Source organism: Phoenix dactylifera, chromosome 10 (assembly GCF_009389715.1).
Source record: "Phoenix dactylifera cultivar Barhee BC4 chromosome 10, palm_55x_up_171113_PBpolish2nd_filt_p, whole genome shotgun sequence".
NCBI lineage: Eukaryota > Viridiplantae > Streptophyta > Magnoliopsida > Arecales > Arecaceae > Phoenix > Phoenix dactylifera.
In genome coordinates, this window is record NC_052401.1 from 8,331,806 (window position 1) to 8,403,365 (window position 71,560).

The 71,560-nt window shown below is 40.9% G+C and overlaps 3 protein-coding genes and 1 long non-coding RNA gene across 10 annotated transcripts; 3 read left to right on the forward strand and 1 right to left on the reverse strand.

Annotated features, from left to right (window-relative positions):
* Positions 1 to 271: 271 nt before the first annotated feature.
* On the reverse strand, positions 272 to 15,821 carry LOC120112192. Its single transcript, XR_005513700.1, has 2 exons — positions 15,532 to 15,821; positions 272 to 600 (listed from the first exon to the last, which is right to left on the reverse strand). It is a non-coding gene; the product is annotated as an uncharacterized LOC120112192 (long non-coding RNA).
* An 8,093-nt stretch (positions 15,822 to 23,914) lies between these two features.
* On the forward strand, positions 23,915 to 26,877 carry LOC120112240 (formin-like protein 2). Its single transcript, XM_039131107.1, has 3 exons — positions 23,915 to 24,112; positions 24,201 to 24,380; positions 26,374 to 26,877. Exons 1-3 carry the CDS (start codon positions 23,915 to 23,917, stop codon positions 26,875 to 26,877), a joined length of 882 nt encoding a protein of 293 aa, XP_038987035.1.
* Positions 26,878 to 28,782: 1,905 nt separating this feature from the next.
* Positions 28,783 to 34,918, forward strand: LOC103700031. 4 transcript variants are annotated; one of them, XM_039130972.1, is made up of 6 exons: positions 28,783 to 29,145; positions 29,249 to 29,377; positions 30,330 to 30,401; positions 31,148 to 31,246; positions 33,645 to 33,727; positions 34,622 to 34,917. In XM_039130972.1, the coding sequence occupies exons 1-6, from the start codon at positions 28,978 to 28,980 to the stop codon at positions 34,635 to 34,637; spliced, it is 567 nt and encodes a 188-aa protein (XP_038986900.1). In that variant the 5' UTR covers positions 28,783 to 28,977; the 3' UTR covers positions 34,638 to 34,917. The 4 variants fall into 4 exon arrangements, with proteins under 4 accessions (XP_038986900.1, XP_038986903.1, XP_038986901.1 ...); XM_039130975.1 differs by lacking the exon at positions 33,645 to 33,727 and having other exon boundaries at positions 34,622 to 34,918; XM_039130973.1 differs by lacking the exon at positions 30,330 to 30,401.
* Positions 34,919 to 41,090: 6,172 nt separating this feature from the next.
* LOC103720276 lies at positions 41,091 to 47,313 on the forward strand. 4 transcript variants are annotated; one of them, XR_005513701.1, is made up of 6 exons: positions 41,091 to 41,434; positions 41,538 to 41,666; positions 42,649 to 42,720; positions 43,467 to 43,565; positions 43,646 to 43,854; positions 46,953 to 47,313. XR_005513701.1 is itself a non-coding variant. In XM_039130977.1 (5 exons), exons 1-5 carry the CDS (start codon positions 41,267 to 41,269, stop codon positions 46,956 to 46,958), a joined length of 474 nt encoding a protein of 157 aa, XP_038986905.1. In that variant the 5' UTR covers positions 41,091 to 41,266; the 3' UTR covers positions 46,959 to 47,313. The 4 variants fall into 4 exon arrangements, 3 of the variants coding, with proteins under 3 accessions (XP_038986905.1, XP_038986904.1, XP_038986906.1); XM_039130977.1 differs by lacking the exon at positions 43,646 to 43,854; XM_039130976.1 differs by lacking the exon at positions 46,953 to 47,313 and having other exon boundaries at positions 43,646 to 46,945.
* Positions 47,314 to 71,560: the final 24,247 nt, after the last annotated feature.

Below are 71,560 nucleotides of genomic sequence, written 5' to 3' on the forward strand. Positions count from 1 at the left end.
GACATAACTAGATGAGCCTGAGATGAAATAGATTTAGGATGCCTTTTGAATGCAAAGTGATTTATAGTAATAGAAAGATGATGCAAAAGCAGAATAAATTTCCTGTTCTTCTCTAATCAAAGATATTTGGTCTAACAAGACCTCATTTCCTAGTAATCATATGAGAGTGTGGGTATGCAGCAAAAGGCTACGTAACAGCAGTTTTCCTCTATTAGAAAACTAATGCAGTTTGGTCTGCTATAGATCAAATGTTACTTAAACAATAAGCAAATGTAACAACTAGGTATATTGTTATCTTGCAGCAACTGATCCAACAAAAAACAGTAGTGCAGAATATTGTTTTTTTCACTTTACTACTTATGAACTGATTCAGTGTGATGCAAAAGAACTGTCATGCTCATAAACATCTGGATATCCAAAACTTATAAACATGGACTCCAAATCTTGCAAACAAAATACAGAATACTTGCATATTAACAAGCATCATCTGAAAAAGAGGGAGGGGGTTCTGTGCCGATCTTTCAGTGAACTTGCACCAGTCACAATTGTAACGGATCTGCATGAGGCCAAAATTTGCCGCTCCTGTCTTAGACTATTAACCTGCGAAAGAACAAAATGCCATCACCATAAAATTAGTTCCCCCCTAAAACGTTTAGACAGCTGAAAGATTATCGACAGGAAGTATATCTTGGAGTACGAACACATATTTCAATCAACATATGATATCAAAATCATCCAGACACTACGTAAAAATGTTAAATTCCTGACTCTTATTGTGAGGCCCAATAGTCCCACATCGGAAAGACTCATTCTAGAGCCTGGGCATACGAGGCGGGTGTCTCCTAATCCTGCAGACGCGTTTTGGGTAGAAAACAAAACCGAGGAGGGGTGAAGGACGCTTGCGTGAAGCCTCAGAACCGGACAATATCTGGCAGGGGAGCCCCGTGTTCCCCCCTCATGTGGCTCCCACGTGGGCACTAGGTGCCTCACGTGCCTCGCAGAGGCGGGGGCGTGACATTTGGTATCAGAGCCGAGGACGGCTCTTGTCCGATGGTGGGAAGGGTGTGAGGCCCAATAGTCCCACATCGGAAAGACTCGTTCTAGAGCCTGGGCATATGAGGCGGGTGTCTCCTAATCCTGCAGATGCGTTTTGGGTGGAAAACAAAACCGGGGAGGGGTGAAGGACGCTTGCGTGAAGCCTCAGAACCGGACAATATCTGGCAGGGGAGCCCCGTGTTCCCCCCTCATGTGGCTCCCACGTGGGCACTAGGTGCCTCACGTGCCTCGCAGAGGCGGGGGCGTGACATTTATTTGCTGACGCTAACAAAAAGTGTCGGCAAAAAATGCTAGATTGCAAAAAATTTTCGACGGCTGCCTGTAGCGTTGGAAGTTGACGACGCTTATAAGCGTCGTCAGAACCTTTTTCGACACTGGGCCTTCTTTGCCACCACCGGACGTGGAGCAATCTGGATGTCGGACATGAAGCGGGAGGCGAGGTTCTCGAGGACAATGCCGTCGGAGGCGGCGAAGAAGGCGAGGACGGGAGAGGTGAAGTGGCGCTTGTCGGGGGTGAGGGTGTGGAGCCAGTGGGGGAGGTCGGCGAAGAGGTCGACCTCCTCGGCGGTCCAGAAGGAGGCGGTCCAGAAGGAGGCGAATTGGGAACATTGAGAGGCGGTTGGGGGTCAGGGCGAGGAGCGGCTCCTCTAGCTCCTCAACGGCGCGGGCAGGCATCGACGGCATAGACAGAGATGAGATGAGAAGGCATAGACGGAGAAGAAGAAGAAAACTGTCTTTGAGAAATATCCAGTGGGTACTTGGCTTCCGACGACGCTTATAAGCGTCGTCGGAAGCCAAATTTCCCTCCTCCCACTTTTCTGGCCCGTCGGATTTCAGGGAGGGAAGGAGAGAGATGTCAAGAAGGAGGCCGCGGATAGACGGCCATCAAGTTAGTCCCACATCGGCGGATCGATCGGAATAAAAGGAGAAAGAAAGGAAGCAACTCAGGAGCGAAAAATATGAGAATAGCTCCTCTGTTGCCGACTCCGGCTCTGCTCTGCGCTCTTCAAGGATGGGGCCCCATGCACGCCTAGACCGCCGCCGCCTAGCTCGCCGCCAACTACCCTGCCTGTGATATCGCTGTATTCGGGTAGCTTACCCATCGCCCAGGCCGCCGCCCCATAGTCGACGAGGTTGCCACGCTTGAGGGTGCGCCGGGAAGAATTTTTCCACTGTCGGTAAATTACCGACGCTAAAAGGTGTCGGTAAAGCGTCGCTAGTTCCCGACGCTTCCAAAAGCGTCGAGAAAGATTTTTTCCACTGTAGCATAGGCGACGCTTTGGATAGCGTCGGGAACGTTTTTACCGACGCGTAAAAGCATCGCTAATGGCCAAAAAAAACGTCGCTAATTCCTATTTTTCTTGTAGTGAGAGGGATTGCCAGATCTAGTTAATTGCTTAATCAGAGTGTTGACAAAGAGTGGGAAGCATTATTTAAAAAGGCAACTGCAATACGCTTGCAGTCAAGGGACCACATTTTTAACTATTTAAAAATAAATATAACATATTAAGTACAATAGTGACAATAATAATAGCAATATTTTTTTTGAATGGATAATAGTAGTATTAACTACAATAGCAACTAACAACTAGTGTTTATTGCTCAGTACTTAATACCTAATTTCAATAACTATAATATAATAAATATTTTTAAACTATCGATAGGCATGTTAGGCTAACTTGAAAAACCCATCAAACCTAACCATTAGCTTCAACCTGCTTTATCTGCATAAATCTGCATAAGAGGGATCTGTATGTGTGGCCCTAGAATGATAAGCAAGCATAGGTATGTGGCCATACAATACTAAATGTTGTGGTTCAAATTTGGCCTGAGGGTGACCACGCATGTGGAGTCGAGGGAGTTGCCAGTGGTTGAAGGGAGAAGACGGGAGTCACCTCTTGCGCGATGACTGTGGACCTGCACAAAGCCTCACCGGTAGGATTCCGGTGAGGGCCCTCCGACGATCAAGTTAGAATAGGGGTAAATTTTGTCCAGCCCAAGGAATCCCTTAGAAATTACTTGATCGAGCTATTTATAGCCTTGGTGGAGTGGCCCAGGTGGCGGAGGTACTGTCAGCCCTCATCATGAGGGGGCGTGGCTCTAAGCCGGATGGCACGTAGCTCAGGCTGGTTGGTAACGTGCGGTACAATCCGTTCTTGAGAATGGTAGGGTGTTGATAGTCATGGCAGGATATGGCCGGGGTAGTCAAGATGTCGTCTGACTGCTGCTGGCCGGTTATGGAGACATGACACAGTAATGTGGTGAAGTACGGCCACGTAGGTGGGCGTAGGCCCGCACATGGGTGTGGTCGTTGGCGAGGCTGAGCTCGTTAAGCAGTCACGCCATGCGTTTGACGAGGTCAGCTTGGCGGGTGCTGGAAGTAGCTCGGATTTTTGGATTCTGGGATGTGCTCGGTGAAGCACCCTAAGCTTGAGAGTCGGAGCGTATCGCTGGGGTCGGCGCTCCGAGCTTGGTCGGGATGGGTCGGCGATTGTCTGGAGGTACCCCGAGCATGGTCGGGGGAGTCGGCGAATATCTGGAGTTAGTGGAGCTTTCGGCGGAGTTTCGAGGACGAGCTGGCCCTGAGCCGAAGTGAAGATTCAGTCGTCCGTCATAGGTGTTTACTGGGCTGAAACTGGGCGGCCTTTTAGTTGTGGGCTGGACGATCCATTTTTTCCTCTATCATTTGCCCCCTACTTCTAAGGTCGAGCTGCCTTGTGGCTCGAACGATGGAAGTAGTCAGACTCCTGATCGTCCAGTGCTTCAGTTACATAAGCAAAAAGAGGCGCGAACCGAACTAGATATGCTTTGGTGCACTCCTTGGTCGAGTGCTCGACGTCGGACTTGGGACGTCCGAGCTACTAGATTTTCTGGGGTGAAATTTGCCACAAAAAATTTTCAGGGTTCCACGTGGGCGTTCCTTTCTAGAGGGTTGTTGGATCGGAGCAAGGAGGGTTCTGACCATTAATTCCCCGTCCCCCGAAGCATTCCGCCTGGCGGAACATGAGGAGTCGGCCATTAATGCTCCCTTCTTCGAAGCGTCTCATTCGGTGGAAAGCGGGAGGTCAATCATCAATATTTCGAGCTCCGGAGCGCCCTCCATAATGATAAGCAATTAGTGAGGCGATTCGGAGAGATTTGTTGATGCCGTCTTAGGGATCGCCACGTGGTGAATTTCGGGCCGTATGATCATTTAGGATGCCCGATCAGAGCCGCTGCAGTGGCCTATATAAGGCTTGAAGAAGGGGTCGTAGGGTCGTCGCTTGACCCTCTCCCTGCTCCTGATCTTCTTTCCTCAGCCGCCGTTGCCGGGATATTGGAGCTTTCTTCCAGGCATTCTTGGGAGCTCCCTGCTAGCTTTTGCGCCACCTTGTGATTTCCTCTTTCGGAAGTCATTCTCCTTCTTCGCTCGTCCGTCTCTTTCCGGTGAGCTTTCAGGTAGGCATTCTATCTCTTCTTTCAGTCGCTCGGAGAGTCTTTCGTCTTCTTTCTCCTTTTTCCTTTTTCCTTTAATCTTAAGACCAAGGCAATGGACTCACCGGCGAGGGCATCGATGTTCGATGTAGGTCCATCGCGAGCTCCGGCTTCTTCCGAGGTGGAAGAGGTTGAACTTGAGGTGGGCCCAATCCCGTATGGAACGGGCTTGCTAATGACCGACGAGGACTGGGCTCGGTTCAAGCCTGATTCTTCATTCCTCTGGAGTTCATGCTTGAGCTCCCGGACTTCGGAGGCCGAGTCACCAACCCACCCAACGGTTGGGTCGGGGTGTACGTAGATACACTCTAAGCAAGGTTGAGATTCCCTCTGCATAAGTTTGTGGGTGAGCTTTTGATGGAGTATGGCCTGGTGCCTGTGCAGCTTGCCCCGAATTCATGCAGGCTGATCATTCTCGGGCTCGCTCCTCCTCGGCGAGCCGTATTTCTGAGCTCGAAGCTGCTCTAGTCCGCCTTCGGGGCGAGGTGGAAGAGCGGGAGCTAAAGATTGGGCGGCTCAAGGGCCTGGTGGAATTGTCCGCCCGCGAGGCCGTCGAGAAATTTCGTTAGTCGGGGGAGTATATTGTCGAACTAGCGGAAGGGGCTACTGCTACCATGGGCCAGGGTTTCGACAATTGTCGTCTCCAAGTCCAGCAGTTCTGCCCTGGAGTCGACCTCAGCATCTTGAGCCAAACCTAGATGGGGCCGCTGAGGTGGAAGAAGAAACTGCCGAAGCCATTGGCGAGGCCAGGCTGGAGATTGCCCCCGAAGCTGCCAACGGGTGGATCATCAGTCGTTCCTGACGCCGGCGCTGGAGCTGAAGCCATCGAAGTAGGTGGGGACAACGCTCTCGAGGTTGTAACCGAGCCGGAGGCCGTAGCCGACACTAATGCGGAGGTCGTCCATTTCGATTGATTTTTATTCTTATTCTTGTAAGGCTGGCTGTTTAGGCCCTTTTCTTCTAATAAGTGTTTTGAGTTTGTTTTGTTTCATGCTCGGACATTAAGATCCGAATTATGTAACCCAGACTCGGGCCCATCTCGCATAGCAGGGGTTGCACTTAGTACATGTAGGGATCTCCGGGTTCGGTACATCCCTAATTTAAAAATAAATCTCATGTGGGGCGAGCTCGTAGCGCTTCATTTGATAGCGCGGGCCGCTTTAAGCCTTGCCTAGTGATGAGAGTATAAAAGTGCGATCTACACATCACTTAAATTAGTATTATTGCTAACAAATAATGATAGAAGTGCTGTATTAATATTATATTTTTTTGTTGGATGCAGATGATCGTAAATCAGAGTTAAGATGCGTATTTGGTACAGATTGGGATTATGCATAACTCCGAACCTGATCATGCTGGAGCATAATTATTCTGATCAAGTACACTTGCACCCGAGCAACACTTGTCTGCACATCACAGTCCCTAGAGTGCATTGGAATTATGCATTGGAATTCAAAATAAAGAAAAAAATCAGCAGCGTGTCTAGCTTCCTTCTCGTCTCATCCCGTGCGTCCATTTGAAGAAGATCACGATGCAGCTGTCTACGTTCAATCCCACGCGTCCGCCCGCGTGGAAGAGATCCCGATCCTTCTCAATCGGGCCACATTCTTCTGCCGTTAGCTCCTTCCCGTGATGCATTCCGAAGCTTCCACGCTCCAGCACTCTTCACGATTAAGCTCCATTCGTCCAGGCCTCATGAGTCCAAGATTCATCTTCAGCTCGGTGACCATCCGGCACATCATCCGAGTCCACGCGTTCATCCAGTCGTTCGCAAGAATCCCAGCATTTCCGCATCTCTTCCCAGCGATTTTCCAGCAAAGATCCGACTTCATCCCAGCAACCAACGCGTCTCAGCCTTCCGAGTTTGCATCCCAGAGCCTCCAGCCGTCCGCGTGTGGATCTCCCAAGCCCTGAGTCCTATCTTCCTTCCGATCCATCCGCTTCTTCCGCCTCGATTTGCATGTGTGCGATCTCCCGTTTCTGCTATCCAGCCGTCCCTCCGCGTCCGAAGATCATCAGCATCCCAGGATCCGTGATCAGCTCCCATCCCGCGTTTGGCCTTCTCGCATCCGGGATACTCGGCATCTCCATGTATCTTGTGGGATCAGGGATCCATCGCAACATATAGAGGGGTTCTCTTGGCTGGGGGGGCGTTCATTTGAAAAACAGAGGAGACCCCTGCCATTTGAAAAGAAAAAAAAAAAAGAAAAGGAAACAGGGGATGCCTTGTTTCCGAAAATAAAAAGAAAAAAAGGAAGAGGAACAGGGGAGTTTTCTTTTATGTTGATGGCCGGCTAATCCCTTAGGTGTAGGGTGATGGGAGAACCCTTGACTTGTTACTTTCTTGAAGTAAACTCTAAACTATTGTTCTATTCAATTTAGATCTTTTGATATGTTTTGGTTTTTTGCTTGCCTATGTTGTAGATAGTTCTTTAATGGTTTATATCTATTGATGCATGGATTACTTTATTATTTGATTTGTCGTAGACATAACCGGCACGACAAATGCTTAGAAATTGAGTTCGTGTGTTCAAACAATATATTCCATGATTAGATCTATCCTATATTTGAACTTTTAAATCAGAAATCGTAGAGTTTATATCTTGAATGTACTATTGTCAAGGGGGATTCCAGATCCCTACACCATCTTAATCTATCCAAACTTCGATTCTCTGTTTACTGATTTATTTTCTATTTGCAAAACATCATCTTAATCCACAAATTTATTGAATTAATTAATCTAAAATTATATTAAATAATCTCATATATATTTCGTTTTCTGAGGATTCGACCTCGGACTCCTGAGAATTTACTACTTGTACGATTCTCCTACACTTGGGAGATTAGTTTTGCGAAAGCATTTTTGTGAACGCGTCACCTAGGAGAGCGAAAGACAAACAATCGTAAATTATTTTAAGGATAGAAGCCCGTCCGGGGCTTTTGTTAACTCAGGAGCATAGGCGAGTTCGGGGACAAGCAACCTCCTGGAAGCAGAAATTCGCTCAAGGGCCGAGGCCAACTTGAGACTTAGAAATTCGCCCGAGAGCCGAAGCCACCTCGGAAATAATAAGTTCGGGGATAAACATCTACCCGAACGTAGAAATCCATGGGATAAACATCTACCCGAACGTATAAATCCACTCGAGGGGCCGAAGCCACCTCGAGACTTAGAAATTCACACGAGGAGCCGAAGCCACCTCGGGAATAATAAGTTCGGGGATAAACATCTACCCGAACATAGAAATCCACTCGAGGGGCCGAAGCCACCTCGAGACCTAGAAATTCACACGAGGGGCCGAAGCCACCTCGGGAATAGTAAGTTCGGGGATAAACATCTATCCGAACGTAAAAATCCGTTCGAGGGGCTGGAGCCACCTCGACACTTAGAAATCCACCCGAGGGGCCGAAGCCACCTTCGGAATAATAAGTTCGGGGATAAACATCTACCTGAACATAGAAATTCGCTCGAGGGGCCGGAGCTACCTTGAGATTTAGAAATCTATCCGAGGGGCTGAAGCCATCTCGAGAATAATAAGTTCGGGGATAAACATCTATCCGAACATAGAAATCCGCTCGAGGGGCCGAAGCCACCTCGAGACTTAGAAATCCACTCGAGGGGCCGAAGCCACCTTGGAAATAATAAGTTCGGGGATAAATATCTATCCGAACGTAGAAATTCACGCGAGGGGCCGAAGCCACCTCGAGGCTTAGAAGTCTATCCGAGGGGCCGAAGCCACCTCGGGAATAATAAATTCGGAGATAAACATCTACCTGAACGTAGAAATCCGCTCGAGGGGCCGAAGCCACCTCGAGACTTAGAAATCCACCCGAGGGGCTGAAGCCACATCGGAAATAATAAGTTCGGGAATAAACATCTACCCAAACGTAGAAATTTATTTGAGGGACCGAAGCCACCTTGAGACTTAGAAATCCACCCGAGGGGCCGAAGCCACCTCGGAAATAATAAGTTCCGGGATAAATATCTACCCGAACGTAGAAATCCGCTCGAGGGGCCGAAGTCACCTCGAAAATAATAAGTTCAGGGATAAAAAATTTACTCGAACGTAGAAATCTGCTCGAGGGGCCAAAGCCACCTCAAGACTTAGAAGTCCACCTGAGGGGCCGAAGCCATCTTAGGAATAATAAGTTGGGGATAAACATTTACCTGAACGTCTTGCGGACGGAGGTGCTCTTCCTCGGCTCCCCGTTGACGCCGCAAGGCATCCCGAGCCTAGCTCAAAGGATGACTCTGTAGGTGGCCCTCCAAAATAATAATAAGCATGAATGAGTTGGTCAGGCTGAACCCAGTGACATGTGGTAATAGCTGGTTTGACTCCATTATATTGGACCTCTGTGTACCCGGGTTGTTTAGTTGGGATTGATAGCTCTTTCTTTACATGCGAACCATTCTTGACAAATTTAGACAACATGTGATATTCTGAAAATTTGATGGATCAGGTTCTAATAAATTGTAGAAAATACTTGTGGACTTGAGTAGTGCACCTAAAACTCAGGCGGTGCCCTATTGTGGTGGAGGTATTAGTACTCTGAGAACGTCATGCGATTTGATGCACACTACACTTTTATATTTTCTTGCTTTGATAGTTGCCATGCTTGAAAATATATATCAATTAATTACATGTGTATTAGCTTAAGATTTATTTCATATTTTTATTAGGATCTCATGTCATATCATTCATGATGTTTATGGGTAACATCCCTAAAAACCTTTACGAGACAATACTCGTCCACTAGGGTAACCTAGGGGTTTAACGGCTTGTTGCACGTGCTAAGTGCAATCGTGATTCCTATGAAAGTGAGTACATATCTTAGTTTTATGTCTTAGCTTCAATAAAAAGTCAAAGGTTAAACCACACCTTTTGCACTCTCATTTTATTATTTGCTCGTTAATTGCTAGAGATTAGCAATAAGCTAGTTGGGGGTGTGATGAGAGCACAAAAGTGCGATCTACACATCACTTAAATTAGTATTATTGCTAACAAATAATGATAGAAGTGCTGTATTAATATTATATTTTTTTGTTGGATGCAGATGATCGTAAATCAGAGTTAAGATGCGTATTTGGTACAAATTGGGATGATGCATAACTCCGAACCTGATCATGCTGGAGCATAATTATTCTGATCAAGTACACTTGCACCCGAGCAACACTTGTTTGCACATCACAGTCCTTAGAGTGCATTGGAATTCTGCATTGGAATTCAAAATAAAGAAAGAAATCAGCAGCGTGTCCAGCTTCCTTCTCGTCTCATCCCGTGCGTCCATTTGAAGAAGATTGCGATGCAGCTGTCTACGTTCAATCCCACGCGTCCGCCCGCGTGGAAGAGATCCCGATCCTTCTCAATCGGGCCACATTCTTCCGCCGTTAGCTCCTTCCCATGATGCATTCCGAAGTTTCCACGCTCCAGCACTCTTCACGATCAAGCTCCATTCGTCCAGGCCTCACGAGTCCAAGATTCATCTTCAGCTCGGTGACCATCCAGCACATCATACGAGTCCACGCGTTCATCCCGTCGTTCGCAAGAATCCTAGCATTTCGCATCTCTTCCCAGCGATTTTCCAACAAAGATCCGACTTCATCCTAGCATCCAATGCGTCTCAGCCTTCCGAGTTCGCATCCCAGTGCCTCCAGCCGTCCGCGTGTGGATCTCCCAAGTCTTGAGTCCTATCTTCCTTCCGATCCATCCGCTTCTTCCGCCTCGATTTGCATGCGTGCGATCTCTCGTTTCTGCTATCCAGCTGTCCCTCCGCATCCGAAGATAATCAGCATCCCAGGATCCGTGATCAGCTCCCATCCCGCGTTTGGCCTTCTCGCATCCGGCATACTCGGCATCTCCATGTATCCTGTGGGATCAGGGATCCATCGCAACATATAGAGGGGTTCTCTTAGCTGGGGGGGCGTTCATTCGAAAAACAGAGGAGGCCCCCTGCCATTTGAAAAGAAAAAAAAAAAGAAAAGGAAACAGGGGATGCCTTGTTTCCGAAAATAAAAAGAAAAAAAGGAAGGAAGAGGAACAGGGGAGTTTTCTTTTATGTTGATGGCCGGCTAATCCCTTAGGTGTAGGGTGATGGGAGAACCCTTGACTTGTTACTTTCTTGAAGTAAACTCTAAACTATTGTTCTATTCAATTTAGATCTTTTGATATGTTTTGGTTTCTTGCTTGCCTATATTGTAGATAGTTCTTTAATGGTTTATATCTATTGATGCATGGATTACTTTATTATTTGATTTGTCGTAGACATAACTGGCACGACAAATGCTTAGAAATTGAGTTCGTGTGTTCAAACAATATATTTCATGATTAGATCTATCCTACATTTGAACTTTTAAATCAGAAACCGTAGAGTTTATATCTTGAATGTACTATTGTCAAGGGGGATTCCAGATCCCTACACCATCTTAATCTATCCAAACTTCGATTCTCTGTTTACTGATTTATTTTCTATTTGCAAAACATCATCTTAATCCACAAATTTATTGAATTAATTAATCTAAAATTATATTAAATAATCTCACATATATTTCGTTCCCTGAGGATTCGACCTCGGACTTCCGAGAATTTACTACTTATGCGATTCTCCTGCACTTGGAAGATTAGTTTCGCTAAAGCATTTTTGCGAACGCGTCACCTAGGAGAGCAAAAGACAAACAATCGTAAATTATTTTAAGGATAGAAGCCTGTCCGGGGCTTTTGTTAACTCAGGAGCATAGGCGAGTTCGGGGACAAGCAACCTCCTGGAAGCAGGAATCCGCTCAAGGGCCGAGGCCAACTCGAGACTTAGAAATTCGTCCGAGAGCCGAAGCCACCTCGGAAATAAGGGCCGAAGCCACCTCGAGACTTAGAAATTCACCCGAGAAGCCGAAGCCACCTCGGGAATAAGAAGTTCGGGGATAAACATCTATCCGAACGTAGAAATCCACTCGAGGGGCCGAAGCCACCTCAAGACCTAGAAATCCACCAGAGGGGCCGAAGCCACCTCGGAAATAATAAGTTCGGGGATAAACATCTACCCGAACGTAGAAATCCGCTCGAGGGGCTGGAGCCATCTCGACACTTAGAAATCCATCCGAGGGGCCGAAGCCACCTTCGGAATAATAAGTTCGAAGATAAACATCTACCTGAACGTAGAAATTCGCTCGAGGGGCCGGAGCTACCTCGAGATTTAGAAATCTATCCGAGGGGCCGAAGCCATCTCGAGAATAATAAGTTTGGGGATAAACATCTATCCGAACATAGAAATCCACTCGAGGGGCCGAAGCCACCTCGAGACTTAGAAATCCACTCGAGGGGTCGAAGCCATATTGGAAATAATAAGTTCGGAGATAAACATCTATCCGAACGTAGCAATTCACTCGAGGGGCCGAAGCCACCTCGAGGCTTAGAAATCTACCCGAGGGGCCGAAGCCACCTCGGAAATAATAAATTCGGAGATAAACATCTACCTGAATGTAGAAATCCGCTGGTGGGGCCGAAGCCACCTCGAGACTTAGAAATCCACCCGAGGGGCTAAAGCCACCTCAGGAATAATAAGTTCGGAAATAAACATCTATCCGAACGTAAAAATTCATTCGAGGGACTGAAGCCACCTTGAGACTTAAAATTCCACCCGAGGGGCCGAAGCCACCTCGGAAATAATAAGTTCCGGAATAAACATCTATCCGAACGTAGAAATCTGCTCGAGGGGCCGAAGCCACCTCGGGAATAATAGGTTTAGGGATAAAAATCTACTCGAACGTAGAAATCTGCTCGAGGGGCCAAAGCCACCTCAAGACTTAGAAGTCCACCTGAGGGGTCGAAGCCATCTTAGGAATAATAAGTTGGGGAGAAACATTTACCTGAACGTCTTGCGGATCGGGGTGCTCTTCCTCGGCTCCCCGTTGACGCCGCAAGGCATCCCGAGCCTATCTCAAAAGATGACTCTGTAGGTGCCCCCCCATTCAGATCAGGGGCGAACTCGTAGAATCCTGCGGACGAGGGTGCTCTTCTTCGATTTCCCGTTGACGCCGTAGGGCACCTCAAGCCGAGATCAAAGGGTGACTTTGTAGATGCCCCCCACTCAAATTAGGGATGCACTCGTAGAATCCTACGGATGGGGGTGCTCTTCCTCGGCTCCCATTGACGCCGCAGGGCAACCCGAGCCGAGCTCAAAGGGTGACTTTGTAGATGCCCCCCACTCAGATCAGGGGCGCACTCGTAGAAACCTACGGATGGAGGTGCTCTTCCTCGGCTCTCCATTGATGCCGCAGGGCATCCTGAGCCGAGCTCAAAGGGTGACTTTGTAGATGCCCCCCCACTCAGATTGGGGGTGCACTCGTAGAAGCCTGCGGACGGGGGTGCTCTTCCTCGGCTCCCCATTGACGCCGCAGGGCACCCCGAGTCATGTTCAAAGGGTGACTTTGTAGATGCCCCCCACTCAAATCAAGGGCTCTCTCATAGAATCCTGCGGACGGGGGTGCTCTTCCTTGGCTCTCCATTGATGCTGCAGGGCATCCCGAGCCGAGCTCAAAGGGTGGCTTTGTAGATGCCCCCCACTCAGATCAGGGGTGCACTCGTAGAATCCTGCGGACGGAGGTGCTCTTCTTCTGCTCCCCATTTGCGCCGCAGGGCACCCCGAGCTGAGCTCAAAGGGTGACTTTGTAGATGGTACCTGCAGTTGTGAGACTCTCGAGCCCTCGCTTAGTCCTGCAGGGCACCCCGAAGCAAGCTCCGGGGGCGACTTTATAAAGTTGTCGGCATACGACTCGCGCTTATCAAGCATGCGCTGAGCTTCCTAGGGTACTTCAGAGATGCCTTGGGAGAATTATGGATTACGGTCTAAGGGAGAGAGCCCTGACCTGAAGGAGGCTAAGGTCCTTCCTTGAGGAAGTAATTTACATTTGGGGTTCCCAGCCTCGGGCCGGTGAGCGCGGCCTCTTCTCGGCTCCTTGGGGTCAGGGCGGCATCAACGTAAGACTTATAGGCTGGGTATTGGTAGTACCCGCATCGGGCCGTCCGTCGTCGGTTCGTTAGATGGTCTCAAAGTCTGCCCATCAAGCTCTGCTCTATTGGTTGACCCGCCAACGAATCGACTCAGATGGCCTTAGCGGACGATCACTTTGATTTTATCACGGAGCTGATAGCAATCCTCCGTGTCGTGGCCATGATCTCTATGGAAGCGGCAGTACTTGCCCAAGCGCTTTTGCGACTTGGATGATCGCATCTTCGGAGGAGATTGGAGGTAGCTGCAACTCTCAATTTCTATAAGGATCTCGGCCCGGGAGGATGTAAGAGGAGTATACTCCTCAAAACTTCGATGGGAGAGATCTCAATTTCCTTGCGGAGTTCCGCGATCTGATCCCAAAGCATTTGGATTTGTCGCTCCGTTTCCTCGACCTTCTTGTCGAGTTCGATGGTTGACGAGACTCCAGTCAGATGAAGGGTTTGGATAACCACGGCCAGGGTTTGGACTTGCTGGGCGAGCAGATAAAACTGCTCTACCTGGATTTGAAAGGTTTGGTCTGTAGGGATGTGTGATGCAGGAGGTGGACTTTGGAGAGACTAGTCAGGCACTGATTTCCGGCTGCTCGATGCATTTGGAGCCCCTTGGCTCATTATCCTTGTGATCACGACTCAGGCCCTTCCTCTAGCGCCAAATGTTGTGGTTCAAATTTGGCCTGAGGGTGACCACGCTGGTGGAGTCGAAGGAGCCGACAGTGGTTGAAGAGAGAAGACGGGAGTCACCTCCTGCGCGATGACCGCGGACCTGCACAAAGCCTCACCGGTGGAGTTCCGGTGAGGGCCCTCCGACGATCAAGTTAGCATGGGGGTAAATTTTGTCCAGCCCAAGGGATCCCTTAGAAATTACTAGACCGAGCTATTTATAGCTTCGGTGGAGTGGCCCAGGTGGTGGAGGTACCATCAGCCCTCATCATGAGGGGGCATGGCTCTGAGCCAGATGGCGCGCAACTCAGACTGGTTAGTGACGTGTGGTACAGTCCGTTCTTAAGAATGGTAGGGTGTTGACAGTTACGGCAGGATATGGCTGGAGTAGTCAAGGTACCGTCTGACTGCTGCTGGCCGGTTATGGAGATATGACACGGTAGTGTGGTGAAGTATGGCCACGTAGGTAGGCGTAGGCCCGCACATTGGTGTGGTTGTTGGTGAGGCCGAGCTCATTAAGCAGTCATGTCATGCGTTTGACGAGGTCTGCTTGGTGGGTGCTGGAAGTAGCTCGGCCTTCCGGATCCGGGATGTGCTCAGTGAAGCGTCCCGAGCTCGAGAGTCGAAGCATATCACTGGGGTCGGCGCCCTAAGCTTGGTCGGGACGGGTCGGCGATTGTTTGGTGGTACCCCAAGCTTGGTCGGGAGAGTCAGCAAATGTTTGGAGTTGGTGGAGCTTTCGGCGGAGTTTCGAGGATAAGCTGGCCTTGAGCCGAAGTGAAGATTCAGTCGTCCGTCGTTGGTGTTTACTAGGCCGAAACTAGGCGGCCTTTTAGTTGTGGGCTGGACGATCCATTTTTCCCTCTATCACTAAACATGCTGCAAAAAGCCCCAATCGGCAAGGCATTTCACCACCCTTTCCTCCTCCTCCACTGTCTCTCTCTCTCTCTCTCTCACAATTCTTCTCATTTGTCAAGACTCGGTGTTAGACCCATGCCGCCGGAGCAGAAGGCCGCATCGCTGGAGTAGGAGGCAGACGACCACCTTCAGAGCAGGTAAAGCCCTTCTTCAAAATTTAATTTTTGTAGATCTAAACAAAAAAAGGGGAAAGGCGGGTGTCGGCCGGGGTGGCCGCGAGCAGCGTCGGCCACGAGCACCAGTTGCAGCCGCAGGCACGGCAGGTGCCGCTGAACGGCCAGGGAGCGCCGCCGGCTACGAGTCAGGCCCTCCCTGGTCCGATCTCCTCTCCACCAGAGAAGAAAGAAGGGGAGGAAGAAAACAAAGAAGAAAGGAAGAGGAAGAAAAATAAAATAAAATAAACTAAAATAGAAATATTTACCGGTGGTCGATCCGTGGGCGCCGACCTCCGCCGTGGGTCGTTGGCCGTGGGATGCGAGCCGCGGGTCGTCGGCCGTGGGATGTGGGACGCCGACGCGGCCATGGGCACGACCGCAGGCACGGTCGTGGGCGCGACCGTGGGCGCTGTAGGCCGGGTGCCGGGCGCCGTCGGCCGTTGCCCGTCCCTCCCGAGCCTCCTTGCCTCATGAGAGGAGAGGAGAAGAAGAGGGGGAGGAGATCGCGGTGGAAATGGAAGAAGAAAGGGAGAAGCTTCGGGAAGGAAGAAGAAAGAAGAAGAGAAGGAGAAGAGGAGGAAAAGAAAAGGAAAAGAAAAAGAAAGGGGAAAAGAAAAGACCCTAACGGGTCCGGCCTAATGGGTCGGATCTGGGTTCGGATCTGAAACCCGTTAAGCCCAAGAAAAGAAAAACGGGTTTAGCCAAAATTAACTAAACTCGAGCCCAATCAGATTGGGCTAAGTTCGGACGAACCCAAATTGTAAATTGGTTTAAATTTGAACCAAATTAAGCCCAATTGAGTTGGGTCTGAACCCAATTAAGCTGAGTTAGTCTCAGCAGACCCAATTGAATATGAATCAAGTCTAATTCAAACCTAGTTCAACTAAATTAAGACCAAATTGACTTTGGACTGATCTTGAGTCAAGCCCAAATGAGCCACATTGACCTTGGACCAAAATAAAACCTAATTGGACTTGAAATTGAGCTTAATAACCTAATCAGAAGACCAAATTGGTCGAAAGGGGCTAGACCCAATCAAAAATCGAGCCCAATTCTTTAATTAAAGACCCAATTGACTTATGTGAACCCAATCTGGTTCTAAATCGAGCCCAAGGGCTCCAAATTGGGTAAATTGGACTTGAGATCCAAGCAAGTAAATTGATGTTATGATAAATTAGAAAATTATGAAATAAATAGGGGTTAATGTGACCCTTATGTGATTAATTTAGGTGATCAAGGATTTGTCACCCGGACATAAGAAATTGGAAAGCAAATTGCTGTAAGTAACCCTGGCACAATCTTATTGATTTCAAATTACTGTTTAATTGTAAGTATGAAATTATATGTGATATGATGTATTTTCTCAAAATTAGGATCAAGTATATGATTGCATATGATCCATGAATTTGATTAAAGAGCATCTTTTATGAATATTGGATGGTGTATGAGTTATGAAATTATGATTATGTTAGACTGCATGAAAAATGATATTTGAGGCATGTTTACGCATTTTAAATTATATGATGCCATTTATCATTTTCCAACCTATTTATGATGATTAAGATTTATGAAATAAAAAGAATAATGATTTATAAACTCTCAGATTGCTATGCACGACCCTCGCCAGCGGGTTATAATAGCTCGGCAGGCGGCCCTCGCTAGCGGGTTATAATAGCTCAGCATACGGCCCTCGCCAGCAGGTTATAATAGCTTGGTGTAGACCCTGCCAACGAGGAATAATAGTTGGCAAAGATTATAGCCCTCGCCAACGGGTTATAATAGCTCGGCATATGGCTCCGCCAATGGGTAATAGTAGTTGGTAAATATTACGGCCCTGTTACGGATAATAATAGTGACCATAGCTACACTATCATCTGAGAGCACAGTTTTCGAAGCATGAATAATTGCAATTATGGATTTCAAAGCATGAAATATGACAAGAATTTTATATGATGCATATTCATATTTATGAACTTTCATTGATGGAACATGCATTGCTTTATGACCTGATTATGTATATCATCTATAAAATACTTTATTTTGCCATAACTGTTAGCTTCTTAAATACTGCATTGGCATAATTATGCTTGATCCAATAAGATAGTACTTGGTTACTTACTGAGCTGTGTAGCTCATATCTTTTCATCTATTTTTTTTCTACAGATGAATAAGACTACTAGAAGCAGGAAGCTTGGTGTTGTTCAGGGTTGGGGTAACTGAAAATGTTATGTAATAATCAAATTTTAGAAGCTCTGTACTGTTCCAACTTAATAAATAATATTATGACTTTAGTGAATGAAACTATTTATTTTTATTATGAAATTTTAAGTGGCTTCGTGTTATTGTGTGCATAAAATTGCAATAGCACGGCCGTGTCATGATCCGGATTTGGGGCGTGACATATTCAGTGATGACCACATATAGTAACCACATATAGGCAATGCAACGTGGTCAAGGGACCGCATAATGAGGCACTAATGTGGCTTTATGCACCATATTTTGAAATATTTATAGGAAGGTAGACATAGGTGAATTTATCCTTTTTTGTAATAACAAAATGACAATGTTAAATTTATTATTCTAAAGCCATATTATCTTGTTTCTCCTAGTGTTCATCTAGGCTGAAACCATCCAGATTTCAGAATGCTATCACCAAAAATTTAGTTTCTACAAATAGTTTAGATTAGTAAAAGAGACCAATAGAGAGGGTTTAAATCCACTACCAAGGCCCAACCTAGTTTGGGTTCGAGCCGAAAACAACAAGAATCCCAAGACGCTAGGCCATCCCAACTATCTAGAGTGTCACGATGCAACCTTCTCGACCAATCAGCACCAATCAAGACAATCGAGAAATCCTGGTACATAAAAGAGTCGGTGTCCTAGTAGTGTCCAATGACCTAGTCCATGATTGGCCCAGTACGATTAGGCATGGCTGAACTATCTCGAACTGATCGGTTTGGGTTGTTCGAGGCATACCAACTTGAACTAGTCAGTTATCGGGATGAAATGACCTTCAGTTCGGTTTTGGGCAGTTTGTTTATTGATCTAGTTTAGCTCATCTCTAGTCATTTCTTCATTAATCCACTATATTTCTCACCCTCTCTAGAAGTTCTCGGCTTCATTCCAGTCTCTTGAAGCTCCCAGCTCATCTCCTCACCACTCTCCACTCTTGCTTTGCCAACCTCTTCTCCTCCGGTGCTTTGACCACCACCATCGTCGCCACTTTCGCAGTGACCTTTGCCACTGCAAAACCTATAGTGCCTTGAGAATGGGCCTTATTAGTGGTGATGCTCCTCCCTTCCAAGGTCTACCCATTCATCCCATTGATCTCTTGGACTCTCGATCGATGATGATCTGCACTAAAACACGACCAAGCCATCAAATATGAGATAGAGAAGCTTAGAGAAGCTTGGGTTTGAGGATCTTTCTAGGTTTGGATAAGGGATCGAGGCCTCTCTCAAATCTCCATTGTTGCTCAAAATCTTTACCTTAGGTAACAGCGAGATCTCGTCAAATCAAATTCAGCAGCATTTGGTGTTTTCTCTCCTATTTTGAGGTCAGAAACTAGCTTTGAGTAGATCCATTGCCCGAGTAGAACAATCCAAGCATAGCAATCCGAGCAGAATCGATCACTCATCCAGTCTTATCGGGTTGAATTTTGGCAGCAACATGAGGTACACATAGTACTTAAATCCAAACCTAGGCCTCAGTGCAAATCTAGCTAGGTTCGCTGAACCGAGATTCTAATAACTGGGTGTTCAAGAGTTGCTCGGTAAAGACCGAGACGTCCCCTGAATTGAACAATTTTCTTTGGTTACTGGATAAATATTATGTGTCGATTTTTATTATTCAGGAACAAAAGATGCGCATTTTATGGCTTTAGTTGAAAACACTTCTAACCGTTTAGAAAAAAACAAAAGAAATTATGCTTGTGGCTATTTTGGGTCCATTTTTTGAGTTTTTTTTTATAAATACCCTCTTAAATATCGAATTTTACATGAATACCCTTCCAAAATTGATATTTTTGCATATATACCCACACCATCTAATGCCATTAAAAAATTAATAGTTTCAAATTAAAATGACTAAAATGTCCTTAATGGATAGATGTGCAAAAAGAAATATTTATAAGGGTATACAAGCATATAGCAACTTTACAAAGATATTCATGCAATTTTGCATATTTGTGAGGGTATATTTTCATAATGGATAGTTATTTAGCAATTTTGGTTCATTCACATTAGCCACGTATACTGTATGGGTTCAAAATAGTTATGGATGGGAGTTGAGATTTGGCATTTATTCTCTATCCATGCATTTAGTTATTGATAGATTTTTTTCAGTTCTGTATTTTATAGATTTCAACAACCTAGAGGAAGCCCTATTAGAAGACTTTGTAAGGTTTGTTGCATCTCTTCACAAGTGAAAATTATAAAGCCACATTGGAATGCAAGCATAACAAGAATTACATAGAAGTAAATATTTTTGGTAAATAAAAATTTGTTCATATTTCTGCAATCAAAAAAAGATTTTCTCATTGCAAGAATATCGTCTTGGTCATTGTAGAACAAAATACATTGCTAGAAAAAGAAATAGATCCATACCCAATATAATATTGATTGCTCCAGCAAAACATACGATCAAATCTGCAATTAGCAAAAAAATGAAAACAAATAAGTATGAGAATTAACTCTATATCAACCAATAAATCATGTTTAGTAATAATATTAAAAGTGATCCAAATAACTTGAAAGCAAATAAGGTACAAAAATTAGAATAGGTATATCCAATCATATACCAATCAAGATTGTGGGTAGGCATTATTTTCTTCAACTAGAGTTTTCATTCTTTTAGCTTGCTTGCGGGGTTGTCCTTTATTTTTTTTTTCTCTTGGTGCGATGAACACTGTATGTGTGCCTCCTGTAATTGTCACTCTTCCTTTTTAACCATTTTTCTTAGGCCTGCAATATATCAATGATAAGCAAGTGATAAAAGACAAACATTATTAAGTTAGAGTAGTGCTGTATGTTATCTTCCAAGCTTTTTCGGTGCAGAAGATGAGGATATTGAAGCTTGAGATTCCTCCATTATTGGATTTTTGCAGGTCTTTGCATGATGCCCAAGCTCACCACAATGCTTACATTTGTGCATCTTCTTTGATGTATTCTCATATGTACTCCTAATTCTCTTCTTTCTAGGCTTTCTTGGGGGGGTCTTAGATTGAGCTTAGGAGACAATATGTTGTATCCAATATCAACTTTTATCCATTAGGCCTTGTCAGATAATGATCCAATTTCTGATGCATAGGCAATCTGATACTTGGCAATGGTGAAGTACTCCGAGACATAATTTTCTAAATTTGCACCTCTCACACTATAAATGAAAGCTGCAGCATGCATGTAAAGAATGCCCGATACCTCCCACAGACGACAAGAGCACCTTTGTTCATTTAGAATTACTTAATGTCTTCTATTAGTCTCAATTATTTCAACTCTATAACTGCTGGTTCTATAAACATTATAATCATTTAGCTTAAGGTTGATATCTCTTACATACTAAATTACTATAGGAACTAAATTTTTTTTCCAGCGGGCAGCCATTCTCCTTCTTATTTCCATTTTCACCATAATTTTTTGTCTTAGAAATTCAAGCATTGAATGAATCCGAAAAGTTGTTTGTTATATAGGAGCACTTAGTTATGATGTCAAACTAAAATCTATTATATAAACTAATTTTTTTAGTATTAAGATACTTGAATGCCTCCAAGCTAGCCTCTTTAATTTGATTGATAATATCGTCATGTTGGACTTTTGTGTATGCCCTTGCAGCTTCCCATACCATAATTTTTACCCAGTGTCCTGAAAACTTTGTTTGAAAGTTTTTGTGAAAGTGTCTCATGTATTTTCTATGTTCTGCTTGGAGGTATATATGTTGTATTGATTCAGTCCCTTTTGTCAATCTGATACAAGTACTAGAACTTCTGGAGTTTGAATTGATTCTTTAAGTGCCTCCAAAAACTAAGTTCGGTTATTACTATTTTCAGATTCTGCATTACCAAAAGCAACTGAAAACAAACCATTATTTCCATCAAGTGATGTAGCAATCATCATCACACCCCTAAACTTTTCCTTTAAGTGGCGGCCATATAAGCTTTTGAAAGCCCAACAACTAGCTAAAAAGCCTGTACTGCAAGCTCATAGACAAATAAAGAAGCAGTGGAAGTAATGTTTATCACCTACTATATCTAACTTTAGCTTTACTACACTACCCGGATTTCTTTTCAAAAGCCCTCATTGAAATCCTCCATTCTCTCAAAAGAATCTGCCTAATTACCATGAATCATGGACATGGCAAGCTTCTTTCCTCACCAAACTCTGTGGTATAGAAGCTCAAGATGATGGAATTGCAATAATCTCCTTCTTAGTTCAATAGGTGATAGGTCACCCTTTTTTCTTAGCTAACCAATCACCCTATCACATATCCAAAATTGTGTGGCCATCTTGTTACCACATTTGTTTATAAATGAGCACGTATGAGGTTCCTTCAATTTTTGACCTGCACATACATGCACATATAAATAGAACAATTTATTAATACATGCAATATTTTTTATTAGCACTGTAATGAAATACTAACATATTTTAACCATAATACCTGAAATGTATGACCATCACATAATAGTAACGCATGAAGCCTCCAATTACAAGCTTCATCTTTGCAACTCATTGTCATTCTACTTGGCTCACGTTTGAGAACTCTTACATCAAATTCATTCAATATAGCATACTGACTTAGCGCCACCTTGAACTATTTTCGACTTGTATATTTTTCCTCTACGGCCATGGTAGGATTCTTAACATCCATTTTATATGTCTCTTTCTTGTAGTCTATGATATTTTCATCATCATCATTATAATCACTATTATAAATACTGTGATAGCTACTCTCAAAACCATAAATTTCAATATTTGTTTCTTGCTCCTCTTGAAATAAAGTTACATCATTTATCCCACTATAGTCATTATTTTCAATTGTAGTTGCTAAGGTATGAATGCCTATTGTAGCTAGATGCTCGCTTTTATTGTGCCTTTGATTCTCTATTACTTTATCCACTCAAATCTCTTCTATTACAGTTGCAGTACTTCTTCATATTTCAATTTGATCCTAGCTGCCTAGTGTTGATTGAGAAAGTTATATAATATTAGCCTCTTTTGTGACAAATAAGAAGCACTCTTTCAAATTCTTATATTCCTCAAACAAACTCATCTATTTTCGATCTGTATCTAATATCATGTAAGACTTAGGTGTTAAATGTCTAATCACAGACCAAATCTTTATGGTCTCTTCAAGCTTCAAATTGAAGGTATGCACTACATCATCAAATAGGTCCTTGTAGCAATAGCAGTCAACATCAGCTAACCAACTTTTTTGTCTCCCAAAATAGTACTTCACTCTTGTTGAATTCTTAACCTTCTTAAAATATCCTCTAAATTTCACCTTTAATTTGAATAGTTGTTGCTCTATTGAAGAACCCTATACATGGAATAAATAAATATGTATGATATAAATTGTAAGAAAGAGTCCTTATCAACCAAACTATGCTAACAAAATAAAAGAAAAAAAGAGAATAGTACATAGCCATATTCTATTTCAACAATAAAAAATGGGTGACACTTTGTCCCTCTTACCACCAAATAAGGTATACGGGTATGCCGTTAGAACCAAAAAATAAAACTTCAATAGGTGCACAACGAGAAATATGAATGAAATAAAATCAGTTACAATAATCATTGTTGTTCTTCTAACGCTTGCAATGATGTATGCTTTTTTTGGTCCAGTTTAGTAGGAGAAAAATAGTAGACATCAACAAGTAAGGAGAGGGCAAGATGACATTAAAAGATTTTTCTTTAAGATAAGCACTGCTTGGAGTCTAAGCGATAGATTTTTGGACTAGCATCCGTGGCCAAGAAATAAATAGAGAGGAGATTCAAAATATGGATCCAGTCCACGATCAGATTTGGTAGAGGAGAGCTTTGGAAGCAAAGAGAATTTTTTTTTTATTGCCGAGTACTGCTGTTTTAGGGGATCAAGGCATTGCAGGGGAAAAAGGCAATCGGGATTGCGAAGTAGCCTGGATTGCGATCGCAATTGCAAAGGAGGATCCCGATCGTGAGCTGGATCCTGCTCGCGAGAAGGTGATCTTAATGGAAACTGGATCACAACCATCGTGGGGCAAAAAAATAATTTCAAAATTTTATTTTATTTTTATTAAAAATAAATATGATTTTTGTTAACGGTGTTAGAAGAACCGTTATATTAGGGACATTTGTGCAAAAACTTTATTTTATGAGAGTATAAATATAAATATAAATTTTAAGAGGGTATTTATGTAAATTTAAATTGTTGGAAGGTATGCATGAAAAAAAAAAAACTTTTTTTTTTTCGGTTAACGGATTCCCGAACCCCTTCAAAAACATGCTCCCTCCTCCCTCTTCATGTTCCTCTCCTCTCACTTTTCTCTCATTTGTCTTCCCTTCCATTGTTCTTTGGTTCAGAGCTTCTTGTTTGAGGGTTTCTCTAGTTTCTAAGCTTCTCTCCACCTTTTCACATTGCTTGATTCCACTTCTTGAACCCCACAATCACAATCACATGGATCTCCCTTCAAATATCTCCGCCGGCACCATGGCCCTCCTGCGGTTAACGGGGGAGAGGACCCGCGAATGCCAGCAAGACCGCAGGCGCCTCGAGCATGAGATGCACGATCTCGAGGGTCGTCTCGAGGAGGCGGAGAAACACTTGGAGGCAATCAAGGTTCTTGCTCTTTCTCTGAAGTCTCTTGGATTCTTTGTCTTCTAATATCTTTTCCTCCTATCTCTCTTTAGGGTTTTTGTTTTCCATGATCGTTTTTGGAATGATTCTGTGGTGATTGCAATAGGCTGAAACAAGAACGAGCGACAGGGAGTTATCCAAGTGCATAAAGGACAAGGAGGATATAGATTTGAAGTGCGCCAGGATGAAGAAGGATATGGAGAAAGCTCTCAGGGCGCAAGAAATCCAGAAATTATGGGGCACCAATGAGTCGTTGATGATCGGTAACAAAGATCCTGGAGGACAGGTATGAGATAAATGTTTCTTGGTTTGATTCTTCTTGATTGACTTCTAAACATCTTGAACATAGAAATGTGCCAGCTAGAGGAAAAGGTCAAGAAAATATTTTCTGTGTGTTACCATTCTTGTTGCCGGGAGTGCACATAGAATTCTTTGGTCATGTTTCTGAACTTTAGTGCTTTGTATATTTATTAACGTCTGTATACTGAGAAAAGACAATATCGTAAGTGGTACCCTTCTAGGAGGAAAAAGGCTTCTTGAATCTGATATTACACATAATTTCTATTTCAACTTGAAGAACTTTTCCATCTTTTAGGGATGATTACTTCTCATTCTTAATTTGCATAAAGTAAGGTAATGTTTATTCCTCTTACCCTTCTCTGTGAATGTGTTATGGTCTTTGCTTGTTTATTTCACTTCAGTTGTCAAGAAAATCATAACTTCTTGATCTTCTAGATCCTTTGTTTAGGCCTCCAGTAATATCTAAGCATTCAGAGGATTTCTATTCAAGTTTCGTCCATAATTCTTTTGTCTTGGTATGCCATTTTCAGATCTTGGTCTTCCATCTGGTATGCCCAGAGGATTCTCATAATATGTTTTGCTTAAAGTGATAAATTTTCAAAACAAATGCATTAGATTTATAATTCTTAACAGCTGTGTGAGATGGTTGTCTTTATCCCTGGAGACATTTGATGCTGAGTTTCTTCACTTGCTAACTGAATGTCAGTATGCAGTCTGTTATTCTACAATAATATTGTATTCAAATTTGAATATTATATGAACAATCCTTCAAGATGACAAATTTAGCAAGCAGTCTCTTAAGGGTCTAGTCATGATTTTGTTATTTGACATCAATATGATCTTAAGGAAGTTTTGAATACAATATGATTTTGTTATTTTCTACGTACCATACCCCTAAGGCCCACCAGAATTTGGTGATAATAATTACAGTTGACAGGCTAACAATGGTCAAAGTTCAGTGGTAATTTAGCATTATATCATAACGTACCGCAGGTGGTGATCTAACTCCAAAAGTTCTGCCGAGCCCTAGCTAGGAAGATAACATGGCATTGACATCATGAAAGTTGGGAAATAAGGTTATATTAACCAAAATTTTCTACATATGGTTCTGCACCTACTATGGATTCCCTTCTTAATCTCACTCCTGCACCTGCTTCCTGTAATATATTCTAAGTGTCCTCTTCCCTGTTCCTGCAACCAAACTTAATATTGATTCAGGTGACTAAGTATAGGATGGGTTGCATGCATGAATTGCAATTGCCTACTAAGGGGTTGAAAGATAAAAGTTTGTTGACAAAAGCAGTCATTTTATCTCACAGATGACAGTTCAAGAAATTCTTAAGGCAAACTTGCATGGCTTGTGTTGATAGAGTAATTAGCAAAAAATTGGTTCCAGAAATTACAATGAAGAATGGCGATAAGTTACATGGGATAAGCTTGTCATCAATTCCATAGTAGTAATGACTAAGGAACAAGCTCAGCATGTTGCTCCTAATAAACTTTAAATAGCATCTAATTTTATAATCACTTGTAGCTGGTTGTGAGATCGATCTCACCATCAAATGATACAGAACTTGTCCGAATAAAAGAAAATGGCCTTCTTATGTCCATTCCATTAAACTGCAAGATATAGCAACATTTTTAACATGTTAATTCTCGGTACCATAATACATGCATCAGTATATTACTTGTTAGGTAGCTTGATCTGAACTTTAGATTCTTGACCTGATTTATCATTATGTATGACATGATAATTACGGACCATGTCTCTTTCTATACCTATTCTCTTAATTGGTTCAATGTCTAGGCATTCAACTTTTTTGAGTATTCTAAATCTTCTTTACTGTAAATGTTACATTGTATATTCATTAAAAAAAAAGAAGAAATCTTTATTTCAAGGAACCAATTTGCTAGAATATGTGTAGTATCATCTTCCGAGCCAATTTGCATGAGTTACTGACTGAATAACTGGTTACTAGTATATGCTCCCAGGTTACTCCTACGTGCCACCGACATGGCGGCCGTCGAGTCAAGAGCTGGCATGCCCCTGGCTGGCCCCTGCCAAGGTTCGAAAGGATCCATGCAAGGGCAAGAAGACTCTTGCGCCGCCGCCGCCGCCGCCGCCGCCACCGCCGCCGCAGCTTCGGCCACCAGTCATAACCTACACCGAGTCGCCCAAGGTCATCCACACCAGCCCCTGCGACTTTAAGGAGCTGGTGCAACGCCTCACTGGTGCCCCCCCCTCCTCCTCGTCCTCCTCCTCCTCTTCTGCCAATGCTGCTGCTTCCCGGTCGCCTTCTAATGCTAATACCGTTGGAGCAGCAGGGCCCTCCGCTGACGAGGGGCCGAGAAAGGGCGGAGAGGATGTAATCGATCAACTAGGAATTGATGATGGCGTGTCTGACTTCTTGTCCATGGACCTGAATTTTGACTCATTCCTTGAGGATCATGCCTTCTGGGCAAATTTGGAAGATATAATATGAGGGTAGAATCAAGCTTAGAAAAGGTGCTGTCCAACTGAAATGGGAATTGAATCATTATGGCAGATTTAATGACTGCCATTCTCGCCTCTCTGAGATAATTTCTCCTGAAGTGGTGTCACTGGTATTCTGCTTTGGCGTCTCGGTGTGTCGTTATGAAATCTTGGTTCTGCAGCTCTTCAAATGATGCAAAAATTTTGTCAGTGTTTCTTGTAAAATGTTGACTGTTCATTGGGTTCGGTTCTATTACGATATGTACAGAAGCACGAGGAAGAATTTAGAAATTGAAAACATGATTCCTATTGATTCTTCTACCTTCTCATATCCACAGTAATTTTGATCAAATAAAAAGTGAACATAATATTTTCTTACTATCAGTTTTCTCATCTTAGCTACAATTAAAATGGATGCATCTTTGTTTACTCTGTGCTTTGTCCTGGATGGGCTGATAATTCTATATTTACTATAGCTCCCATGTACGTAGATCTTAGAAATGTCCATTGAATCCCGACGTCAGCCCTTTAACAGCATATAACTGCCTGCAATGAAAATTTAGATCTATATCGTACATGGAACTGAGATACAGGGTCTAAGTTTGAAGGTTTATTTAATTCTTAATACAAGGTTGGTATAGGACCCAAATTACCGTAGCTTGGCTATCATGGTTGGCCAGCCAGTTTGCCAACTTTCTGCTATTGCTGCTACTCTTGTATTTTTAGAATATGCATGACTTCGACAAGGCCTGTGGCATGGACAATGTCCCTGCTATCCAAAGAATCACCTCACCTCACCTCAAATACCCTTTATTATGATAAGGGTATAATTTATTAAACATCACTCTTAGGTTATGTTCTAAGGTTTCATGGAAAATTATTTATATTTAGTACAAAAGCGTATTTGATGGTTGATTCAGACATTAGATCAACAATGAAGGCGAATATAATTTAAGTCTGATCCCAAATCAATTCATGTTGGATTTAGGATTTAATTCAAATCCTTTTCCTGCTTTCATATAACATGACCTTTGGATTGTGCACCAGGGTTCTATGATAAACTATTATTTATTTTATAGTTTTCACCTGGATATTGAGTCGGCACCAAGTCCAACACAATTTGTGTCGGTCTTAAGTTTTAATTCAGGTCAGATCACGGCAAATTTAGGATTTCGAGTGTCATTTCAATTTTTAATGTCATGGCCCTTGAATTGTGAACCAGTTCCTTGTGACAAATTAATGTGTATATTAGATTTAAATATTAGGTTAAGATTTAAACAGATCATAATTCACATGTATCTTCCAAACTTGGTTCATGTAAGAGTAAGAACTCAAATTAAATTGATTTTCCAAATTTTGTAGGGCACGCCCTTAGAATTGTGCACCAAGGTTAAAGACACATACATATGCATGTACATATATATAATTTCAGTTAATATTGAGTCAATCTAATAGTCATCTTAGACTCAACTACAATTCATATCCAATTCACGTCTGATGATGTTGGATTCATGTGAAATCGATGACCCTTGGATTATACACTAGGGTTCTATGAATTAAAATATGCATTATCTATGGTTAAATTGAATGTGAGTTAACATTAAATCTATCATAGTTTATACTAAATTTCATCTGGATTTTTTTTTATTCATGTCAGATCTAAGACAGGGTCCTCTGAATTATGCATTAGAGTCTGTTATGGATTATTTAAAAGTCCATATCTAATGAAGGACTTGAATCAAATTATATCCTCACAAATTATTTATACATTCTTTATGTTTGAAATAGATTATTAGGTGGTTTACATTCAACCATCCCCTATCTTGATTATTAAGTGCCACGTGTACATGGATCCCGTTGCCGTTCCGGGCCGCGGTACTCCTTTCCCGCCCGTCTCTCAGTATAAAGCCCCTGTCCTCCCACCCCCTCCTACATCCCCTCTCCTTTCCCTTCTTTGGTAGAGAGCTTCTTGTTCCAGGGTTTCGGACTCCCTTCCCCGATCTCTCTTCTTGTTTCCTTCTCCCAACCCGAAATCCCTTCTTGGGGTTCAGAAGATCGCCATTTTCTTCGTCACTGGCTTAGAGTAGGATCGATTCTTAGAGGTGTTCTCATGGCTTCCTGCCCTCATAGTATGGATGAATCCGCCGATTGCTTCTGCCCGGCGACCATGTTGCTGAGGCTTCAGAGCTGTCTGACCGCTCGAAAGCACCTCCAAGAACGCATCTCTTCCCTCGAATACAACCTTAACCACAAGAAAAGTCTCCTAGAGAAACACAAGGTTCCCTTATAATTATTTCCTTTTTCTATTCGATATGATGTCCTTTTCTGATCCCTAGGGTTTTCTTTCTATCATAGCTCTGATTCCGTTGTAATTGTTATAGTTTGATGCTAGAACATATGACGACGCGCTGAAGAAGTGCATCGAGGACAGGGCGGCGCTGGAAGCAAAGTGCGCCAGTTTGGAGAATGAATTGATGATATTGACGATGCCCTGGGAAGAGTTGGCAAAGGTATGAGATAGAGAGCTTCTTGATTCGATTTGAATTGATTACCCTCTGAATATCGTCGGATTTGAATCGTTCTTGATTGAATGTTACATGTTTCAATATTCTTCATTGCATTCTTGGGTCTTGATTCTTGATCGCTGGCTTGTTTCTTGAGAAAAAGGAAGAAAAAAAGGATTGTTGACTTATTCTGGCTGTTGAGACTAATGAATTTAGTAGAGTTAAGCTGTGCGACAACACCATCTTGGATGTCCTGATCTTACAGTTTATCACATAAGTTTTCAAACGTGGATTCTTGAGCGATCCATTTATCCTTTGATTAGACAGTAAATGCTTCACCAATTGTTGTTTTTGATGAAGTTCATATGTTGATACAAGATTATAAGATTCTGCTTATTCGAAAAAGAAATAAAAAGATTATAAGATTACGTCTGTTCTGGACTGAAGAGAGAATGAGTGCTCAGCATTTGAAGAAGTTCATCAAGGAGGAAGTAACCACATCAGAGTGCTGACAATTTTTCTTGACTGTTGAAATGCTCAGACTGGGGAAGATCAAGAAAAAAGTTAAAGCAATGCTTAAATTGTTGATATCTTGAATTTTGAGTGAAATCATTTCACGACACCAGTTTGGATGTCCTGATGCCAGTTTTAATATCTCAGCTCTTCAAACTTGTATGCTGGATGTGGATCAAGTTCATGTACCAAAACATGATCATAGGTTGTTGTCTATCCGATATGGAACACAGAATTATCGGGTTGTGATTGTCTGCATAGTCTTGGAGTGAGTTAAATTATGCAACAACACCAGCTTAAACATCTTGATGCCACTGTTGATATCTTAACTCTCCCATTTTTTCAGATGATATTTCTGTATGATACAAGATTTTTTTGAGATGTTCTTTAAATAGTTCATGGAACTTAACTTATGGCAGTCCTGGTTCTGTCCTAATTGCTGTAGACTGAAGAAAGCACATTTGCCAATGAATCAAAGAGATTGAGGCATGTCAAGCTGGAGAAGAAACTGGGGCAGGTTGGAGATTAACTTTCTCAATTTAGTTCTTATTTATTGGAATATGATATAACAGTGTGTTTGTATTTTATATCTTGATCATAGAAATGCTCAAATTGAGAAGAAAGGACAAGCAGATGAAAGTATTAATTGCATTGTCAACATGTTAATGCCCTTATTTTTGACATGATGGTGACTGAAATTCTTGGATTATGATGGTTTAATTATTAAGAGTTTTAGGTAAAATCGTGCAAAAGCACAAGCTTGCATGTGTTGATGTTGCTTTTGATATCTTGGATGTTCAAACTTGTATGCTGATTATGTTTCTCCATAGAACCATTTGATATTTGGCTAGGCTGTGGATGCTCCTCTAGTTTATCTATATGATGTCCATGAATCAATACAAGATTATAGCACTTTCTCTATCTAATTCAAATTTAGAATTCTTGGATTTCAATTGCTAAGAGAGTTGATTTTTTATTCCTTTTTTTTTTGTTATTAATGCTCTGAGAGTAGAATTTAATTTTGCAACAACATCAGTTTGGATATCCTGATGCCACTGTGATGTTTCAGCTTGAATGCCAATGGCTTTATGTTCACATTCTCAAGGGATATTTTCAGTTAGAACCATTTTTTATTAGATTGGGCAGTTGGTGTTCCAACTTTTTTCAGATATCCTTATGTGTTAATACAATATTATAAATTGTTCTCTGTCCAATTGCTGAAACTCTTTGATGGTAGCTCTAATTCCGTTGTAATTTTTATAGACTGATGTGAGCATGAGCACTGAGCAGTTGAAGAACTCCAACAAGGAGAAGGAGATGATAGCATCCGCGGGCATCCAGCTGGATAATTTGATGGAAAATGTATGGGATAAATTTTTTTTGACTTAGTTCTTTACTAAAATTTGGCAACAATTTGATTGAGTTTTATCATCTTGATTATAGAAATTCTTGGATTAAAGCTTAAAGACAAGAAAACGGTGAAAACAGCAATCCTTAATTTGAGAAGAAAATACAAGAACGAAAAGGGCATAGTAGTCGGGCATTGTTTTGTTAATATATTATTTCCATTCTTCTTTGACTTGAGGGTGACAGTATGCACATTGAGCAACATTTTGCAACACCCCAGCTTGGATCTACTGATGCCACTTTTGGTAACAAACTTGCTTGATCATTTTCATTTTATAGGAACATTTATTATCTGTCTAGGCAGAAGGTACTCCATCAAACTTTTTAGATGATTTTCATGTATAATACAAGATTATTAGATGTTCTGTATGTAGGATAGGGAAGGTGATGATAGACTTCAAAAAAGATTCTCTTTTATGCAACACTGTATTTCTATAAGAACATAGAACATGACTTTGAAACATAGGTCTCTACCCGACTCACATGTTTTCCTTGTCGATTAGGTGTTACCATCCTTCTCATTTCCTTCAAAGTGAGGGGCTTTTCCTTAGTAGAGATAGCCTGTCATTCCCTGTTTGGAGCCACCAGGCTCCAACACCACAAACATACATTGAGAGAGTTGACCTTCATTAAGGCTTATATTTTCCTTATTTTGTATGTATAGTTGTTTATGATATTACTAGATGATGCCAATCAGCACGTCTGTTACCATATTTGTCTTGTATCTGTGAACTATATGTGGTATTTTATTTATATCAGTGAACTAAGCCAATCATTGGCCTTTAGATACTTTGTCTAGTTGTCCTTTGATGGTGTTCAGTGGTTCATTCAAACTTGGACATGTTATGTCCTTACGCTATATTTGAGTCTTGGTTTTGTGATCTTGTATGTCTAGAGGATTCTCATTCTATACTGATGCTCAAATGATAAATTTTCAGAACCAAGAAACCTGATTTTTCATTGCTGATAACTTTTTCGACTTTTTGTACTTATCCTTGGAAAATTATTAGTTGAGCACTACAGCTATAGAATGTAATAATATAGTTAGAGGATTTCTGAGTTTTCTTCAGATATTGACCATAGTTGTGTATGGCTTCCTTTATCCTACAATGGAATATGACTTAAATTTAACCCTAACATGCACTAGTCTACCGGTTCCGTATCAAGTGACTTAAGTTTAATCCTGAAAATGCATTGAACATGGATGGTCCTTAATAGCCTGAGTCTGAAAAGGATCTAGACTGATTCTAAAAATGTTCTTCTCTATTGTATTTCTGTTGCTTGTATGTTTGAAGCAAATTTACAGCTTCTAGAGAAAGTTGTACTGAAGGTTGAGTTCTTGTAAATTCTCCACTTGTATGCTTTTGAAAGTTAGCTCCTCTTTGTCGTGGATTTGAAACTGGTCCCAAATGTAATATCGTTCTGCATGATTTAAAGGAGATGACTTTGTTTCTTTCTCGTAGTTCTTAGAGAAGATATAAGATGCAGTGTTTCTTCATTTCCATATAAATTTTTTCCTTTGGATATGCTATCTTGATTCTGTTTTTGATTTAGTTGTGGTTTTGACACCAAGGAATGGAACTTTAGCAATTTGCTCATGTTTTTCAATATCTCTCCTTTTCCCCCTTCTACTATGACTTGCATTTCTTAGAACTTGTATGTTTTGCTGGAGATTTGTACATTATCCAGACAAGAAAATTGCCTGCTGAGTTTGCATCCTTGGAACATGATTTAGAAAGTGTGATTATCAATTTCAAAAGTGCTGGAGAAGAAGTATGATGATGGGAATGCTTGTATCCTTTTGATGAATATAGACATTGGTCTACCGGTTCCCATATCAAGTGACTTGAATTTAATCCTGAAAATGCATTGATTATGGTCCTTAATGGCCTGGAAAAGAAAAAGACCTAGGCTGGTACTGAAAAAATTTCCTGTGTTTTATTTCTGTTGCTAGTATATTTGAAGCAAATTGACAGGTTCTAGATAAAGTTGTACTGAACGATTCGTTTCTTATAAATTGTCCACTTCTATGCATTTGAAAGTTACCTCCACTTTGTCCTGGATTTGAAAGGGGTCACAAAAATACTGCCATTATGAATGATTTAAAGGATATATTTTGTTTGTTTCCCCTAGATCTTAGAGAAGTTATAAGATATAGTGTTTGACCATTTTCATTGAATATTTTCCTTGGATATATGATCATAATTCTGTTAATTTAGTTGTAGTTCTTACATCAGAGAATGGAACTTTAGTAGTATTTGCTCATGTTCTTCAACATCTCTCCTTTTTGCCCCCTTCCTACTAGCATTTCTTAAAAATTGTTTGTTTTGCTGGAAATTTGTGCATTATCCAGACAAGAAAATTGGCTGTTGATTTTGCATCCTTCAAAAATAGAGTTAGAAAGCATGGTTATCAGTCAGAAGAGCTGAAGAAGAGGTATGTAGATAGAATAACTTTCTTTTTGTATTGTCTCAATGAATATTGACTTGTATGCTTATTTTGTTAAATGTCACTTCACTCCTTTGGGAAAAAAGAGCTATGCTGAGGTTCTTAAGTCAAGAAGGATTACTTGAGGGATCTGTGGGCAAGCTCTCTGCAACTGATTTAAAATAAGAAAAATTTTATACTTAACAGCTTTGCTATTTGATTAAGAATTTTAGATCACTTTCTTCATGCATCTGTGGGTACCTATCATAATTATAGATGGAGTGATTGGATCTTATTGTTTTAGTTGCTAGGCACCTGGAAATAGCTAATGTCAGTTGTTGTAATGATTATCAAATGCATAGTAATGATTCCAATTTCTATTTGACATTACATCTCTGTGCCTCCAATTGAGCAACCACCTTTTAATATTGTCACATTATATTTGTTCCTCATCTGGCATGCACTTGTCTATGAGTGTCAAATCCAGTGATCACAGCTTGACTCCTGTAAGCACTTCAACATTATAAAATACAAGTGAAAATTGAAATTCCTTTTTGAGGAATGTTTTTTCATCTACCAACATCTATCCTTTATACTTATTGGCCATTCATAATCATTGAGTATCTTTTACCTTTTATTCTCACCTCAAACTATTGCTTGTCACTCGTACTAATACTATGGCCATTTTACTAGTCATCTTGGAATCATAATTTAGTAGGTATCACCTGATTTCCATCCCCATGTTACTGTGGATGACTAATGAGTTGATTTATGCCATAAATATTTTTATCATTAATGTTATTCAACTAATACGAAGAAACAACAAGAGGTGTTGCTGACGCTCTGTTCTTGTAACATACTTTGCTTGATCTGCTGATTGACGTTTTTAAGTTTTCTTGTCAGTTCTAATTCCTTGTAGCTGGTCTGAGGGAGACAACATCAAGCATAAAGAAATCAAAAGAGCTGAAAGTTGACTAATTTCAGTGGGCAGCAGCTTGAGTAACATGGTGTTCTGTGAGAGGTGTAACATTCTGTCATTATGAAATCTGGGTTATGTAGCTTTTCAATTGATACACAGTGGTGTCACCAATTCTTGTAAAATGTTTGTTCTTGCTCTTGGTTGTGTCCTGCTGGTTTTTGTTGTTGTACAAAGCATTGGAAAGAACTTAGATGACAAACTGAGTTTTGATTCTTTGATTTTGGGCATGTACTAAATCTCCAGCTAACCAAAATATCTGTGCTAAACTTGCAAATTCTCATTAACTGGTTGTTTCATTGGACTAGCCATTTCAATTCATTAAGGCCTACTAGCAGGGCTTCATGGCAAAATTTTAGGGGACGTTTGGATGCTCAAACAACCTGACCTTGGAATAAGTCAAATATGGTTTGTATGTAGGAGAAGCAAACTGTGAGGGAAGAAAAGTCTAACTGATCTTAGAAATTTGGATTGATAAAATGCCAAAATAATGGGTAGATCATAAATCATATTCTATAATGGAACTTGGTATCCTGATGTTTTGCAAATACAAGAGCATGATGCTTCTTGGATCTAAATGAAATTCTTCTTGTAAGTTACTGCTAATCCTTGAAACTTTCGACTATAGTTGGTAGTTATCCACTGATAGCTTAATTGGGAATCCAAACAGGATCTAGAGGCCTATGGATGTTGGAAGTTCTTATTTCTAGTGGATCATCATATGGTCTGGATTTGATGCCCACCAAAATTGAAATTGCCAGATTGACCGACCAATGGCTGAGCAACACGTCGTGCATGCAATCAACGCTTGGATGGACCTCCAAGTGAATAGTGTGGATGATTATAGCCCAACATGATCTCAGGGTAGCAAATAAGGAAGGATGAAAAAAGCTGCTTGAGGATCTTGCGGCCAGATTGTAACACACTATTACCTTCCTCTCTATATGAACCAGGCCAGGGGGCCTCGACATCGGATCTTTCATGTTGCTCAAAGCTTGTAGCTCATATATTTTAGCTCTCATTTCTTTTATAAACTTTATTTTGCAAAATGTCCACCTGACATAGGCATCGGAGGGTTTCCCTCTAGATTAGTTCTGATAACTTTTGATTATCTTTCTACTAGTAGGTCGGATCCCAAACTGCGTAAGCCAACCTTACCTGGCCGACCAATCACCATCAACAGCTCCAACTCTGTTTTGGATAGCAACAAATTAGCGTTACCTGTGGGAATAAGAGGAAAGAAGATATGAAACCAGGAAATTCAGAAGGAACAACCACCAATCCATCACCAACCAGGCATGGTTGTCTAATGGCTCCTAACACAACCCCTAGAGATCTTAGCCCCCTCAACTAATCTTTGGGACTATTAAGACTATGCAAATCTATTTGCTCGTGCAACAAATGCAGGCCTTGATGATGATGGTGTGAGTTTGAGGGGACAACTGCCCAAGCTCCCACTCTCAGCTGAGCTCCAACCTAAACAACTCTTTGTTATGCTGGCCAAAAAGGCTCTTTAGGAGGGAGGCCGACCTCAATCATAAAATTGAGGAAATGAACAACAAAATTGAGGCATTAAGGAGAAAGAATGTCAAAACCGAGGACAACCAAGGCCCCCTTCTCTGGGGAGATTGTGGAGGAACTCTTGTTGAGGAAGTTCAAGATGCCCTAGTTCGAGATCAATGATGATACCTCAGACTTGATGGACCATCATGAGAGCTTTAAGGCTCTCATGACGCTGCAAGGAGCAATCAATGCAGTCATGTGTCAAGCTTTCCCAGCCACTCTCAGAAAAATTGTTGGGCTTTGGTACTTCAGTTTCCGACCTGAGTTTATCCATTCCTTCGACCGGCTTAGCTACTAGTTCGTTGCCCATTCATTAGCAATCAAAGATAGAATAAGACCTAGACAAACTTTTTTGTCATGAAGCAGAAGGATGATGAATCCCTCAAAGACTACATCTATTGCATCAATGTCGAGGCATTGGAGGTCTTTGACTTGGACAAAATAGTCATAGTGACTGTGGTGAAGAGAGGGCCGAAGCCCTCACACCTCTTCTTCTCATAGGAGAAAAATCCTCCCAAGGATTTGGCTAAGCTACTGGCTTAGGCAGACAAATGCATAAATGTCGAAGAAATAATAGCTGCTCGGAGGGAAGCAACAGGAGGTTGAGGCGGCAAAAAGCGTAAGGGTCAGGAAGAAAGGGACGAAGCGAGGAGGAAGCAAAGACATGAGGAAAAGAGGCCCAAATGGTTGAGGAGTCCACCTCGAAGATTTGAGAGGTACACTTCTCTCAATGCATTAAGAGTTTAGATCTTGATGGAGATTAGAGACCAAGGTTGCCTGCATTGGTCTAGAAAGATGAAGGCTTCCACCCATAGGCGGGACATCAATAGGTATTGCTGATTATACGGGGACCATGGGCGCAACATTGAGGAGTGCTTGCAATTGAATGATGAGATAAAACCCCTCATCTGGTGAGGGCACCTTAGTCTATTTGTGGACAACCAACAAGGATAAGAAAACATTGGTAGGATGGAAGACCTTTGAAACCAGGGAGGGAAGTAATCAACACTATCTCCAGTGGACTAGTAGCTGAAGGATCTAGTTGAAGGACTTATGCCTGGGTAGGCTAAGTTGGAGAGATGGACCCTAAAAGGCCGAGGACAGGGAAGACATTATTGTTTTCAGATGCTATATTGCCCAGATAGCAACCCAAGAGAGGGTGAATTGGGTTATAAAATTTTACATCTAATGTGAAATTGAATTTTAAAGTATGTGAGTAAAGTAAAAATGCAAGAGTATGAAGCAGAAATATAAGCAGCAAAAAGTAAGCAAGACACAAAATTTATAGTGGTTTGGTGCCAAATTCAGCACCTACGTCCACTCTATCGGATTAACCCCGCACGCATTGCGACGATCGCAACAGAAAGACACGCGTGGGGTCGTTCATCTCATGAACGTTCTAGGGAACGTAGATTTCAAAAATTTTCTAGAGTTCTTTAACTCAGATTTATAAAATCTAAAGGAAAGATTAAAATTAAAAGACTAGATTAATTTCAGATCTACTACAATTTCTAATTGTATAGAATTTATAAAGATCTAATCTTTACCTTTGAGCGGGTGCACAAGAGTTCGGCCTCTACAGGTATCCACACGAGGTACAAATCGCTCCAAAATCTCACCGGGGTGCTTGCTCCCTTGCAGAGATCACCTTTAATGGTTGATTTCCTCTCTTTAATCAACTCATTGATTACTTTGAGAGGAAGAAGAACGAAGACAACGAACGTCGAAGAGGAGGAAGAAGAGGATGGCGGCGGCTCTTCTTCTTCTTCTTTTGCTCATGCCAAGGAGGCAGAAGGGAGAGAGGGTGGAGGCAGTAGGAAGCTTCAATTACCCTTATGCTTCATGCGAGGGCCTTTTAAATAGGCATCTCATGCCCATACAAACAAGGAATAATTTCAGAGATCAATCACTCCTTGATTCATCCCTCCAAAATCTGCAACACCCCTTACTTAATTCTATTACATCCCTTACTTAAAAGAGATTAGAGAGAATCCAAGGGCACTCCTCATGCCATGCGGCAATCCGCGTGAAAGGGGAAGGAGGGCTATCAGCCCTCCATGTGGCGTGGACCAAATAAGTAAGAAGGGGCGGACGCCCCTCCTTTCTTCATGCGTGTGAGAAGGAGGAGGGGCGGACGCCCCTCCTTCTTTCCTTCTTTGCTTCACACGCATGAAGGAAGGGTTCTCTCCCTTCCTTCCATGCATGGGTCTCCTAATCAAATTAGGATTTACATAGTCCCACCTAACCAATTGAATTCTAATCCAATTAGAATCCAATGTGTCCTCCAAATTGATTTATATGATTCCTAATCTAATTAGGACTTGAATTAGACTTCATGAATCAAGTTCCTTATCTAATAAGGAGTTCTAATTAATTAGGCCTTTCCATCCTTATCTAATAAGATTAAGTCTAATTTAATTAGATCCAATTAAATCAATTAAATTATAATCCAATTGCAATTCCTTCTACTTTAACTCACTAACTCTTAGCGGGTTAAACCAATTGTCAATTAAATTGATAATCAATTTTAATTTCGATTCCAAATCGTAATCCAACCTTCGGAACGATCAAAATCTCTAATGTGTGTGACTACGTAGGTTATATTCTGACTGGTAGTGAGATATATTATGATCTCTATCATAATATCATCGAAACTCCTTTCAATGGGTTGAAATGATTTCAACTCTACTTTTAGGGTTCACTTATCACCAAGTGAATGCCTTCGAGTCTCACAATCCACTAGTGACACCTAGCAGCATATAGTGACAACCCAGCAGAACGGAAGGGATGAACCTCTAGGTGTAGTTAGCGTATGATACAGTACCTCTATCATGGATTCCGACATGACGGAGGTTATAGATAACTCGTCAAACCCCATCGTCTGTTTTATGTCAGATTTATTTGACTCAAGTTCGAGATTGGAAACTCTTTTTCCATAATTGTCCTGGCCAAGGTCTTTCGAACTTAGTCTCATAAATCACATAGGATCACTCCTAATCTATCAAGGTCGATAGATCCCATTTAGATGCAACTCTAATCCGACAGTAAAACTACTGTAGCCAATCTGTACCACAAAGATCCTTAGGGTCCATGTTTATGTGCTCGTCAAACTACAATAACCTCACCGTGATTAACTGAGGCATCGCAGGTCTAAGTACTAGTCATACAACTGCAGCATCAAGTAAGTCACTGATAAGTAGATAGACATCCAAGTGACTTTTTGTTTTGGTCACGCTCAGACCCTTATTCTCTAACAAGCACCTGCATAATCACCCCAGTATTGCCACACTATGGACTTAAGATTCGTCCATCAAGAAAAGTGATCTGTGCATTAATCTTATCGGATCGATCACCGTCCTTCATGATGATCCTTCGATCAGGAGCAGTTCAGGAATTACTTAATAACACATGTTTTAAATTCTCAACTCTTGAGAATATGTATTATTATCTCATTAATTTCTAGGACGATTTATGGACACATAATAACATGAATGAAAAGAAGACCAAATTTTATTGATGAATAAAATGATCAAGGACAATTGTTATGTCCTAGAATTAATACAATGCGTCTGCCATATTGGCTTGTAGGGCATATTTCTAACACACTCTCCAAGAGATCCTTCTTTAAAATTTTACTATAATCTTTCTAAAGATTATAGCCTGATTGTTTTAGCCAAGCTCACAATCAATCTAGCTGATTTTCTTAGGTAATCAACCACTACCTCTCCTTAGCTTTTCCTAGGCTTGATAAGTATTTCAATAGAACCCTCAAGTTTCAACCTCTGAAACTTGTTAAAATCAACAAAAAAGGATAATATAAGAAATTGGCTCTCTTAAGACTAGAAGACTGGTCGTTGGAGTTTTTGAGGAAGAACTAGATAATTTTGATATGAGCTTGAAAGCTTTGCAATCAATTCTCTAGTTGTGGTGGATGTGATCTTTTAATGCTTACACTAAATGCATTGATTTTTTCTTATTTCCATCTTTCTTTTCTTTGCTTATTCTTCTTCTTTTCTCTTTTGTTGTTCTTGTTGTCTACCTTAGGTCTTCTCGTGCATTTACAACTTTAAAATATAGTTGGAAGATAGTTCTAGCCATTAGACAGGGTAAAAGAGATATTAGGAGTAAAAACGACGGTTCTAATTTTTCAGAAAAAATTAGCCGTTACTGTTATCAGATGCAAACGTATTGACTCGATTTCTTTAAGGGTCGACTCAAGAAAGCTCTTATTTTTGCTGCATTCTATTTTTCGCCTGCGGTCACTGTAGGGCCAACTCGGCTAGTCTTTGAGGTCGACACATCTATGATTGGGTCGACTCGTTATCCTCCAGGCTTGACTCGCAAAAGAGTTAAATTTTGCTGCTTTCTGTTTTTCTGTCTCTGGTCATTCTTAGATCGACTCGCCATTTGGTAGGGTCAATTCTTGCTCTACTAGAGTCGGCTCATGGTCTTGAGGGGTCAGCTCAAAAATCTGTAAATTTTTACTTGTTTCTGTCTTTCATTTGAAACTGCTATAAGGTTGATTAATGAGAGTGTGCTAGTCTTTGTTAATATGCGACTTCATCAAATCACTGCCTACGGTACTGTAGCGGATAATGACTTGGTTCGTACATCTTGCTCACCTAGCCTCCGGTTCTGTGATGGCGGAGGCAATAATTCCTCTCATTTCTGCCCCTGATGCGGTTTCCAGAATCACAAGCAACCGTGCCATGTGTACATAGCTGCCGTTGCCGTTCCTGGCCGCGGTACATCTTAACTGACTCGTTCCTTTCCCTCCCGTCTCTCATTATAAAGCCCCTGTCCTCCCCCCCCCCCCCCCCCCCCCCCCCTACTTCCCCTCTCCTTTCCCTTCTTCGGTAGAGAGCTCCTTGTTCCAGGGTTTCGGACTCCCTTTCCCGATCTCTCTTCTTGTTTCCTTCTCCCAACCCGAAATCCCTTCTTGGGGTTCAGAAGATCGCCATTTTCTTCGTCACTGGCTTAGAGTAGGATCGATTCTTAGAGGTGTTCTCATGGCTTCCTGCCCTCATAGTATGGATGGATCCGCCGATTGCTTCTGCCCGGCGACCGTGTTGATGAGGCTTCAGATCTGTCTGACCGCTCGCAAGCGCCTCCAAGAACGCATCTCTTCCCTCGAAGACAACCTTAACCACAAGAAAAGTCTCCTAGAGAGCCACAAGGTTCCCTTATAATTATTTCCTTTTTCTATTCGATATGATGTCCTTTTCTGATCTCTAGGGTTTTCTTTCTATCATAGCTCTGATTCCGTTGCAATTGTTATAGTTTGATGCTAGAACATATGACGACGCGCTGAAGAAGTGCATCGAGGACAGGGCGGCGCTGGCAGCAAAATGCGCCAGGATGGAGAATGACATGATGAAATTGACGATGCCCTGTGAAGAGTTGGCGAAGGTATGAGATAGAAAGCTTCTTGATTCGATTTGAATTGATTACCCTCTGAATATCGTCGGATTTGAATCGTTCTTGATTGAATGTTACATGTTTCAATATTCTTCATTGCATTCTTGGGTCTTGATTCTTGATCGCTGGCTTGTTTCTTGAGAAAAAGGAAGAAAAAAAGGATTGTTGACTTATTCTGGCTGTTGAGACTAATGAATTTAGTAGAGTTAAGCTGTGCGACAACACCATCTTGGATGTCCTGATCTCACGGTTTATCACATAAGTTTTCAAACGTGGATGCTTGAGTGATCCATTTATCCTTTGATTAGACAGTAAATGCTTCACCAATTGTTGTTTTTGATGAAGTTCATATGTTGATACAAGATTATAAGATTCTGCTTATTCGAAAAAGAAATAAAAAGATTATAAGATTATGTCTGTTCTGGACTGAAGAGAGAATGAGTGCTCAGCATTTGAAGAAGTTCATCAAGGAGGAAGTAACCACATCAGAGTGCTGACAATTTTTCTTGAGTGTTGAAATGCTCAGACTGGGGAAGATCAAGAAAAAAGTTAAGCAATGCTTAAATTGTTGATATCTTGAATTTTGAGTGAAATCATTTCACGACACCAGTTTGGATGTCCTGATGCCAGTTTTAATATCTCAGCTCTTCAAACTTGTAAGCTGGATTTGATTAGACATTGGATGCTCCACCACTTTTTTGGATTAAGTTCATGTACCAAAACATGATCATAGGTTGTTGTCTATCCGATATGGAACACAGAATTATCGGGTTGTGATTGTCTGCATAGTCTTGGAGTGAGTTAAATTATGCAACAACACCAGCTTAAACATCTTAATGCCACTGTTGATATCTTAACTCTCCCATTTTTTCAGATGATATTTCTGTATGATACAAGATTTTTTTGAGATGCTCTTTAAATAGTTCATGGAACTTAACTTATGGCAGTCCTGGTTCTGTCCTAATTGCTGTAGACTGAAGCAAGCACATTTGCCAATGAATCAAAGAGATTGAGGCATGTCAAGCTGGAGAAGAAACTGGGGCAGGTTTGAGATTAACTTTCTCAATTTAGTTCTTATTTATTGGAATATGATATAACATTGTGTTTGTATTTTATATCTTGATCATAGAAATGCTCAAATTGAGAAGAAAGGACAAGCAGATGAAAGTATTAATTGCATTGTCAACATGTTAATGCCCTTATTTTTGACATGATGGTGACTGAAATTCTTGGATTATGATGGTTTAAATATTAAGAGTTTTAGGTAAAATCGTGCAAAAACACAAGCTTGCATGTGTTGATGCTGCTTTTGATATCTTGGATGTTCAAACTTGTATGCTGATTATGTTTCTCCATAGAACCATTTGATATTTGACCAGGCTGTGGATGCTCCTCTAGTTTATCTATATGATGTCCATGAATCAATACAAGATTATAGCACTTTCTCTATCTAATTCAAATTTAGAATTCTTGTATTTCAATTGCTAAGAGAGTTGATTTTTTATTCCTTTTTTTTTTGTTATTAATGCTCTGAGAGTAGAATTTAATTCTGCAACAACATCAGTTTGGATATCCTGATGCCACTGTGATGTTTCAGCTTGAATGTTAATGGCTTTATGTTCACATTCTCAAGGGATATTTTCAGTTAGAACCATTTTTTATTAGATTGGGCAGTTGGTGTTCCAACTTTTTTCAGATATCCTTATGTGTTAATACAATATTATAAATTGTTCTCTGTCCAATTGCTGAAACTCTTTGATGGTAGCTCTAATTCTGTTGTAATTTTTATAGACTGATGGGAGCATGAGCACTGAGCAGTTGAAGAACTCCAACAAGGAGAAGGAGATGATAGCATCCGCGAGCATCCAGCTGGATAATTTGAGGGAAAATGTATGGGATAAATTTTTTTGACTTAGTTCTTTACTAAAATTTGGCAACAATTTGATTGAGTTTTATCATCTTGATTATAGAAATTCTTGGATTAAAGCTTAAAGACAAGAAAATGGTGAAAACAGCAATCCTTAATTTGAGAAGAAAATACAAGAACGAAAAGGGCAGAGTAGTCGGGCATTGTTTTGTGAATATATTATTTCCATTCTTCTTTGACATGAGGGTGACAGTATGCACATTGAGCAACATTTTGCAACACCCCAGCTTGGATCTACTGATGCCACTTTTGGTAACAAACTTGCTTGATCATTTTCATTTTATAGGAACATTTATTATCTGTCTAGGCAGAAGGTACTCCATCAAACTTTTTAGATGATTTTCATGTATAATACAAGATTATTAGATGTTCTGTATGTAGGATAGGGAAGGTGATGATAGACTTCAAAAAAGATTCTCTTTTATGCAACACTGTATTTCTATAAGAACATAGAACATGACTTTGAAACATAGGTCTCTACCTGACTCACATGTTTTCCTTGTCGATTAGGTGTTACCATCCTTCTCATTTCCTTCAAAGTGAGGGGCTTTTCCTTAGTAGAGATAGCCTGTCATTCCTTGTTTGGAGCCACCAGGCTCCGACACCACAAACATACATTGAGAGAGTTGACCTTCATTAAGGCTTATATTTTCCTTATTTTGTATGAATAGTTGCTTTATGATATTACTAGATGATGCCAATCAGCACGTCTGTTACCATATTTGTCTTGTATCTGTGAACTATATGTGGTATTTTATTTATATCAGTGAACTAAGCCAATCATTGGCCTTTAGATATTTTGTCTAGTTGTCCTTTGATGGTGTTCAGTGGTTCATTCAAACTTGGACACGTTATGTCCTTACACTATATTTGAGTCTTGGTTTTGTGATCTTGTTTGTCTAGAGGATTCTCATTCTATACTGATGCTCAAATGATAAATTTTCAGAACCAAGAAACCTGATTTTTCATTGCTGATAACTTTTTCGACTTTTTGTACTCATCCTTGGAAAATTATTAGTTGAGCACTACAGCTATAGAATGTAATCATATAGTTAGAGGATTTCTGAGTTTTCTTCCGATATTGACCATAGTTGTGTATGGCTTCCTTTTTCCTACAATGGAATATGACTTAAATTTAACCCTAACATGCACTAGTCTACCGGTTCCGTATCAAGTGACTTAAATTTAATCCTGAAAATGCATTGAACATGGATGGTCCTTAATGGCCTGAGTCTGAAAAGGATCTAGACTGATTCTGAAAAATGTTCTTCTGTATTTTATTTCTGTTTCTTGTATGTTTGAAGCAAATTTACAGCTTCTAGAGAAAGTTGTACAGAAGGTTGAGTTCTTCTAAATTCTCCACTTGTATGCTTTTGAAAGTTAGCTCCTCTTTGTCATGGATTTTGAACTGGTCCCAAATGTAATATCATTCTGCACTATTTAAAGGAGATGACTTTGTTTCTTTCTCCTAGTTCTTAGAGAAGATATAAGATGCAGTGTTTCTTCATTTCCATATAAATATTTTCCTTTGGATATGCTATCTTGATTCTGTTTTTGATTTAGTTTTGGTTTTGACACCAAGGAATGGAACTTTAGCTATTTGCTCATGTTTTTCAATATCTCTCCTTTTCCCCCTTCTACTATGACTTGCATTTCTTGGAACTTGTATGTTTTGCTGGAGATTTGTATATTAGCCAGACAAGAAAATTGCCTGCTGAGTTTGCATCCTTCGAACATGATTTAGAAAGTGTGATTATCAATTTCAAAAGTGTTGGAGATGAGGTATGATGATGGGAATGCTTGTATCCTTTTGATGAATATAGACATTGGTCTACTGGTTCCCATATCAAGTGACTTGAATTTAATCCTGAAAATGCATTGATCATGGTCCTTAATGGCCTGAAAAGGAAAAAGACCTAGGCTGATACTGAAAAAAGTTCCTGTGTTTTATTTCTGTTGGTAGTATGTTTGAAGCAAATTGACAAGTTCTAGATAAAGTTGTACTGAAGGATTCATTTCTTATAAATTGTCCGCTTGTATTCATTTGAAAGTTACCTCCACTTTGTCCTGGATTTGAATGGGGTCACAAAATACTGCCATTATGAATGATTTGAAGGAGGTATTTTGTTTCTTTCCCCTAGATCTTAGAGAAGTTATAAGATATAGTGTTTGACCATTTTCATTGAATATTTTCCTTGGATGTATGATCATAATTCTGTTAATTTAGTTGTAGTTCTCACATCAGAGAATGGAACTTTAGTAATATTTGCTCATGTTCTTCAACATCTCTCCTTTTTGCCCCCTTCCTACTAGCATTTCTTAAAAATTGGTTGTTTTGCTGAAAATTTGTGCATTATCCAGACAAGAAAATTGGCTGTTGAGTTTGCATCCTTCAAAAATAGAGTTAGAAAGCATGGTTATCAGTCAGAAGAGCTGAAGAAGAGGCATGTAGATGGAATAACTTTCTTTTTGTATTGTCTCAATGAATATTGACTTGTATGCTTATTTTGTTAAATGTCACTTCACTCCTTTGGGAAAAAGGAGCTATTCTGAGGTTCTTAAGTCAAGAAGGATACCTTGAGGGATCTGTGGGCAGTCTCTCTGCAACTGATTTAAAATAAGAAAAATTTTATACTTAACAGCTTTGGTAAGCTATTTGATTAAGTATTTTAAATCACTTTCTTCATGCTTCTGTGGGTACCTATCATAATTATAGATGGAGTGATTGGATCTTAATGTTTTAGTTGCTAGGCACCTGAAAATAGCTAATGTCAGTTGTTGTAATGATTATCAGATGCGTAGTAATGATTCCAATATCTATTTGACATTACACCTCTGTGCCTCCAATTGAGCAACCACCTTGTAAATTGTAATATTGTCACATTATATTTGTTCCTCATCTGGCATGACTTGTCTATGAATGTCAAATCCAGTGATCACAGTTTGACTCCTGTAAGCACTTCAACATTATAAAATACAAGTGAAAATTGAAATTCCTTTTTGAGGAATGTTTTTTCATCTAGCAGCATCTATCCTTTATACTTATTGGCCATTCATAATCATTGAGAATCCTTTACCTTTTATTCTCACCTCAAACTATTGCTTGTCACTCGTACTAATACTATGGCCATTTTACTAGTCATCCTGGAATCATAATCTAATTGGTATCACCTGGTTTCCATCCCCATGTTACTGTGGATGACTAATGAGTTGATTTTTGATATAAATATTTTTTATCATTAATGATATTCAACTAATACCAAGAAACAACAAGAGGTGTTGCTGACGCTCTGTTCTTGTAACATACTTTGCTTGACATGCTGATTGATGTTTTTAAGTTTTCTTGTCAGCTCTAATTCTTTGTAGCTGGTGTGAGGGTGGCAACATCAAGCATAAAGAAATCAAAAGAGCTGAAAGTCAATTAATTTCAGTGGGCAACAGCTTGAGTAACATGGTGTTCAGTGAGAGGTGTAACATTCTGTCATTATGAAATCTGGGTTATGTAGTTTTTCAATTGATACATAGTGGTGTCACTAATTCTTGTAAAATGTTTGTTCTTGCTCTTGGTTGTGTCCTGCTGGTTTTTGTTGTTGTACAAAGCATTGGAAAGAACTTAGATGACTACTGAGTATTGATTCTTTCATCTTGGGCATGTACTAAAACTCCAGTTAATCAAAATGTCTGTGCTAAACTTGCAAATTCTCGTTAACTGGTTGTTTCATTGGACTAGCCATTTCAATACATTAAGGCCTACTAGCAGGGCTTCATGGCAAACTTTTAGGGGCCGTTCGGATGCTCAAACAACCTGACCTTGGAATAAGTCAAATATGGTTTGTATGTAGGAGAAGTTAACTATGCGGGAAGAGAAGTCTAACTGATATTAGAAATTTGGATTGAGAGAATACCAAAATAGTGGGTACATCATAAATCATATTCTATAATGGAACTTGGTATCCTGATGTTTCGCTCGCCAATACAAGAGCATGATGCTTCTTGGATCTAAATGAAATTCTTCTTGTAAGTTGCTGCTAATCCTTGAAACTTTCGACCATACTTGGTAGTTATCCACTGATAGCTTAATTGGGAATCCAAACAGGCTCTAGGGGCCTATGGATGTTGGAAGTTCTTATTTCGAGTGGATCATCATATGGTCTAGATTTGATGCCCACCAAAATTGCAATTGCCAGATTGCCAGACCAATGGCTGAGCAACACGTGGTGCATGCAATCAATGCGAACACGATCTCAGGATAGCAAATAAGGAAGGATAAAAAAACTTGCCCGAGGATCTCGCCGCCAGATTGTAACGAACTCTTACCTTCCTCTCTATATAAACCAGGCCAAGGGGCCTCGACATCGGATCTTTCGTGTTGCTCAAAGCTTGTAGCTCATATACTTTAGCTCTCCTTTCTTTTATAAACTTTATTTTGCAAAATGTCTACCTGACATAGGCATTGGAGGGTTTCCTCTAGATTAGTTCTGACAACTTTGATTATCTTTCTCCTAGTAGGTTGGATCCCACATTGCGTAGGCCAACCTTACCTGAGCCGACCATTCACCATCACTAGCTCCAACTCCGTCTAGTTAGGTTTTGGGCAGCAACAAATTAGCGTTATCTGTGGGAACAAGTGAAAAAAAAGATCTGAAACCATGAAACGTAAAAGGAACAACCACCAATCCATCACCAACCAGGCTTGGTCAGAGTCTAATGGCTCTTAGCACAACCCATAGAGATCTTAGCCCCCTTAGCCAACCTTTGAGACTATCAACACCATGCAAATCTATCTAATCGTGCAGCAAATGTAGACATTGATGATGATGGTGCGAGAATGAGGGGACAATTGCCCAAGCACCCACTCTTAGCTGAGCTCCAACCTAAACAACTCTTCGTTATGCTGGCCAAAAAGGCCCTCTAGGAGCGAGGCCAACCCTCGATCACAAATTGAGGAAATAAACAACAAAATTGAGGCATTGAGGAGGAAGAATGTCAAAACCGAGGATAACCAAGCCCCTCTTTTTTTAGGGAGATTGTGGAGGAACTCTTGCCGAGGAAGTTCAAGATGCCTTAGTTCGAGATCAATGATAGTTTTAAGGCTCTCATGACGCTGCAAGGAGAGATCAATGCAGTCATGTGTCGAGCTTTCCCAGCTATCCTTAGAAAAATCGCTCGGCTTTGGTACTTCGGTCTCCGACTTGGGTTTATCCATTCCTTCGACTGGCTTAGCTATTAGTTTGTGGCCCCTTCATTAGCAGTCGAAGACAGAAGAAGATCTCGACAAACTTGTTTGTCATGAAGCAGAAGGATGATAAATCCCTCAAAGACTACATCTACTGCATCAATGTCGAGGAGTTGGAAGTCCGTGACCTGGACAAAATAGTCGCTCTGATTGTGGTGAAGAGAGGGCCGAAGCCCTCACACCCCTTCTTCTCATTGGAGGAAAAGCCTCCCAAGGATCTAGCTAAGCTACTGGCTTGGGTAGACAAATGTATAAATGTCAAAGAAACAATGGTTGCTCAGAGGGAAGCAACAGAAGGCTGAGGCGGCAAGAAGCGTAAGGGTCAGGAGGAAAGGGATGAACCAAGGAGGAAAGTAAAGACACGAGGAAAAGAGGCCCAAATGGCCGAGGAGTCCACCTCGAAGATTTGAGAGGTACACTCCTCTCAATGCATTAAGAGTTTAGATCTTGATGGAGATCAGAGACCAAGGTTGCTTACATTAGCCTAGAAAGATGAAGGCTTCCGCCCATAGGAGGGACATTAGTAGGTATTGCTGATTATATAGGGACCATGGGCATGACATCGAGGAGTGCTCGCAATTGAAAGATGAGATAACCCCTTATTTGGTGAGGGCACCTCAACCTATTTGTGGACAACCATCGAGGATGAGAGAACATTGGCAGGATAGAAGACCCTCAAAACTAGCGAGGGTGGTAATCACTACTATCTCCGGTGGACTAGTAGCTCAAGGATCCAATTGAAGGGCTTATGCTCGGGTAGCCTAAGCTGGAGAGATGGCCCCTAAAAGGCTGAGGACAAGAAAGACAATATTATTTTTAGATGCTCTCTTGCCAAGATAGCAACCTAAGAGGGGGATGAATTGGGTTATAAAATTTTACATCTAAGGTGCAATTGAATTTTAAAGTATGTGAGTGAAGTGAAAGTGCAAGAGTATGAAGCAGAAAATATAAGCAGGAAGAAGCAAGCGAGATACAAAATTTATAGTGGTTTGGTTCCAAATTCAGCACCTACGTCCACTCCCTAAGAGATCCTTCTTGAAAATTTTACTATAATCTTTATGAAGATTACATCCTGATTGTTTTAGCCAAGCTCACAATCAATCCAACTGATTTTCTCAAGTAATCAGCCACTACCTCCCCTTATCCAAGCTTTCCCTAGGCTATATGTATTTCAACACAATCCCTAAATTTCAACCCTTGAAACTTGTTAAAATCAACAAAAAAGGATAATACAAGAAATTGGCTCTCTTAAGAGTAGAAGATTGTTTGTTGGAGTTTGTGAGGAAGAACTAGATAATTTTGATGGGCGCTTGAAAGCTCTGCAATGAATTCTCTAGTTGTGGTGGATATGATCTTTTAATGCTCATACTAAATGCACTGATTTTCTCTTGTTTCCATCTTCTTTTTCTTTTCTTATTCTTCTTCTTTTCTCTTTTGTTGTTTTTGTTGTCTACCTTAGGTCTTCCTATACATTTACAACTTCAAAATGTAGTTGGAAGATATTTCTAGCCATTAGATAGGCTGAAAGAGATATTAGGAGTGAAAAATGATAATTTTGATTTTTCAGAAAAACTTGCCGTTACTGTTGTCAGGCATAAATGAGTTGGTTCGACTTCTTCAAGGGTCGACTCGGGATCTTCAGGGATCGACTCAAGAAAACTCTTATTTTTGCTACATTCTATCTTTCGCCTGTGGTCACTGTAGGGTTACTCAACTAGTCTTTGGGGTCGCCTCATCTATGACTGGGGTCGACTCGTTATCCTCTAGGGTTGACTTGCAAAGCTGAATTTTGCTGCTTTCTGTCTTTTGTCTCTGGTCATTCTGGGGTCGACTCATCAATTGTTAGGGTCAATTCTTGTTCTACTGGAGTTGGCTCATGCTCTAGAGTTGACTCATGAAAGCGTGCTAGTTTTTGTTAATGTGCTGGAGTCGACTCATATTGTGCTGGGGTCGACTCCTGAAATTGCCCAAAATTGAAGTCTTCTATTTTAGTCGTGGATATTCAGCGGTCGGCACCTAGTATTCTTGGGGTTGACTCTTCTAGTATAGAACCTCATAAACTTGAGTTTCATTCTTCTACTTCAAGTGTTTTGAGATGATATTTTCTTCGCTTCTTTTGAACATTCTTGTGACTCCAAACAAGTGATTAGCAAACATTTTTTACTCAAGTATTTTATATAATCAAAATCAAACCTTTTGGATCAACAATCTCTCTCTTTTTGATGATGGCGAAACTTTTGAGTATCAAAAGAAAGTAGTATTGATGAAAACATAACACTCTTTTTGATAGTACACGATTTTATGAAATTCACTGTTGCCCTTAATTGAATCATGCATAAATAGTGCTTCAATTTCTATTGATTTGTATTTTCTTAAATTTTTTTAATCCTCTTAATGTTTTTGATTGCGTTCATAACTCTTACATATATCTTCTTTTACTTTGCTCTTTCTTACTAGATTTTTACCATAATTCTCCCCCTTCTTGTCATAATCAAAAAGATAAGATGATGGAAAGTAAGTACTTAGAAGTAAATATCATACAAAGAGGTATATACACAAAAGATAACTTCATTGCATTCTGAATTTTAAAAATACTTCGATAGGGATGGTAAATGGTAGAGCGCCTTAATATATAGGTAGATAGTCTAGAGGAGCCAAGCTAAGTAGATGAGGGATGGAAGGGTCGACTGGCTTTCGTCTCTTAAGTGAACAAACCAATCACTTCAATTAGAGTGGACGCAGATAAAGTAAGAGACTCAATCAATCGCCTTGACTCATCATGAACCTTCTTGAGTTTTTCTTGAAGCTTTGCTCCAATCCTCTATGCCTGGGAAGTACAATGCTTGACGACCTTCTGTATAGAGATTTATAAGGTCCTCATCTCCCACTCAATATCTCCAGTCCTTCTGAGTTGACTGGTAACCAAGAAGCAAATGTCTGAGATGTCGTGCATCAACTTTGCTACCTCTGTATCAACAAAGATATATGAGGCTCCAATCTTTGATCCGTAGGCAATGAAATCTGTAATAACTCAGGGGCTCTCTTTGTTGGAATTTGTATCCTAAATGTCAATCATCAGTATATTGATGATTGAATTTTGTAAATGAATTGACAAATTAATAAAGTGTTATTTGGCATTATTCATCATTTCATCTTCAAATGAACTCTTATATGATGAAGTCCTTAGGACTTATGTTATGATAAAGGAGGATTTATCTTTGAGTCCTTAAACTTGTTTGCGACGAAATGATATGTTGTTACTAGGACGACAACATTATCGAGATTAGGTCGTTGTGTGACATATATGTTGGTTGTCCTCTTAACCAAGGAGTGTGGAGACACTGGTATGCCACACAAGTGAAGTGTAGAAGTACATTTCACTAAACGTGACCAATTCCGGAACGCTCTACTGTCGAGAGATGTTCCGAGTGGATATGGGTATAAGTTTGGCCCTCTGACCTGAGACCGCAACCTGTAACTAGCAAGCAACTCACTGTACTTTGGTACCGGACTACCTGAATTTCTAATTCAGTGACGGAAGGTCACTGGGTGCAGTCAAGTACTTGCGTAGTCAGTTGTGAGTCAAGATGGAATTGACCCCTCCTGAAAATAGGAGATAATGTCTTGTGATTAATTTAGCAAAACCTTGGCCAGGGTAATCCCAGTGAGGAGTCACGGGATATCTAAAGTTAATCACATAATGGATGTACTAATTATAGGGTTGACAGTGAGCTCTAAGTCATCCTGGCATTAGGAGTCAAAGGGATTGAATTATACAGTAACCATAGTTCAGGGTTCCAGAATATTTGCTTCGCATATATTCGACCTATCCGGACGTCGGGTACCATTGCTAGATGGTCACATCGATTAGTGTAGAAAATTGTTCCTATACTACCGGCTTAGGTTCGAACCTATGAGTCACACGCATAGAAGATTCCTGATTGATCAAGAAAGCTGATGAATGATTAAGAATCATTCAGGGGTAATTTGGTCAATTTGATTGGCAAATTATCTTATAAAATAATTAAAGTAATTATTGAAGGATTAATTAGTAATTAAATTACTAATAAACTCAATTTGATTGAGTAATTGTGCTAAGGATGAGCCAAATTGAATTAGATTCAAGTTTGGGCTCAATCAGGGTTTTAACCTGATTGGATTAGGTCAGAACCAAAAAGGACTTAAGCTGATCAAATTAATTTTAAATTAATTTGTTCTTAATTGGGGATTGACCTAATTGAATTAGGTCCAACACAAAGTAATAATTCAATTTGATTGAGTTTGCATGAGCCAAAATTGAATTGGATTCAATTTGAGCTCAATCAGGGTCTGACCTGATTAGATTGGGTTCAACCAAATTGCTTTGTTTTAATTCGGGTTTGACCAAATTTGATTAGGTGCAACCCAAGGAGATTAGGCTCAGATGATGTGGCAATTATTGGTGACATGGAATTGGATTTCATGAATTTTAAATAAACCAAAATTATTGCATGGCATATGGACCCATTGCTTGACACATGGCGACATTGTTTGTTATTTGAATTTAAATTCAAACATTAAGCAATGTGTTAAATGATTTTAATCACTCAAACCATCAGCCAAGGTGGCGTCTGAGTTTTTGAATGGATTAAATTCGAATTTCAAGAGGTGATTTCGAAATTATGAAGTGTTTTACCTTGCCGCATGGATTTCAAATTCCTTCCCTCTTGCACATGTGTTTAAAATTTGAATTTAAATCAGATTTGGTTGAGATCTGATTTGGGTTGTTCCTATTCCTTTGCATGTGCCAACTAAAAGAGGTTTTCTGAAAATAAATTTCGAATTTTGAATGAAAATTCGGAGGCCATTAAAAGGGGTTAAACATGGGCACCAAAAACACATCGATTGCAGCCTTCTTCCTCACCCGCCTCCTCCTCCTCTTCTTCTCCATTTTAGATAGGGTTTTCAGGGTGAATATCTAGAAGATTCAAGATCAGATCTGAGTCCTCTACTTTCCTTACAAACCTCATCTCTATCTGCTTCAAGACGATTGATCAAGAGTTGATTGAATCCCGGCGGGCAGATTTCAGCTTTCAAGTGTTCTGCAGCTGCTAGCACTGTTGCGGAAGAAGATCCTTCAGGACTTCGCATGTACTTCTCGTAGAGGCCATTCGTGTGCGTGGCTGCGAAGTCAAAAATCAGATTCACAACTTTCATCCATCATAAAAGGTATTAATCTAGCATTAATCATTTATTATGGTGTCAAGGTCTAGGTCCAATTCCCCGAGGTTTTACCATCTTTTGGGGCTCCTCACGGAGATATCTCCAGAATCCATTCGATGGATATTCAAAGATTAATTGGAATAGAGTTCTTAAGTTTCAGATCTGATAGTTAATCATGCATAAAAGTTTTAGCATAATTGTTTAAACGATTCCGGCATAATCCTATGTGTTCTTAAGGTGCTGATTTCTAGATTTGATCTTGTAAGCATGCATGAATTAAATTGTTTGATTCGGTTTTTCCGCTGCGTTTTAAAACTTAAAAAGAACTACGTATGGCTTGATCCCCCTTATGAAGGGGTACGTAGGCAACCCGATCAGGTTCAGCCATGGTTTTCAAAAAAAAAAAAAAATTCAGCATGCTAAACACCGAAGAACCTAGGATTCACTTTCAGTGGTATCAGAGCCAGGTTTATGTTTAAACTTTTATGTTTTAATTCTTGCAATTAAATCTGAAATCATTAACATGTTTAGATTAGATCTAAAGTACTCTTTATGATTGATTTAATTGCTGATTATGCATGATTAAGTAGATCTGAAATTTTGGATGCATATGATGCATGTTTGTGTTAGGATTAGTAACATGAATAAATCTGAAATCATAATATTGTTTAGATTAGATCTAAATAAAGTTTATGATTCATATGATCTCTGATTTTAATGAACAAATCAGATCTGAAAATAAAAGTTAAAAAACAAATACATAAGATGTATGTTGTTTGTATTAATTCATGTTGTTATGTATATGTGATGCATGAACATAAAACATAATGACTTAAACATGAATTAAATCTGATTACATGTGATTAATTACAAAAACTCAGATCTGAAAATGTGTTTTAAGAACTGAAAGATTGTAATTAATATGTAATTAAAAAGAAATATGCAATGATCAAAACTTTCATAAGTCTAAACTTAATTGAGAATTAAGTGTTATGAAATAGAATTGTAACTCAATTAATTGACATTGCATAATTCTTTGGGCATATGGGTTAGCTTGAATCAAGTTCTTAGGATTGGGTTAGACCTAAGGTTAGAATCAAACATGGTCTAATTAGAGTTAATTGATCAAATCTAATTAAGTAGTAACTAGATTAGGTCAAGGAAACCCTAGGTTAAATACAATAGTTGTAGATTGATCAATTCCATGTCTTTGATTAGACCAAGATGGAACTTGATTTAGGCTCAGAGGTGTAGCCCGAGTCATTTGAGTAATCAAATCGAAATTGATTAACCAGTCGGTGTCTAAGGTAAGTTTGGCAGTTTTGACCGGTGGTTTTTAATTGGGAGCTACTCGCACTGATTCGTCTTTATCGAGTTAATGGCATATCCCTTCCACCGATCTCACTTACCTGGCCGACATGGTCAATCACATTTTGATTGGATCACTTAATGATTCGAGTTAGCCCATGCCTTAAGAAAAATCAGTATGACTGATTTAGGTGTCCCCTTAACCGGTTTGAGTCTAATCTGATTTGGTGAAGTCAGTGGGAGAAATTAGACTAACCGGATCTTCTCATCTATCCTAATTATGAAATCCTCTAAAATTATTAGGTCCTTAAAATGAAATGGTTATAGAGATAACTAGGTCATAGCCTTCCATTAAGTTGGGAGATAATGGGTCCAATGTTTTGATAATTATTGGAGGCGCCACACGCCTGGTACTTATCAAGCATTGGAATTGTCATTCAATATATGATGAGTTAAGTGTACCTTCAATAGGCGGTCAGGTGAGCCGAGCCACACTCGGGTTTGATCGTCTATTAGTTGATTAGACTTAACCCTATCATTTAATGGTTGGACCTGACTAGGGTATTCGGTGGAGGCGCCACACGCCTGCCGGAAAATCTAGGGCAAAATCATCACTAGAAGTTGCTTGGTGAAGCAATTGGTTAAGAACCTACCAATAGGTGCATATGGGTTGGCCGAGCCACACTCGGGCCTATATGGGATCTATTGGGTTCTAGTGCCCACTAAAGAATTAGGAGTAATTTTTTGAATTAGAGGTAGAGGCTACCAATTTGTATAAAATAGTGAGAATATCTTTAGACTAAAGTCCAAGTCTACTGTGTTTAGTCAATTCATATACTAATAGCCAAATTTTCTTTTTATGCAGAAATGGCCACTAATTTATCACTTCGCTCATTGTTGGACAATGACAAGTTGACTGGTCCAAATTTCAATAATTGGCATAGGAAACTAAAAATAGTGCTAGAGCATGAGAGGATCCTTTATGTGATAATGGATCAAGCACCTGAGCAGCCCGCTGCTAATGCATCAAGATCGGCCAGAGACACTTATCAGAAGTGGCTCAGTGACCGGATCACTGTTCGATGCATCATGTTGGCAGCAATGAGTGATGAGTTTAGTAGGCGTTTTGAGAATACGCAGCCGGAAGATATCATTCAAGTGTTGAATGAATTATTCGGCGTTCCTGACGACGTTGAGAGGCACAAAACTAGTTGTGCCATCTTCAGCGCCCGAATGAAAGATGGGACCTCGGTAACTGATCATGTACTGTACATGATTGAGTTGATCGAGCGTCTAAGCTCTCTTGGCTTTCTCCTTCATGATCAATTGGGGAAGGATGCCATACTAAACTCATTGCCTGGATCATACCGTCCTTTTCTCACTCATTTTCGTATGACGAAACCTGTAGTGAATTATCACCAATTGTTGGGGTTACTACAGATGTTTGAGAATGATCACCAACTTCTTAAGAAGACGGTGAATTTAGTGGGAGGTTCATCCAAGGGTCGCTCCTTTAAGAAAGGGAAAAAGAAAAATAAAATCCAAAAGAAACAGGTGCACCATGCTCAGCCTAGTCAGAAAAAGAATAAAAAGGCTGATCAGAGCAAGGCGGAGTGCTTCTTCTGCAAGAAGCAAGGACATTGGAAGAGGAACTGTCCTCTTTACATTGCATCCCTCGATCCGAACCGGCCTAAGAAAAGTGGGCAATCAGTTGCCAATCAAGGTACTTATATGATAACACCTTGCAATTTTTCTATTTGTGATAATTCGACCTGGGTATTGGATACCGGTAGTCCTTTTAATATTTGCAATTCGTTGCAGGGGCTACAAGTCAGTAAGAGGTTTGAAGAAGGAGAAAGGTTCCTGAATGTTGGAGATGGAAGACCAGTTCCAGTTCTAGCTTTAGGAATTCTTAAACTTGAATTCAGCTCTCATGTAAATGTCCTTAGTGATTGTCACTATTGTCCAAGTTTTCTATTGAATATCATTTCTGTAGGCCTTTTGGCCAAAAATGGTTATGAAATATCAATAAAAAAGGATTATTGCAATGTCATTTGGAATGGTATTGTTGTAATGAATGAAATTCTGAGTAATGGCATTTACATTTTGTCACAGCCTGTTCATGTAATGTATAAATCCAATAAGCGCCCTAGAATAGATAATGTCACGGATGTCTACCTTTGGCATCATAGGCTAGGTCATATTAACAAGAATAGGATGAACAGGTTAAGTAAAGAGGGAATCCTTGATGTTAATGATTGTGAATCATTGACAACCTGTGAATCATGTCTTCTTGGTAAAATGACCAAATCACCTTTTACCGGAAAAGGTGAACGAGCCAGTGATTTATTGACCCTTGTACATTCTGATGTATGTGGGCCAATGAGCACAGATGCTAGAGGTGGGTATTCATATTTCATTACGTTTACAGACGACTTTTCTAGGTATGGTTATGTCTATTTAATGAGACATAAATCTGAATCATTTGAAATGTTCAAATTATATCGTAATGAAGTAGAAAAACAAACTGGAAAGAGTATTAAAACTCTTCGATCAGATCGAGGAGGTGAATACCTCTCCAGTGAATTTTTGACATATCTAGGAGAAAATGGGATTCTCTCCCAATGGACTCCTCCTGGTACACCACAATATAATGGTGTGTCAGAAAGGAGAAATCGAACTCTGTTAGACATGGTTCGATCCATGATGGGGTTTGCTAATCTGCCCATATCCTTTTGGGGATATGCTCTTGAGTCAGCCTGCTATATTCTAAATAAGGTTCCAAGTAAGTCTGTAAATAAAACACCACATGAGATGTGGACTGGACGTAAGCCGATGCTCTCTCACCTTAGGATTTGGGGGTGTCGGCGTACGTCAAACGTTTGAAGACAGACAAACTTGAACCCAAGTCTGACAAATGTTTCTTTGTTGGTTACCCTAAAGAAACTAAAGGATATTACTTCTACTTTGCTGAAGAACAAAAGTTGTTCGTAAGCAATAGAGCAATTTTCTTAGAAAAGGAATTCCTTGGTGAAGGAACAAATAGCTCTAATGTTGAGCTTAGAGAAGTTCAACATGTAGAAGATCCGACACCATCTACTGAACCAGTTGAGTCGGATTTGATTAGATCAGATTCAGAACCCATATTAGATGCACCATTAAGGCGATCGGGTAGAGTACCACGTCAGCCGGACAGATACTACGGTTTCTTGGTCCGGAATGGGGATCCTATCGAACTTGATGAAAACGATGAGGATCCGATCACATACATGGATGCAATGCAGAGGTATGACTCTGATAAATGGCTTGGAGCCATGCAATCCGAAATGGAATCCATGAAGGTCAATGATGTTTGGACATTAGTTGACCCACCCGAAGGAATTAAATCCATAGGGTGTAAGTGGATATTCAAAAGGAAACGGGGCGCAGACGGAAAGGTAGAGACCTATAAAGCCCGTCTGGTTGCCAAGGGTTATCGTCAACGTTATGGTATTGACTATGACGAGACGTTTTCTCCTGTGGCAATGCTCAAGTCCATTCGGATTGTGCTTGCGATAGCAGCACATTTAGACTATGAAATCTGGCAAATGGATGTAAAGACCGCATTTCTAAATGGAGATTTAGAAGAGGAAGTGTATATGATACAACCTGAAGGTTTTACATCTGCAGATGAGTCTAAAGTGTGCAAGCTTCAAAAATCCATTTATGGATTAAAGCAAGCTTCACGGAGTTGGAATATACGTTTTGATAAGGTAATCAAAACATATGGCTTCATTAAGAATGAAGAGGAACCTTGCATTTATAAATGGGCAAATGGTTCAGTTATTATATTCCATATTTTGTATGTGGATGACATTCTTTTAATTGGGAATGACATTCCTGCATTACAAGGAATAAAGGTTTGGCTATCATCTCAATTTGCCATGAAGGATTTGAGAGAAGCATCTTACATCCTAGGGATGAAGATCTATAGAGATAGATCTAGAAGATTGCTTGGATTATCCCAATCCACATACATTGATACTATACTGAAGAGGTTCAGTATGATTAATTCCAAGAAAGGCTATCTTCCGATGGGCCATGGAATTAACTTCTCTAAAAGGGATTGTCCGACAACCCCTCAAGAAAGAGAGAGTATGGATAGAATTCCATATGCTTCGGCAGTGGGATCTATAATGTATGCCATGACATGTACTAGACCAGACGTGGCATACTCACTAGGAGTAGTGAGCAGATACCAGTCTGATCCAGGTAGCAACCACTGGAAGGTTGTAAAAACCATCCTTAAGTATTTGAGAAATACTAAAGATCAGTGGCTTGTCTATGGTGATTCTGACTTGAAACTTGAGGGATATACTGATTCAAGTTTTCAGTCAGATCAAGATGATAGCAAGAGCGTGTCAGGATATATCTTCACTCTTAAGGGTGGGGCCATCTGCTGGAAGAGTTCCAAGCAGCATACAGTGGCAGATTCTACATGTGAAGCAGAATATATCGCAGCATCTGATGCCGCCAAGGAAGCTGTATGGTTGCGGAAGTTCATCACCGAGCTTGGAGTGACACCCTCCATTGATAGTCCAGTCCTTGTATTTTGTGACAATACTGGGGCCATAGCTCAAGCAAGAGAACCCAAAGCACATCAGCGGACCAAGCATATTCTACGTCGCTACCACCTGGTTCGAGAGATCATCGATCGAGGTGATATTGATCTTCAGAAGATTGACACAAAAGAAAATCTGGCTGACCCATTTACCAAAGTCCTCGGCATCAAAGAGTTCGACGAACACAAGTCGAAGATGGGTATTAGATACTGTGCCGATTGGCATTAGGCTAAGTGGGAGTTGTTGGAATTTGTATCCTAAATGTCAATCGTCAGCATATTGATGATTGAATTTTGTAAATGAATTGACAAATTAATAAAGTGTTATTTGGCATTATTCATCATTTCATCTTCAAATGAACTCTTATATGATGAAGTCCTTAGGACTTATGTTATGATAAAGGAGGATTTATCTTTGAGTCCTTAAACTTGTTTGCGACGAAATGATATGTTGTTACTAGGACGACAACATTATCGAGATTAGGTCGTTGTGTGACATATATGTTGGTTGTCCTCTTAACCAAGGAGTGTGGAGACACTGGTATGCCACACAAGTGAAGTGTAGAAGTACATTTCACTAAACGTGACCAATTCCGGAACGCTCTACTGTCGAGAGATGTTTCGAGTGGATATGGGTATAAGTTTGGCCCTCTGACCTGAGACCGCAACCTGTGACTAGCAAGCAACTCACTGTACTTTGGTACCGGACTACCTGAATTTCTAATTCAGTGACAGAAGGTCACTGGGTGCAGTCAAGTACTTGCGTAGTCAGTTGTGAGTCAAGATGGAATTGACCCCTCCTGAAAACAGGAGATAATGTCTTGTGATTAATTTAGCAAAACCTTGGCCAGGGTAATCCCAGTGAGGAGTCACGGGATATCTAAAGTTAATCACATAATGGATGTACTAATTATAGGGTTGATAGTGAGCTCTAAGTCATCCTGGCATTAGGAGTCAAAGGTTTTGAATTATACAGTAACCATAGTTCAGGGTTCCAGAATATTTGCTTCACATATATTCGACCTATCCGGACGTCGGGTACCATTGCTAGATGGTCACATCGATTAGTGTAGAAAATTGTTCCTATACTACCGGCTTAGGTTCGAACCTATGAGGTCACACGCATAGAAGATTCCTGATTGATCAAGAAAGCTGATGAATGATTAAGAATCATTCCGGGGTAATTTGGTCAATTTGATTGGCAAATTATCTTATAAAATAATTAAAGTAATTATTGAAGGATTAATTAGTAATTAAATTACTAATAAACTCAATTTGATTGAGTAATTGTGCTAAGGATGAGCCAAATTGAATTAGATTCAAGTTTGGGCTCAATCAGGGTTTTGACCTGATTGGATTAGGTCAGAACCAAAAAGGACTTAAGCCGATCAAATTAATTTTAAATTAATTTGTTCTTAATTGGGGATTGACCTAATTGAATTAGGTCCAACACAAAGTAATAATTCAATTTGATTGAGTTTGCATGAGCCAAAATTGAATTGGATTCAATTTGAGCTCAATCAGGGTCTGACCTGATTAGATTGGGTTCAACCAAATTGCTTTGTTTTAATTCGGGTTTGACCAAATTTGATTGGGTGCAACCCAAGGGGATTAGGCTCAGATGATGTGGCAATTATTGGTGACATGGAATTGGATTTCATGAATTTTAAATAAACCAAAATTATTGCATGGCACATGAACCCATTGCTTGACACATGGCGACATTGTTTGTTATTTGAATTTAAATTCAAACATTAAGCAATGTGTTAAATGATTTTAATCACTCAAACCATCAGCCAAGGTGGCGTCTGAGTTTTTGAATGGATTAAATTCGAATTTCAAGAGGTGATTTCGAAATTATGAAGTGTTTTACCTTGCCGCATGGATTTCAAATTCCTTCCCTCTTGCACATGTGTTTAAAATTTGAATTTAAATCAGATTTGGTTGAGATCTGATTTGGGTTGTTCCTATTCCTTTGCATGTGCCAACTAAAAGAGGTTTTCTGAAAATAAATTTCGAATTTTGAATGAAAATTCGGAGGCCATTAAAAGGGGTCAAACATGGGCACCAAAAACACATCGATTGCAGCCTTCTTCCTCACCCGCCTCCTCCTCCTCTTCTTCTCCATTTTAGATAGGGTTTTCAGGGTGAATATCTAGAAGATTCAAGATCAGATCTGAGTCCTCTACTTTCCTTACAAACCTCATCTCTATCTGCTTCAAGACGATTGATCAAGAGTTGATTGAATCCCGGCGGGCAGATTTCAGCTTTCAAGTGTTCTGCAGCTGCTAGCACTGTTGCGGAAGAAGATCCTTCAGGACTTCGCATGTACTTCTCGTAGAGGCCATTCGTGTGTGTGGCTGCGAAGTCAAGAATCAGATTCACAACTTTCATCCATCATAAAAGGTATTAATCTAGCATTAATCATTTATTATGGTGTCAAGGTCTAGGTCCAATTCTCTGAGGTTTTACCCTCTTTTGGGGCTCCTCACGGAGATATCTCCAGAATCCATTCGATGGATATTCGGAGATTAATTGGAATAGAGTTCTTAAGTTTCAGATCTGATAGTTAATCATGCATAAAAGTTTTAGCATAATTGTTTAAACGATTCCGGCATAATCCTATGTGTTCTTAAGGTGCTGATTTCTAGATTTGATCTTGTAAGCATGCATGAATTAAATTGTTTGATTCGGTTTTTTCGCTGCATTTTAAAACTTAAAAAGAACTACGTATGGCTTGATCCCCCTTATGAAGGGGTACGTAGGCAACCTGATCAGGTTCAGCCATGGTTTTCAAAAAAAAAAAAAAAATTCAGCATGCTAAACACCGAAGAACCTAGGATTCACTTTCACTCTTCTCCCCTTGTCTAATAGCTTTCGATGCGATCAACCCAGTTATCACTTGTTGAGCTATGGCTCTTGTTTACTTCTCATCCAATCTAATAGTTTGAGTCATACAGCTCTCTACATGTAGAGGCTGAAAGTCAAATAATGCTATAAGATATCCTGCACCATGCTCCACTGGAATCTCAGGCTCTATTGAAGGTATCTCTATGGAGGCAGGTGGCTTGGTACCCTCATCAGTGAGAAGAGTAGGCTGACTAGATCCAGTCTTTGGCTGTCTATCCTCATCCCCACTAGGTTCATCCTATCTGCCACCACCTCTTCTCACCCAATGACCATCAATCTTGTTGTATCTCATCCGATGTAGTGAGTGGTCATTAAAGGTGCCGATGAGCATGTGTTTTCAAGGTCTCTCCCTCAAGCTCCACACCATGTTCTCGGAAACCATGGTCAGGATCATGCCGTAAGGTTAGGATAACTTTGACCTGCTTGCTGCCTTGTGCATCTGTTGGAACATAAGTGCAGGCATGTTCAGGGAATACTCTCTGAGCACATAAAACATTACCATAATGTCTCTTTCTGAGATAAAATAAAACTTTCCCATCTTGGGAAAGAATACTTGCTAATCATGTGGTGGAGGAGCCTCATCTGTACAAACAACTGGTTGGCGCTTACTTCCTCTAGTTCATTGACATCCTTGCATCCCAAAATGTGCTGGAGACAAATCCTTCGCTTGTTCAGTCTGCTTGGAGAGGATCCATCAGTTGGCATCCAAAGTAATCTCCCCAAGCTCATCATATTAAGAAGAATCTGAGTGCCCTTGACTATGGACTCCAAGCTTTCCACTCCAAACTTCGCATATTCATAGAATTCTTTGACTAGATTGGGGTAAGTTGGGACATCCAAAGTATAAACAAACTATCAACCCATCTTCTTCAACTTCCTCCTGATGGTGAAACCCTCTGGTCCAAGAAATCAAAGTCCACATTTCTTCCGATTGTAACAATTCGAGCAAAGAAAAATCTTATTAGGAGAAGCTTGAGGAGGAATGTGAGGAGGGCCTTCAACTGATGGTGGAATAGGGTTGGACCTTGCTTTCATTCATCGTTTTGTCAAATCTAAGGTTTTGGCTCGCTTCAATTGCTGGGTAAGTTGCTTCTGAGGAGTCCTTTGAGACCAAATCAACCACAAAGAGGAGAAATTTAGTGCTTGCAATAGGCGATTTTGGAAGAAAGAAGGGTAGGAGAAAGTTTTGGGTAGAAGGAAGAGAAGTTGAAAGGAAATGGAATAGGGATGACTCAGGTATAAAACCTATCTCCTGACACAAGGGTCGACTCAAACTAATCCTTGAGTCAACTCCTACATGGGGGTCATCCCATCTTTTCTTACGAGTCGACTCCATAGCCTGCATGAGATCGAGTTGGCACTCATCTATCTTGAGTTGACTCAAAGCTCCCCCTCACTCCAAGGGGGTAACTCCCCATAACCAGGGCACAATTCCTTAGACTGGGAGTTGGCTCTTCAGACGAAAAAAGGCAATGCAAAGGGATTTACTTTTGGGTTAAAAAAGGAAGTGAAATTAGATTGATCGAAAAGAGATTTAATTAAGAACATAAGCTCTAAGATGTGACTTTTAATTGAAAGGATCGCACACTTTTAGCTCACCCCTAAGCATGCTAAAAATATATTCACTAAGAAGTTTGGTAAAGATATCAGCTATTTGTCTATTGGTATCTTATGAAATGATATCTTATCTCAATGTGCTTAGTTTTTGAATATTGAATTATATTTTTAGTTAAGTTTATTGCACTAGTATTGTCACATTTGATAAGTATATTATTATATTTTATGCAAAAATCTTCAAGTTATGTACAGAGAAATGATAGGTTCTTTATTTTACTTAACTGCTAGTAGACTTGATATTTTGTGTAGTGTCTGCTTATATGCTAGATTTTAATCTACTCGAAAAGAGTCTCACTTAATTGCAGTAAAAAGAATTTTCAGATTATTAATTGGTACTCAAAATTTAGGACTGTGGTATCCAAAACAATTAATGCTTAACTTAATTGGATTTTCTAGTGTTAATTTTCATGGATGTAAGATCGATAGAAAAAGCACTAGTGGTGCTTGTCATTTGTTAGAAGTAAATTTAATATTTTGGTTTAGCAAGAAGCAAAATTTAGTGGCTTTATCTATAGTTGAAGCTGAAAATAATGCTACTAGATATCGTTGTGCTTAAATCTTATGGATTACGCAACAATTAGAATACTTTGGCATAAAACTTAATAAAATTCTGATCAAGTGTGATACAAGTGCAGTTAACTTAACTAAAAATCTTATTCAACATTTTAGAACAAAATATATTGAAATAAGATATCGCTTTATAAGAGAACATGTTCAAAATGGTGACATAATTCTCGAATTTGTAAATATTGAAAATGATTGGCTAATATTTTTATGAAATCTTTAAATGAAGAAAGGATTTGTTCATTTAACAGGGAGCTAGGACTATTTGATCCATTAGATAAATAGTAGAGACCTCTAGTGAAGAAAATTTAGGGCTCAAGGGCTGACTTATGACTATCAAAGAAGACTCCTGGTTGGCTTTCTAAAGTTTCAATTGAAAGGAGCTAATTCCTAAAATTAGGAGAGACGACCCCTAGAATAAAGAAGTTCGTAGTTGAATTAGGGGTGTGGAGTCAGATCCTTGGTTAAAGTGGTTGACACCTAACGATGGAAAGGATACCTAAAGCTAACTCTAAAAGTTCAGAAGTCGATAACTAATAAAGCTACTTGAGTGGAGCTGACTGCCAACTTTCCGGAGTTGACTCTAATTCTGAGAATTTGTATCCCCTTTCAAGCCGTCCCTTCCATTTTCATCCAGAACCCAAAGATTTGAACTTTTTTCCTTCTCCTCTATCCCCAACCCTCCAAAATCTTTTCCAACCATGAATCAAACTATCCTTATCCCAATGGCCCCAAGGAAGGCAACCACTCATAGAAAGAGGAAGAGCAAAGAAACGAAAATACTTGAAAGGAGGATGAAAAGGGCTTCCGAGGTCCAAGAGCAAAGAAGACCCGAACCCTCGACCTCTCCAAGAACCTTGAGCAAAATTCCTTTGTCTGCTTAGATCGTGACAACTGGGAGAAACATCAATTTCAAATTTTTTAAAGAAGAGAGCCTCACCATATTTGTGCAGCTTTAAGGATGCAACTTGTCCCAATTTAGTGAGAGAATTCAACAGCAACATCAAGTTTAGAACTGAAAATTGTGGAATCTCTTGTCAAAGGTATAAAAATTCTTTTAATTTTGAGAAGTTAGCCAAATTCCTGCATATGCCTACTGAGGGTATGTGTTGGCTCTTTTTTCGTAGATCTGAGGATGACTTAAAAAGGGTGTCGTTGTCAAGGTCTTAACTAACAAACAAAAGTTTTTATACTAATCTTACCATCCTCTACTCAATGAATAGTGGTTGTAGGAGGTCGATCCATAGGAAGGCGATTGGAGCACACAAATAAAAAATAGAAACTACATTAAGATTCATGGCAATATATATATATATATATTAAAACAATTTCTTGAGGATATTTGATTAATCTCTAACCAACCAGAGCTAGTTTTCTATTCAAGAATAAACAAAGGAAAGACAAAAAACTTTGCAATTGAAATCTAATGCAGAGTAGGGGTCAAACAGCAAAGAAAAATATTTCAGAGTTATTTTAAAATAAGATTTCCAGAATACATAAAATAAATTGCAGAAATTAAACTGAAACTTAGAACATGGATTGTATAAAACAAAATAATGGATCATGAAAAAGGACAATTACAAAAGTAAAATGAAGGTTGGAAGCTTAATGCTTCTTCCCTTCTACAAAATAAAATAAAATGTAAAAAGAAGAAAAGAAAGAACTCCTCTCGGTGGAACTCCCCAAGAAATGATATTTTTTTTCTCCTCCCTTCAAAACAGAGCATCCTCTATTTCTTTTTGAATGAGAGCTCCCTCCTAGCCAGCCGAGAACCATCCCTTCAAATAGATCGCCCACCCCCCGTTGTGGCCAATGATGGATCCCCTGATTGCATGGAGAGGAGGGGGAACAGACGCTCATGTAGTGGGAGAGGGGGACGGCTGGGGTCGTGCGGGATGCGCATCCTACTAGGATGCTTCGTGGATGAAGTGGACGGCCGCGATGATGGTGCTAATCTGGAAAGAAGGACGCGTGGGATCGCTGGGATGCAGTAGGGTGATCCACGGCTGCTGCTGAAGTCGGAAAATCTGAGAGCGCGGGAGGAAGAAGTGTTGGGGTATGTGGAGACCTTTGGTGATGAAGAGAATTGAAGAAAAATCAATTCTGCATAGTTTTCTGTCTGGCGGACTATCGGAGTCGACTCGAGCTTCAGTCGAGTCGACTCGGGAACAGTCGAGTCAACTCGAGGTCAGTCGAGTCGACTCGGAAACAGTCGAAAGGCCGAAAAACCATGTTTCTGTCTGGACTGTCAGAGTCGACTCGAGCTACAGTCGAGTCGACTCGAAGCATCGTCGAGTCGACTCGAGCCACAGTCGAGTCGACTCGAGATCGTGCCAGTCATACTGGAAGTTGTCCAGACGTGCCCGAGTCGACTCGAGCTCGCGGAAATCATACGGATGAGTTTTCTTTTGGTGTTTTGTTGGCGTTTCGACGGCTATGATCATCTGAAGGTCTTGAGACTATATATAGGACTCATGAGAGCCCTAGGGTATAGCGATTGGCCGTATATTTGAGAGAGACTCTTGTTTGTGAGGCTAGGGTTCTAGAGAAGAAGAGGATTGGGATCCTACTTCTTGTGCAAAGGGAATTCTGTGTGAATCTCTTGTAGAGCGATCTCGTGTGATCGTTCGGGTGTGTGCCATCTCTGTAATCTATTCATCCTAGTTGAGATTTGGAGCGGTGGAGGACGTAGGCTATTTGTAGCCGAACCTCGTTACATCTTTGTGTTTGCTTTGCTATCTTCTTCCTATTTCTTCTTCCTTTGGTTTGATAATCCGCTGCGGTGCTCAAGTGTTTTACCCTATTGATACCACGGGGTAATCTTTTGCCCTTCGTAGGGATAAGCGAAGCGGTGATCCTTGAGTCCGGTGTCGAGGGAGCGAGAGAGTTATTCTCTCTTTGTTTTCCGACGTTGGTGGGCAGTGCCTGTGTGAGTGGGTTCCGGTGCGGTCGGACGCCAACAATTGGTATCAGAGCTATTGGTTTTCTGCAATGGCGGATGAAGGAAAGTTGCGAGTTGAGAAGTTCAATGGAACGAACTTCGGGTTTTGGAAGATGCAAATAGAGGATTACCTTTACCAGAAGGATCTCTATTTACCTCTTGGAGGTAGAGCGAAGAAACCAGAGAAGATGTCCGATGAAGACTGGGAGGTCCTCGATCGGAAGACGCTCGGCACCATAAGATTGTCACTTGCATCCCAAGTGGCATTCAACATCAAAAACGAGAAGACGACGATGGAGTTGATGGCAACATTGTCGCGGATGTACGAGAAACCCTCAGCATCAAACAAGGTATTTCTCATGAAGAGGTTGTTTAATCTTCGTATGAAAAATGGCGGCAGCGTAGCAGAATACCTCAACGAGTTCAATGGACTCACGGCCCAGTTGGAGTCAGTGGAGATTAGTTTTGACGATGAGATTCGGGCATTGCTAATTCTCTCCGGATTACCTGATAACTGGGAGGGCCTGGTGATGGCGGTGAGCAACTCTTCGGCAACGGGGAAGTTGATCTTTGATGACATTGTGGGAGTGCTTCTGAGTGAAGAAGCAAGAAGGAAATCTTCTGGAGCTGCGGAGTCGTCTAGAAGTGCACTAAACACCTCTGACCGGGGAAGACAAAAGAAGGACGGTCGATTTCGAAGCGACTCGAAGTCGAGATCCAGCAGGTCTCGAGCACCTCAGAACAAGGGAGCGAAGTGCTGGAACTGCGGAAAGATGGGGCACTTTAGGAGGGACTGCAAATCTCCTAAAGGGAAGCAAGGCGACCACACCGAAGGAGTCAGCAAGGATCTGGCAAATCTTGCTGAAGACGGTGACATGGATGCCCTCGTTCTATCTTTATCTACCGGTGACGAGTCTTGGGTGATAAACTCGGGCGCGTCTTTCCATGCTACATCCCAACGGAAGCTTCTTGGAGGATATGAGAAGGGAGACTTCGGCAAAGTCTACCTAGGGGATGGAGAGCCTTGCACTATACAAGGAAGGGGAAGCGCGGAAGTGAAGTTGATTTCTGGATCTTCACTTGAGCTTGAGGACGTACGACACGTGCCTCAACTGCAGAGGAATCTGATCTCTGTTGGACAGTTGGCGAGCAAAGGGTACAAGACTACTTTCACAGCTGATCAGTGGAAGGTATCCAGAGGTTCGTTGACGGTGGCTAGTGGCAAGAAGATTGGGACACTTTATGTCGCCAATGGTACAGAAAACTCTATTGGAGTTGCTGCAGCAGATGTGGACGCCAAGTTATGGCATTGCAGACTTGGGCACATGAGTTATCAGGGACTGGAGGTGATGCACCAGTTGGGAAAGCTGCAGGATCTCAGGAGTGTTGAGATGGACTTCTGTGAGGATTGTATTCTCGGAAAGCAGAAGCGTGTTTCATTCAACAAAGAAGGTAAACCTCGGAAGCAAGAAAAGCTAGATCTCGTGCACACGGACGTGTGGGGGCCTGCACCGGTTTCTTCCATTGGTGGATCTCAGTACTATGTTACTTTTATTGATGATGCTACCAGGAAGCTTTGGGTGTTCTTCTTGAAGCACAAGTCAGAGGTATTTGGGGTCTTCAGGAGATGGCAGGCAATGGTAGAACTCGAGACAGGAAGGAGGTTAAAATGCCTGAGATCAGACAACGGTGGTGAGTATTGTAGCAGGGAGTTTGAGGACTACTGTGCAGAGGCTGGGATCGTCAGGCAGAGGACAGTTCCAGGGACACCACAACAAAATGGAGTTGCTGAAAGGATGAACAGAACAATTAATGAGCGTGCCAGGAGTATGAGGATACATGCTGGATTGCCACAGCAGTTTTGGGCAGAAGTAGTTAACACTGCTGCTTATTTGATCAACAGAGGGCCATCAAAGAAACTTGAATTTGGAATTCCTGAGGAAGCATGGACAGCAAAGAAGATTGATTTGGCGCACTTACGAGTATTCGGTTGTACCAGTTATGTCCATGTTGATTCCAGTCAAAGAAGCAAACTAGACGCCAAATCAAAGAAGTGCATTTTCGTTGGATACGGAGGTCAACAGTTTGGGTATCGGTTTTGGGATCCCGAACACAGGAAGATCATTCGTAGTAATGATGTGGTATTCAATGAGAAAATGCAGCAGAGCACTGAATCAGAAACAAAACCTGTTGAGCCGTGTTTTGTGGATCCTGAAGAGGAGTCTACAAATTCTGGTCAGAAGACTCAGTCAGAGCAAGAACCTGAAGTATTGGCACCCCCTCCACAACTAAGAAGGTCCACTCGTAGTACTCATGGGAAGCCTCCTCAAAGGTATGATGGGACTCTTAGTTATTTGCTGCTCACAGATAATGGCGAACCTGAATGCTTCACGGAGGCATTGGAGGTTGATACCAGGAAGGAGTGGGAGTTGGCCATGGATGATGAGATGAAGTCATTGGAGCAGAATCAAACGTGGAATTTGGTGGATCTGCCCAAGGGGAAGAAAGCACTGTCAAACAAATGGGTTTACAGGCTGAAGGAAGAGCAGAATGGGAAGAAGCGATACAAGGCCAGGCTGGTTGTAAAAGGGTTTCAGCAGAGAGCAGGTATCGACTTCACGGAGATCTTTTCTCCTGTAGTCAAGATGAGTTCTATTCGGGCGGTGCTGAGCATGGTGGCAGAAGAGGATCTTCACTTAGAGCAGCTTGATGTGAAGACGGCTTTTCTCCACGGAGATCTCGATGAAGAGATATATATGCAGCAGCCGGAGGGATACATTGCAGCTGGCACGGGTGACTTGGTTTGCAAATTAAAGAAAAGCCTCTATGGTTTGAAACAAGCGCCCAGGCAATGGTATCTCAAGTTCGATAGCTACATGCTTAAGATAGGATACAAGAGATGTCAGGAGGATCACTGTTGCTACATCCGGGACTTCGGTACATCTTACATTATCTTGCTATTGTATGTTGATGACATGTTAGTTGCAGGAGCTAGCATGCATGAGATTGCAAAATTGAAGCTGAAGCTGTCAAGAAAATTTGCAATGAAGGATCTAGGAGCAGCGAAACAGATCCTTGGAATGCGGATCAGCAGAGATAGGTCTAAACATATCCTCAGACTATCTCAGGCGGAGTACATCAGCCGAGTACTCAGGAGATTCTGCATGGAGGGTGCCAAACCTGTTGGCACACCGCTGGGTGCCCACTTAAAGCTTTCCAAAGGGCAAAGTCCGAAGACGTGGGTGGAGGAGCTCAATATGTCAAAAATTCCGTATGCATCGGCGGTGGGGAGCTTGATGTACTCTATGGTGTGTACAAGACCAGACATTGCTCAAGCAGTGGGAGTTGTGAGTCGCTTTATGAGCTGCCCAGGCTTGGAGCATTGGCGCGCGGTCAAATGGATACTGAGGTATCTGAAGGGCACGGAGCACATGTCATTGTGCTATGGAGGTTCTGAGATCCAGTTACAGGGCTTTGTGGACTCAGACATGGCAGGGGACTTGGACGGCAGGAGAAGCACGACAGGGTACTTGTTCACCTTGGGCAGTGGAGCCGTCAGTTGGATTTCCAGGTTGCAACC

Excerpts from the sequence above, each read along its gene's own strand:
- LOC103720276 (XM_039130976.1), top strand. The coding sequence starts at position 41,267 with ATGGCTTCCTGCCCTCATAGTATGGATGGATCCGCCGATTGCTTCTGC. Across the intron at positions 41,667-42,648 it reads CCTGTGAAGAGTTGGCGAAG|ACTGAAGCAAGCACATTTGC; the intron begins GTATGAGATAGA and ends TAATTGCTGTAG. Across the intron at positions 42,721-43,466 it reads TGGAGAAGAAACTGGGGCAG|ACTGATGGGAGCATGAGCAC; the intron begins GTTTGAGATTAA and ends TAATTTTTATAG.
- LOC120112240 (XM_039131107.1), top strand. The coding sequence starts at position 23,915 with ATGGATCTCCCTTCAAATATCTCCGCCGGCACCATGGCCCTCCTGCGG. Across the intron at positions 24,113-24,200 it reads TGAAGTCTCTTGGATTCTTT|GCTGAAACAAGAACGAGCGA; the intron begins GTCTTCTAATAT and ends TGATTGCAATAG. Across the intron at positions 24,381-26,373 it reads ACAAAGATCCTGGAGGACAG|TATATGCTCCCAGGTTACTC; the intron begins GTATGAGATAAA and ends ACTGGTTACTAG.
- LOC103700031 (XM_039130972.1), top strand. The coding sequence starts at position 28,978 with ATGGCTTCCTGCCCTCATAGTATGGATGAATCCGCCGATTGCTTCTGC. Across the intron at positions 29,378-30,329 it reads CCTGGGAAGAGTTGGCAAAG|ACTGAAGAAAGCACATTTGC; the intron begins GTATGAGATAGA and ends TAATTGCTGTAG. Across the intron at positions 31,247-33,644 it reads TGGATAATTTGATGGAAAAT|ACAAGAAAATTGGCTGTTGA; the intron begins GTATGGGATAAA and ends TGCATTATCCAG.